Below are 72,089 nucleotides of genomic sequence, written 5' to 3' on the forward strand. Positions count from 1 at the left end.
ATCAGGTGATCATTCACTGAAGAAAATGCGGCGTTGGATATTAAATGCTATCCTGCATTGTTTCCGGACGTGCACAAGTAAATAAGTCTGGTATACATTGCTGTAGTACACATAGTTTACAAAAAAGGGAAATATTTACAAAAACATAAAGTCGCTTCTTCTTGCAAGATTCATTAAAGAAATCAAGCGATTCATCGACATTAAACGACGTCAAACCATGAAAAAAAAAAAGAAGCGCCAATATTTGACACTCTTCGTAATCGCTCTTCCTGTATGATGTTGTTCATGCTGAGAGCTTATGTAGGGAGAGTTCTGAATGATGTTGAAAAAAAAAGCTTCCGCGTTTCTGTCAAGCCACCGGAAAGAAGCCTAACCGTTACATCAAGCGACGTTCGATTCAGCACCATAAGTGAGAAGGCTCGAAATAATATGCGCGTAATGATGGAGCTAGGAAAAAGGTGGAATGTACCTGCAAACCCAATACCAGGCCATTCAATTCCGTTTTCTCTGTAGTTTACGCGGATATGAGAAATTCCTCTTAGCCGCAACGTATTTACATTGCATAAATGAGAGAAGAAAAAAAAAAGCCGTTGCTGTTGTTTCGTCTAAGCAGCAATTCCATTTAAGCGATTTTCATTTAGAGAAATACGACTGCATCATCAAATCAAACTAGAACTCCGAAGCAATTGTTTTATTCCCTTTTGTGTGTTGCCTAATACACATATACCCCCCCCCCCCCCCCGCTTTTTGTGCAAACACCGTTCAGACGGAAGATAAGGAGCGGGTGCGCTTCGCTCGAGCGATAAGCCTTCTCCTGTTTTTAGAACACAATCATACCAGTACTTGCCACCATGCTCTATCTCAGTTCACTACTGGGCGTGTGAGTTGAACAGAGCCTGCGTACGTTTCGCCGGGAAGGATGGCTACTGAAAACTACCTGATTGGATTTTCTGAGGCCTTGGATTGGCGCCCCATGCAGTTTGTTAATTTACCTCCTCTGAGGTCGTGCTCCTTGTGTAATGTGATCTCAGGGCTGACACTTATGCTCGAGTGCTCACACGCTGTTTGCGAACTCTGCTATCAGCGCATCATTGGGGCCAATGGACGGTGCCCTCTGGATGATCAAACGTTTCAGGAAAGTGACGTCGTAAAACTGCCTCTCAAAGAGAGTCAAGTGGACAAATTTAATGTGCGCTGCCCTAATTCCGTGCTGGGTTGCGACTTCGTTGGTTCCGTACCACAAGCAAGGCCTCACTTGTTGCGAGAATGTGATTTTCATGCCGTCACGTGCAGCGGCTGCAATGCCAAAGTGCTCCGTCGTAACATTGTGAATCACCACTTGGAACGCCAGTGTGAGCGGGAACCACCTGCGTCTGCAACACAGCGATGGAGTGGTGATGTGTTTGAGATCGGACGACAGGTCAACAGCTGTCTCGATTCGTTAGCGGAGAAAATGTGCGCATTTGAAGACCAACTGAATACTCATACGGTGGCTATTGGTGAAATGAGAGCGTGTCTCGCAACAAAAGGGGACCTGCTGCATGGGCTCTTTTTGGACGTGAGGGATCGTGTTATGGCACAGACGGCGGACGAGGCAGTCAGCGTTCAGTTGCTGAACGCAAACCGCGATGCTGTTGAGAGTCTTGCACAAGATATGGATATGGTAAAACGTTGCTCTCAAGAAGTGGTAGACTTCGTAAACGCCGACAGCGAAGGAAGAGAAGCAAAACCCATTGCTAAAGCCATTTTTGAGAGTTCAAAAATACTGAGCACATTAGGGGATTTCTTTGGCGACACTTTCCGCTACGTGCAAATGCAGTGTAAAGAAGTTTTCACTGAGATTCAAGGTTTCGCCCAATTGCTAAATGTTGCTGAGATTTTGCTGGACACAACACGCTACTCCAACACCGTCGTTCTGTGCGGTTACTCCGTACAGATAGGCGTTTGTTTAGGAAGGATGCCTCGAAGTCCAATGATTTTCGGGATTTTGGTACGCATTTGTAGAGGCTCGAACGATCGCTACCTAAAATGGCCATTTCGTATTCCATGTACTTTATCGGTGCTTCATCCTACGGACGATGCCAAAAACATTACACGACAAGTAGACGTTATCAAATTGGTAACTTCCACCAGGTGTCCTTTTACCAGACCAACTACTGTTTCGAACAATGGATGGGGAATTCGTACATTGTGCAGTGTGACCGAACTCGTCGAAGGTGGGTTCGTTGTTAATGATACGATATCTGTCGGAATAAGGGCACATGATTTCAACAGTTGAATGAATTTACATACTCGAATATATGCGTAAGGACCTGTGTCATGCATGCGTGCCACAGAATAAAGTTGTTCTGTTGCTAACAGTACTTTCACGGGTTGTACTTTGTAACGCCATCCATAGTTTGTTGCAATATGCCAAGCAGTCTTATTTAATTTTCGTTTTCAGTCCCAATTCGGACTGTTTGCAAATGAAAAAGGCGGCAGGCCAATATTGGTCCAATATGGGCTGCCAATGTGGGAACAATATGGGGAGTGGAACAAGGCTCCATATTGGACCAATATGGGCTGCCCATACTGCGCGCGCCAATATTTCCGTGATAACGCCAAGGTGGAGCCCGTGTAATACCGAAGCATTATCCGGTATAATATCAACCATTGAAATTACTTCTCTCTTCTTTTTACTTTTCCATTTCTGCAGATCTTATTGATCCACGTTGCATAGCGCTACAAAAACAACACTGCACCGCCCTAAAAACGAAGAACAGGTGCTACGCACGTCTTGCTGAGTCCCCCAGGCAGTCCTACGGAACTGTCAATGCCAAACATCCCTCAGAAGCCTTCATTGGGATCGCAATAGTGCATGAACCCAAAATTTCCAACCCGCTCCTAGAGTACAAAGGAGCGAAACATTTTCGTCACGGTGACGGACATATGCCTCACGAAAACGGGTCCCATATTGGACCCGTATCGCCAGTGACAAGTCAGTATTGGTCCAATATTGTGTGCTGCTAAATAAATTTTTAGGCTGCGAGTTTTTAATACAGCCGTCTATACTAGAAACGTGGTCCAACTCTCCCCAAAATCGGCCGCACTCCTTCGTGCTGTCCTCTCTTCATCTGTTGACGTTTGTACGCTATTCATAGCCACAGTTACTTCGCGGCGCTTACACGAAATAAAAAATCGTCCTTCCGCGTCTCACAGAGAACGAATATCTTCAGAAAATATAATGCCGCGGAGATTCGAATTACAAAATTTTGGGGCTGATTCTGAAGGGACGAAATTTAGTCCGTATTATACTAGACTTTGAAACATCACATTCGCCATAGTGAACGTTACAGAGCTGCAGTTTAAATGTTTCAGGTAATATGAGAGGCCGACTGACGAGCTGTGACTTACTGTCATGTACGAGGGTCGTTCAAAAAGTTCTAAGCGTCATCCAGAAAGCAGAGCCATAGCTGAACATTTTTGTTGTTGTAACACACTACCACTTGTTATAAAACTAACCTAATCGCAGATTTGGCCATGTAGTGTTGGTTCCCATACTTCTGCTTAGGCGACTTTCCTGCTTCACGCACTTCATGGAGCACTAAATTTTATTGCCATTTACATGGGACAGGTACGTCGATCTCCTGTCGTCGTTGCTCTTCTTCTTTGTAGACAATCTGACTCATTATCTGTTCCGCATTATCGGCACAACGCATTGTATTGCGATGCAAAGGCAAGGTCGCGTATAAACGTGGTACTGTCAAAGAAACGTGTGCCAATTGACGAAACACCAATGGAGGATATTTCTCGATTTAGCCGATAAAGTATACATGGCGGAACTTTCTCGTACCTCAGCCATGTATTAGGAAGTTTTTGATTATCAACCTAAAGTATTTATAATGTGATATTAAACGAGGGTCACAAACACCAAAGTATTTCTTCAGACCCTTCCCACAGAAAGAGTTCTACTGAAGACGTGCTTCATTGGTCCGAACATGCTCTGATGCCTGGGTGTTGCAAATTAAAGAACTTTCCCCAGATTATGCTGGATAAAATATGGACGACCATTTCCACAGGAGTGAGTCCAAAATTATTTTAGAGTAAGCGGACGACTATAGAACATCGGAACCACGAATGCCGAGATACGACGCAGTTGCACCTGAGAATCTCGTAAGACTTTAGGAAGTAAAATGTGACTGGCGAGCATGGCATGCCGGCGCGAGTAGACTTTTATAGGGTAACACCCTGTAAGTACCCTATGTCTTCTGCAGTGAGGCCCGTATCACACTAACGTGATGTTTTTCGCGTCCGTGTTGGGACCGCTTTCTTTTCTTTTTTTCGCTTTTCAGTCTCCACTCGGATTCATGTAGGTCATAGACACTACCGTATTTCCCCGCAAGCGGCGTGTTCCCGGAGCTAAATTGGCCCACGCCCGATTCTAGGTGGTTTTCACGGAACAAACTCGTCTTTAACTCGGTGCACTTCACACTACAGAGTTTCTCCTTCGTGTCATATCGAAATTTGCAGCGAAGAGAAAACGGAACAGCAACGCTCAAGGCTGCAATTCACACTGTCCGTACCCGTGTGCCCGCTCCGTGAATATTACTGCATGTCAGTTTCTTGCCCGTGTTTCTCGGGCACCGCACCTCGTTTCAAAGCATCTTTTATCGCTCCCGCTCCTCAAGGATACCAGGATGTTAGAATTTTGTTACCTCACTTTTTCAAGTTTCTTTTTTAATTCCGTGCTATCGCCGGGAAGCAACTGTGGCTACGGGCAGCGTACGTATGTGTACAGACGAAGAGCTGACGGCAGGAAGGAGTGGGGAACAGGGGGTTAGTACGCGTCCTGGGCTAACTTCAGGGGGAATTGTCTCGACATTCGTATGGAAAGTCTCCGAAAAACCCCGTGCAAACCTGACACAGCACAGCCGGTGGTAGGACTCGAACCCACCACCTCCCAGTCTTCAGCAGGACCTTGTTTGTTTCAAGTGCATATTGCTGTTGCTCCTAGAGCGGTCACATCATAGATAATATAATATTTTGGATATTTTATATTTTACATATGTAAAAGTTATACTTTTACCCCTCTGTTGACAAAGGTTGTAATTGAAAACGTTCCCTGCTTGCAACATTTCTTGTCGTAAAGCATTCGTCACAGACACAGCAGGCGAAAATGACGCGGTGAAGATCTGAGAGCTATAGCTTGAATTCACGAGGTGCCGAAACGTCTGGCCAAACTGCCCTCCCCTAAAAATATCATTTGGAATCCGAAACCGTACCAACCTCATCGTCCATGACACGTCACAAACACTTTGCCCGTTGCCTTATGTGAACCACGCAAGCTATAGCCAAGAACAGCCATCAACTTTCATTAAAGCTCCTACGAAATCGTCAGTATTCTGATGCATAAGGCCACACAGATCATTGCGGAATATCTCTATACTTTGTTTCTCTTTTTCGTTCTTTTAATCTCAATGAATACGTATGTTTCAAAGTGAGAAGAAAAAACTGAAACAGCCTTTTGAGAAAACTACAGGTTTTCCCGTCGTATTTAATCCTTATACCGCGGAATTTAATCCATATTCCGTGGAATTTAATCCTCATAGAGCCACTTTTAATCCTTGTTTCGCAGGATTTAATCCTCATGCCGCCACTTTTAATCCTTATACCGTGGGATTTAATCCTTCTCCTGTTAAACTTAATCCTCGTCCTACCAATTTTAATCCTTATGCCGTGGAATTTAATCCTAAATTCTCGGGTTATCTTTTCATTACTCTTTTCAGTACAATGCAACAGTGTGGGACTACCTGTATGATTTATGACATGTTTTGACTGTTTCCTCGTTTACAGCCATACCTGACTTTTTGTGACTGTCACTGCTCAATGCACTACTATGTGATAGTATGGGACTACCTGCATGATTTATGACCTGATATGACTCTTTCCTTGTTTACGGCTATAAATTGACTTTTTATGACTATGCCTACTCTATGCAGTACTATGGGATGCTATGGGACTACCTGCATGATTTGTGACCTGTTTTGACTATTTCTTCGTTTACAGCCATTAATTGACTTTTTATGACTATGCCTACTCTATGCACTACTATGGGATAGTATGGGACTACCTGCACGATTTACGGCCTGGTATGACCATTTCCTTGTTTAGGAGTATAAATTGACTTTTTTATGGCTATACGTCCTCCATGCACTACTATGGCATGGTATGGGACTACCTGCTCGATTTATGGCCTGTTTTGACTATTTCCTCGTTTACAGTCATGTATTGAATTTTTGTGACGATACCTACTCTGTGCACTACTATGGGATGGTATAGGACTACCTGCATGATTTATGACCTGATATGACTATTTCCTTCTTTTCGGCTATAAATTGAGTTTTGTGACTCTGCCTACTCTGTGCACTACTATGTCATAGTATGGGACTACCTGCATGATTTATGACCTGCTTTGACTATTTCCTTGTTTACTGCTATAAATTGACTTTTTATGACTATAACTACTCTATGCACCACAATGGAATGGGATGGGACTACCTTCATGGTTTATGACCTGTTATGACTATTTCCTTGTTTCTGGCTATAAATTTAATTTTTATGACTGCCTCCTCCTCCATGCACTACTATAGGGTAATGGGGGACTACCTGCAATGTTTATGACCAGTTATGACTATTACCCTTGTTTGCTGCTATAAATTGACTATCGCTGGTAAATGCACTACTACGCGATAGTATGGGAGCACCTGCATGATCTATAACCTGTTATGAGTATTTCCTTGTTGTTAAGAGAAAATTTATTATGAACGTAATACACAAGCTAATAAATTGAACAATAATTGAAAAACAATAAATTGATTTTTATGACTATGAGTACTATTTGAACTAATATGGGATAATTTAAGATACGTGAATGGTTCATGACCTGTTATAACTATATCCTACTTTGTAGCTACAAATTGATTTTTTTGCATACAACTATTCTTTGCATACCAAAGGAATATTATAGGACTATACCTACATAATCTATTACCTGTGTTGATAATTCCGTGGTTTACAGCTACAAATGATATTTTTGTGAGTACGACTGCAGTGTGCACTACAATGGAATACAACAACAGCAACAACACTGTTCTAAGATGATGAATGGGGAATTTCATGGCCAGAAGCGATACTCTACCTAATTGCTGGTGGTGATGTGGGGAAGGATATAATGAGCCCCTTCGCAATAAGGATCGAAGTCCCATTGTGTCCAGAAAGGTCAAAAGAGCTATGAGCGCAGAGCGTTGGTGGGCTGGATTCGGCCAGGAATAGTATGAGACTACCTGCACGATTTATGACATGTTATGACTGTTTCATGTTTGCAGCTTCAAATGAACTTTTTATAAATACGACTAGTATACTTCTTGCACTCCAATGGGATAATATAAGACTTCCTGATTTATGACATGTTATGACACTTTCCTGGTTTACAGGTACAAATTGATTTCTTATAATTACGACTACTCCTTACACCGCGATGGGATGGTATAAGGCTACCTTCATGATAATGTTTGCTATGTGAGAATTCAAGAACTGCGCTCACGTCATTTTAACATAGAAGGCCTGTCACGCGCAAAGAGATCAACAACAACAACAATAAATGAGGAAGTGATGATGACATGGGATGTTTCCCCGTGGTAGCCACAGGACCCTATCCCAAAGAGATCAATGAAGCGATAAATTGTAGGGAAACAGGAAGAACATTACAAAGAACTGATGACCAGGATGTGGTACTGTGATGTACATGTCATTGCTGATCAACATACATTTGGAAAGAGGCGTGAAAAAGAAGGGGGCTTTTCTGATGATTGTCATATTTCAATTGTTCTTGTTCCTAGGCAACTTGATGATTATTTTGTGTTTGTCTGTTTGTATGTACCAGCTTTAAAGCAACTACTTTCCAGGTAGTTCGCGTTAGTTCCAGGTATTCCCATACTATCCCATAGTAGTGCACGTAGTAGTCATAGTCATAAAAAGTTCATTTATAGGCGTAAACAAGGAAATACTTCCTTGATACTGATAACATGTCATATGATTCAGGTATTTGCGTACTACCCATAGTAGTGCATTGAGTAGTCCTAGTCATAGAAAGTCAAATTATAGCCGTAAAGAAGGAAACAGTCAATACAGGCCATAAATCATGCAAGTAGTCCCATCCCGTCCCATTGTAGTGCCTAGAGCAGTCACAAAAAGTCAATTTATAGTTATAAACAAAGAATAATCATAACAGGCCATACATGATACAGGTAGTCCCGTACTATCCCATAGTAGTGCATAGAGCAGTCAGTCACGAAATGTCAGTTTTTGGCTGTACATGAGGAAATAGTCAAAATAGGTCACAAATCATGCAGGCAGTGGTATACCTTCTCAGAGTAGTGCATACAGTAGGCGTAGTCACAAAAATGTCAATGTATGGCTGTAAATGAGGAAATAGTCAAAACAGGTCATAAATCATGCCGGTAGCCCGGCATTTTATGATTTAGGATGCCCGAGAATTTAGGATTAAATTCCGCGGCATAAGGATTAAAATTGGTAGCACAAGGATTACATTTAACCGAAGGAGGATTAAATCCCACGGTATAAGAATTAAAAGTGGCGGTACAAGGATTAAATTCCGCAGTACAAGGATTAAATGCGACGGGAAAATATGTAGATTGGGAGGCTCCAGGCAAGAACAGAAGAATTACTGTGGACGAGAAGAAGGGGAGAAGAGCAAAACGCACCAGTCCACAGAATACTTCGGCCGAAAATGCGAAAAACGTCATTGTTTTTAGCAGCTGCTTTAAAAAAATATTCCATTATCGACATTTTGTCTGCAGACAGACAAGCTTTATAAACACGCAAGCTTGAGTAGCTTGAGTATACGGGGTGTTTGCTCTAACGTGTCCAGAAATTGTATTTAAAGGTACTGTAAAGCAGTGTTCAAGCAAGATATACTGGCGACATGACTTGAGACTTTGTTGCTTGTAAACTCCATATGTGGAGCCAAACGACCGACAACGCGCTCTAAATACTTTTAATTTGTTATGAAAAAATCGGAGTAGTGCAGCGGGGCGACGCCTGGTGTCAACAACCCCCTTTGCAGCAGGCAACACTGTCCAATAAGTATCAGTCGCGATTTGGTACTTTTGGTGGTTATAGTATTTCATATCATGCTTTTCCAAGAGTGCACAAATCCGTGTTTAGTGCATTCTTTGCAAAATAAAATGAAAAAAAAAAGATAATGCAGCGCTGTACGACGGAGGGCCACCTGAAACAACTTGTTCGCGGGCACGTCTTTCGTGTTGCGTCGTTGCGTCTTCTGATCGCGATGCGTAGTGCGTAGCTTACGCGAACTACTGACTTTAAATGTTTATGCTCGATGACAAAACACTACAGCTTTTTCCGCCGTTATTAATCCTCTTGTCGTACATTTTAATCCTTATACCATGCCATTTAATCCATTTGCCATCGGAATTAATCCTCCTTTCATTATTTTTAATCCTCATTTCACATAATTTAATCCGTTTCTCATGCAATTTAATCCAAGTGACTATGTGTGGGCTACATGACTTTTTTGCGTATTTTGGGACAATTCCCATGTGTACGCATATTGCACATGCTTTCCACTAATATTGTGGGTTTCTGCATCATAACGGGATACTGTGGGACTGTCAATCTGGATTACGGTGTTGTGGGACTATTCCCATGTCTACGAGTATTACTTGTGGTTTTCATTAGAAACGTGGGCTTCTGCATTGTAATGGGATACTGTGGGACTCTGTATACGGATTACGATATTGTTGGACTATTCCCAGGTGTACGGATATTACCCATGCTTTTCATTAGATATGCGGGTCTCTGCACTGTAATGGGATAATGTGGGACTGTCGATCTTCATTACGATATCCTGGGACAATGAGGAAGTCTACGGTTATTCCCAGTGCTTTTTATTAAAACGCGTTTTTTGCACTGTAATGGAATACTGTGGGACCGTCAATCTTCATTACGATATTGTGGGACTATTTCAATGTCTATGTGTATTACCCAAGCTTTTCATTCAAAATGCAGGCTTCTGGAGTATAACGGGACAGTGTGGGATTGTGTGTCTGGTTTAGGATAATGTGGAACTATTTCAACGTGTGCAGGCATTACCCATGCTTTTCATTGAATATGTGGGTTTCTGCACTGTAATGGGATACTGTGGGACTGTTCCCATGTGTGCGGGTATTACCCATGCTTTTTGTTAAATATGTGGGATTCTGCACTGGAAAGGGATACTGTGGGACTGTTCCTATGTGTGCGGGTATTACCCATGCTTTTCTTCAAATATGTGGGTTTCTGCACTGTAATGGAGTACTGTGGGACTGTTCCCATGTGTGCGGGTATTACCCATGCTTTTTGTTAAATATGTGGGATTCTGCACTGGAAAGGAATACTGTGGGACTATTCCTATGTGTGCGGGTATTACCCATGCTTTTCCTTAAATATGTGGGTTTCTGCACTGTAATGGGATACGGTGGGACTGGCAATCTTGATTACGGTATTTTGATATAATTCCCATGTCTACAGGCATTGCATTGCAGCGTAATGGGATACTGTGGGACGGTCAATCTGGATTACGGTATCGTGGGACTATTCCCATGTCTACGTATTTTACCCATGTCTTTTATTAAACATACGGGTTTCTGTACCGTAATGGGATACAGTGGGGCCATCAACCTTGCTTGCAATATTGTGGGACTTCACGTGTGCTTGTATCACCCATGCTTTTCATTAAATATGCGGGCTTCTGCACCTTTCTTTCTTTCTTTCTTTCTTTTATTGCTCTCAAACAACGAAAAACAACATACAATAATAAACAGGACTGCGAGGGCAAGCCCTGTGATGCAGTCCAGGCAGGAACACAATTCAATGAAACACACTGGGCGAGGAGCACTGTCATGAGTACAGTTGGAAACTAGGATAAAAAAAAATGCATTAATACATCCGAGTCGATGGGGAGAGTGAGGGAAGACAAAGACAGGAAAAATGACAATAACATGTTGCGATCTATTGAGATGAGCGGAAGTAGTATTTAATACTGCGCTTAAAAGCGGTGGAGTTGGTAATTGTGCGCAAGTTTCGGGGCAGATTATTCCAGGTCTGGCTGCCAAAACATGCTAATGATAGTGAGCCATAATTAGTTCGAGGCGTGGGAAAATGCAGTGTATTGGTGTCGTGCCTAAGCGGGTAAGGCCGAGCAGGATTTTGTACGGGAATCTGGTGCCTGCTAGCAGGTGTGTGAAAGATATCGTGCATGATCAGAGACACTTTGTACTTCAAAAGGTCGAAAATGTTAAGGACACCAAGAAGTGGAAAAGCAAACCTTACGGATTCTCGAGGACGTAAATTGAGTATAATACGGAGCGCCCTTTTCTGAGCCACCAGCAAAGGCTGTAAGTTGCTGCAATACGTAAGACCGTATACCTCCAGGCCGTAGGAAAGGTGTGAATGGAACAGCGCGTAATAAACAATGAGCAAAGTGTTGATAGGGACAAAGGACCTGAGCTTAGCTAGAGCATACAGACCTGACGTGATTTTATTTTGAACGTGACTAATGTGCGCCTGCCAGTTTAGATGTTCGTGGAGTATAACACCCAAGAACCTAGCCGTCGTTGCACGGGCAATAATAAGACTTCCGAGGGAAAGTTGCATGCCAGAAAAATCAAGAATTCTTTGAACGGGGTGGAATACAACATACGTCGTTTTCTGTGCGTTGGCCAGCAACTTATTCGATGTTAGCCACATGTGTAATTTTTGTAGAACAAACGATGCCTTACGAAATAGGTTGGGCAAGTGAGTATCCTCGACAAAAATATTTGTATCATCTGCGTAAAGAAAACAGGTAGAGGAGAGGAAGTCTGGAAGATCGTTGATGTATACTAGGAATAAGAAGGGACCCAAAAGAGAACCTTGTGGGACTCCAGTGGTCAACGGGCGAGGGAATGATGATGAGCCACAGTTGAAAACAAACTGCTCACGACCCTCCAAGTAATTTTGCAAGAGTGATAATGGAACACCTCTGATACCATATCTTTCCAGTTTAGTGAGTAGAATGCTGTGGTTGATCAGGTCGAAGGCTTTGGTGAGATCCACAAAGATCCCCATAGTTAGTAATTTGGCTTCAATATTAGTACGAATCTTTTCGGTAGCGAAACCTTAATGGGTAACCTTAATGGGATACTGTGGGACTGTCGATTTTGATTACAATATCCTGGGACTATATGCATGTCTATGGGTATTCCCCTTGCTCTCAATTAAAAACGAGGTTATTTGCACTGTAATGAGATAATTCGGGTCTGTCAATCTGAATTACGATATTGTTGGACTATTTCAGTGTCTATGGGTATTATCCATGCTTTTCATTCAAAATGCGGGTTTCTGCAGTATAATGGGATACTGTGGGACTGTCTGTCTGGTTTAGGATATTGTGGAACTACTCCCATGTGTGCGGGTATTAACCATGATTTTCATTAATTATGCGAATTTCTGCACTGTAATGGGATACTGGGATCCAGGTAGACAGTCCGTAGTATCCCATTACAGTGCAGAAACCTCATTTTGAATTAAAAGCATGGGTAATACCCGTAGACATGGAAATAGTTCCACACTATCCTGATCCAAATTGACAGACCAACAGAATTCTATTACAGCGCAAAAACCAGCGTTTTTAATTAAAAGCACGGGGAATACCCGTACACGTGAGAATAGCCCCACAATATCGTACTTAGGATTGACAGTTCCAGAGTATCCCATTACAGTGCAGAAACCCGAGTTTAATGAAAACCATGGGTAACAACCGTAGACATGGGAATAGTCCCACAATACCGCTATCCAGATTGAGAGTCCCACAGTATCCCATTAGCGCGTCCAAAACCCACGTTTTTAATGAAACGCACGGGGAATACCCATAGACATGCTTATAGTCCCAGGATATCGTAATCAAGATTGCCAGATGCAGAAACCCGCATATTTAATGAGAAGCATAGGTAATACCCGCACACATGGGAATAGTCCCACAATATCGTAAGCAAGGTTGACTGTCCCATTGTATCCCATTACGGTACAGAAACCCGTATATTTAATGAAAACCATGGGTAAAATCCGTAGACATGGGAATAGTCCCACAATACCACAATCCAGATTTACCGTCCTACAGTATCCCATTATGGTGCATACACCCGCATTATTAGTGAATAGCATGTGCAATACCCATAGACATGGGAATTGTCTCAAAATACCCTAATCAAGATTGGCAGTCCCGCAGTATCCCATTAGTGCAAAAACCCGTGTTTTTAATGAAAAGCATGGGGAATACCCATAGATATGCTTATTATCCTAGGATATCGTAATCAAGATTGCCAGTCCCACAGTATCCCATTACAGTGCAGAAACCCACATATTTAATGAACAGCATGGGTAATACACGCACACACGGGAATAGTTCTGCAATATCCTAAACCAGATAGACAATCCCACAGTATCGCATTATACTCCAGAAACCTGCAGTTTGAATGAAAAGCATGGGTAGTACCCATAGACATGAAAATAGTCCCACATATATCGTAATGAAGATCCACGGTTCCACAGTATCCCATTACAGTGCAGAAACCCGCATATCTAATGAAAAGCATGGGCAATATCCGTACACATGGGAATAGTCCCACAATATCGTAATCCATATACACAGTCCCACAGTATCCCATTACAATGCAGAAACCCATGTTTTTATGTGTCGTGTCGAAACCCATATGTAATATTTGCAGACATGGAAATAGTCCCACAATATCACAATCCAGATTGACAGTCCCACAGTATCCCGTTATGATGCAGAAACCCACAATATTAGTGAAAAGCATGTGCAATATGCTTACACATGGGAATTGTCCCAAAATACAAAAAAGTCATGTAGCCCACACATAGTCACTTCGATTAAATTGCATGAGAAACGGATTAAATTATATGAAATGAGGATTAAAAATAATGAAGGGAGGATTAATTCCGATGGCAAATGGGGGAATATGTTTATTAAGAAAAAAAGAAAGGAAAGGCAAATGGATCAAATGTCATGGTAAAGGGATTAAAATGTACGACAGGAGAATTTATAACGCCGGAAAAAGCTGTAGTTGGTGCACTCAAGGTGCTCAGTGCAGTGTTTCGGTCTGCGGAGACACTAAGCTATCTTGTACCGCGTCGTACCAAGTTGAACAGCGAAGATGGGAATTGCCTCGGTTGCTCGGCATGGATTTGAAGTCAGACCATCGTGCGTGCTCGAAACACTTCACGTTGGACCCTTAAGAAGATTTCCCGCCTGGCTCACAAGTTCCAAGCAAAAGCACCGACAGGGATCGCCGATGTTAGTGAGGTTCGTTGAGTTATATGAATATGACATGCACAGTACCAGGTTGTTATTGTGTACTAAGATATTTTCCCGCTGTATTAATGCTATTGTAACACTCTACGAAAGTATAATGATATCTGAGCCAAGTCTACTGTGCAAAACTCGTTTTCATGCTTGTACGCGAAAAGATTCAGATGATGTGCATATTTCACAGGATGCAAGGCTACTGTTCCCACTGGTCCTCGAAACTGCTGAATTTCCTGGAATTCCAAAATCTCATTTTCAAGATTTAGAAAACACTGGTGAAAACAGAAAACACAACCTAGAAAACACCTGTTATGTAGCCTTAGATGCACTTAGGTACATTTTATAGTGCACAGTGGCCTGTTACCAGCAGTTTTCCGTCCCTCTCGCTTGTATTGTTTGGCGTATGAGTGCCAACACGTCGAATGTTTTGAAACTGTTGATTTTGAACCAGTTGAGAATGAACTGAGAAATTTCACAACTGCTTTTTTTTCGTTTTGCTTTGAGATCCTGGCATGTGAACTCTATATCATTGCAGGCCATGCAATGGCATAGTCTCGTCTAAAGAAGAACAAATCATTCCGGAATTATCACAACTGCATTACCGTTGCATAGGCTGCAGTATAATATCAGTTAATTTATGGTTTTTCTTTTCACACATGCCTAGGCAAACCTTCATGCAGAAGCTTCTACTCCTGAGATAAAATGTGGATCAGGTCAGGCATGCTTTTCCGAACATATGTCACTATCGTCACCTGTGAAGGTACCCACCCCTATATTTAGAAGAGTGTGTGTAGCTGAGAAAGAACTTAATGACACTGTATCCACACTTCAAACCACGAATATACAGAAAAACAAAAACACAAAAGAAATACCTAGGATAGACACTAACACAAGAAGGCTTAATTAACGCTCTTGCAGTTTCTGCTTCTTTACAATTTACACGATTGTGAAATTCATTCGCTTTAGCGACACTTTCCCATATTCATATATACATATCTTAATAGGCTGTTGTTTCTGCTGGTGGAAGTACCGACTTCAATAGTCAACAACGTCTTAATCTCAGGTGCCTTCATTTACTTTCGTCTTTTATAGATATAGTGAGGGTTTCTTTTTCGGACATACTGGATTTTTGCTAGGCCATCAATGAGTACAAATCCTTTCGGGAGAAACAGTGCTTTGAATGTTGCTAAAATTCAACTCTGTCAGTCGTTTTTTTTTTTTTTGTCTTACTCAGATTGCATAGGTTATGGATTCTGAATTTGCAGCATTGACAAGACATTTGCGGCAAGACATTGACATGTGATGATATCAGGCTCCCAAATAGAGAAACACACACAGTCGCACGTGCATGATAGTTGCCCTTGTGTCACAAGAAAACAAACAAACAAACAAACAAAGGACATAAATGATGAAAGATAGAAAGTCAGTGAAACGATTAGCCAGCTGTAGGACTCAAACCCACATCATCTGGATTACCGGTCCACGGCTCTACCAATTAGCCTTGGTCATTGCAGGTTTTCAGAATGTGCTTTCTAACTCTACCAGGCATTGCTATGCGGAAAATGAGACTGCTCCATGAGTGAAGAAACCTTAATTGTTAGGGTGTGGAGTACTTTCCGCAATTTAGACTCCTGTTTTTCAGAATTGTAATGGTCTACCCACTACTCAGTTTCCCAGTCCTACCTTGCACCATACGTAGCATATCGCCACACAAATGGGCTGACTCACCTTACGTGTGAATCTACTCCAAATTATTATTGGTTTGGGATACGGCTGAAGCAGACCATTTTAGGGACGACATAAAACATGTAAGCGGATGCTGATGTGGTGTGACTGTTAGCGTATCTGGCCGAAGATTTGAAGACCCAAGTCCTATTCCTGATGTCCGTACCACTTTTCCTCGAGTTGTTTGAATTCATCTGAACTGCCCCTCTTTCATCACTTTGTTGTGCTCAACCAAGTTCTCCTTCGATTGTTTTCTGTCTATACCACAATGGTAAACAAGACTTTCGTGCACGAGACTGCACTTCTTCAGGTTACAAAAATGTAAACATGGTACAGGCACATATATACAGTTGAAGGGGGAGTTCTGGCAGGAGAGGGTAACAGGTTGATGGAAAGGATGCAAACAACAGATAAAAATCACAAGAACATAAATACAAAAGCAGGGGTATCAGAAGCGAAACAACGCGAGCCCAAGGGCTTATACACAGGAAACGAGAACACTTGTTGGTGACGTTCGAGGAATTAAGGATAAAAGGGGGGGGTTATGGCGACGGAATGAGGACACGGGTGCGGAGTACAAAGGTGACCAGTGGACCGTGAGAAAGTGAAGACGGAGGTGGTCTCAGGAGAGAGACAAACGAAGAAAAATGTGGAAGTTGGAGAGTAGCGTGTGTGTGTTTATCATTATCTTCTTTTATTTGAAAAATTATATTTACGGGTTCAATAATTGTAGTGGGCCTGCGTGGATGTTCAAACCATGAGGCTTCAGAGACTGGAATTTTGCAATTAAAAAGGATTCGCGATTTTTGCGCTTCATGTCGCTGTTATAACCCGATTCAAGGATAACGATTTTGAGGTCTGTACCTAAAGCGTGCCCAGGAAGGTTAAAATGTGTAGAAACGGGTGTAGGATGGTTATTAACAATATCGGATTTATGGCCGTAAAACCTTTCCCTCGTGGTGTTCGAGGTTTCTCCAATATACTGAATACAACATTTCGTGCACATAATGAGGTAACATACGTTAAAAGAGTTGTAGTGCAATCCCTGTCGGATTTCGAAAATAAAAGAGTTTGAGGTGCTCGAGATAAATGTACATGGGCTAATGAAATGACATGTTTGGCAGCGTTTGTTACCACAAGGGGAACACCCAGGATTTGGTCGGGATAGACGGGATGAAACTAGTAAGTTACGAATGTTACGTGATCTACGGAATGTGATATTGGGGGAGCAGGAAAAATTATTTTAAGTTTTTCGTCGCTGTGAAGTATGTTGAGATGGCGGGTGAAGATGGACCCTGCGCCACTCAGTGCTTTGTTATAGGCGGTAACGAAGGATAAGGGGTTTTGTTGCTGCCGCGGTTCATGTGAAAGTAATTTATCCCGATCTAGACATTTGCACGCGGAGAGAGCATTGTTTATAAGGTTGGGAGGGTAGTTTCGTTTTCTTTCAAAATCTTCTGGGTTAGAGCATATGCGTTTTAGACGTGTAAATTGACCAAAGGGGATGTTCCTCTTCTGAGTATTAGGATGGTAGCTGTTAAAATGAAGGTACTGGCGTTTGTCAGTGGGTTTCTTGTATAGATTCGTGACCAGCTTACCAGACTGTATAGAGACAGTCACGTCTAGAAAATTCACTGATGCGTGGGAAAGATTACACGTGAACTTGATGGCCTGATGTACGGAGTTAAAATGCTCGAAAAACGCAATTAAGGATGGTTCATCACCCGACCATACGATGAAAATGTCGTCAATGTACCTTAAGAAGACTAAAGGTTTGATCGGGAAGGATGCTAATGTTTTTTCTTCGAATTGCCCCATGAAAAGATTCGCATAGTTGGGAGACACGCGTGACCCCATTGCTGCACCTTGAATTTGGACAAAATGTTTTTCGTTAAATATAAAGTTGTTGTACATGAGCACAAGCTCAAGGAGCGAGAGGACAGCTGATGTCTGGAGAAATTCAGACGGGAAAGATTCAAGAAAAACTTTCACCGCATCGAGACCCTCATCGTGTGGTATGTTTGTATAAAGGGATGTAACATCCGCAGTAGCCAAGATGACGTTGCCCAAATTGCTGTTCTGCTTATTAATCGAATCGACTTTGAGGAGAAAGTCATTGGTGTCTTTTACGTAAGAGGGCAGAAGCGGAGGAACGTGTTTGATACAATGGTCTAAAAGGAGAGAAATGTTTTCAGTGGGTGTGTTTATTCCTGATATTATAGGCCTGCCGGGGTTATTTTCCTTGTGTACCTTAATCAATAGGTAAAATGAACCTGGAGTAGCATTTTTGGGTCTAATGAACTCCGCAATGTTACGTGGAATAGAATCGTTAGCGATTAGCGCGCTGATCTTTTGGTTAATTGTGCGACAAAATAGTGGGGTGGGGTCAGAGTCAAGAGGCTTGTAGAACCTAGCATCACTGAGGTGCTCATTTGCTTTGCTGACGTAGTCTGAAGTATTCATCACGACAATTCCTCCGCCTTTATCAGCGGGCCTGATTATGATATCATCACGAGACTTGAGATTCCGTAGTGCTATCCTTTCTTGCTTAGATAAATTAAATGATCCCCGGTTGTCAAAAATGTTAAGAAGGCCTTTGATGTCATTGGATACTGCCTTAATATAATTGTCGATCATAGGGCTAGTTTTTGATGGGTCAGGGGACCAGACGGAAGGTTTCTTAAATGGCGTTACTTCAGTGCGTGCACTGCCGTGAAAAAATGTTTGCAAGTGCATTCGTCTACCTAAATTTTGGAGATCATTTAGAATTTCAAATTCATCAACACCCTGTGCACAGCCCTCATCCCCAAACGCCCGGAGTAGCCCCAAACAGAAGCCCACCGTGTTCACCTGGCAGCGCGGACGTCACCGTTCGGACTGACACCCCTATCGCCGCCACGACTCCCTCGGTCCGGACACGCCAGCCCAAGAAGCAACGACGTGCGACACGGAGGTACAACACAAGGAGCTCTCACTGACTATGTGCGGACAATGTAAACTCTACAACGTTCCTTAGGGCACGTAAGTTATTAGACAGAAAAACTAGATTTGTTTATCACTTCCATTTCTACTCTGATTGTATAGCACAGAATGTTGTACCCAAAGGTTTAATGGTTGACGTTCACCCAACATTCAATTTCCACTCACCGCGTAGTTCCAAGAGATGGCGTAGCATATTAACGCATGCTTCTATAGAACTGATCAGAATTCTGCGAACAGAAAGTTCTTACATAATCAAAGACATAGACAACCAGCTCCGTCAACTAGCTCACGCTCTAACGCCAGAAGAATTGCTCACACTCAATCGTTTTTCTTCCGATAAGCTCGCCCAATTACAGCGCACGAAGTGTAAGAAAGCTTGTCGTGATAATATCCACCTTACAGACATCACCAGCCTTAATCTTTGTACTGTTTTATTAGACCACCCACAGACTTCTGTAGGTCCACCACTAAGTGTTGTTTTTAACCTATCAGGCGTTACGTTAGGCAAAGCTGAAACCAGCGTTTTATCCAAAGGACTGAGCTTTGTCCCCACTCCCCATGGTGTTGATGAATTTGAAATTCTAAATGATCTCCAAAATTTAGGTAGACGAATGCACTTGCAAACATTTTTTCACGGCAGTGCACCCACTGAAGTAACGCCATTTAAGAAACCTTCCGTCTGGTCCCCTGACCCATCAAAAACTAGCCCTATGATCGACAATTATATTAAGGCAGTATCCAATGACATCAAAGGCCTTCTTAACATTTTTGACAACCGGGGATCATTTAATTTATCTAAGCAAGAAAGGATAGCACTACGGAATCTCAAGTCTCGTGATGATATCATAATCAGGCCCGCTGATAAAGGCGGAGGAATTGTCGTGATGAATACTTCAGACTACGTCAGCAAAGCAAATGAGCACCTCAGTGATGCTAGGTTCTACAAGCCTCTTGACTCTGACCCCACCCCACTATTTTGTCGCACAATTAACCAAAAGATCAGCGCGCTAATCGCTAACGATTCTATTCCACGTAACATTGCGGAGTTCATTAGACCCAAAAATGCTACTCCAGGTTCATTTTACCTATTGATTAAGGTACACAAGGAAAATAACCCCGGCAGGCCTATAATATCAGGAATAAACACACCCACTGAAAAGATTTCTCTCCTTTTAGACCATTGTATCAAACACGTTCCTCCGCTTCTGCCCTCTTACGTAAAAGACACCAATGACTTTCTCCTCAAAGTCGATTCGATTAATAAGCGGAACAGCAATTTGGGCAACGTCATCTTGGCTACTGTGGATGTTACATCCCTTTATACAAACATACCACACGATGAGGGTCTCGATGCGGTGAAAGTTTTTCTTGAATCTTTCCCGTCTGAATTTCTCCAGACATCAGCTGTCCTCTCGCTCCTTGAGCTTGTGCTCATGTACAAGAACTTTATATTTAACGAAAAACATTTTGTCCAAATTCAAGGTGCAGCAATGGGGTCACGCGTGTCTCCCAACTATGCGAATCTTTTCATGGGGCAATTCGAAGAAAAAACATTAGCATCCTTCCCGATCAAACCTTTAGTCTTCTTAAGGTACATTGACGACATTTTCATCGTATGGTCGGGTGATGAACCATCCTTAATTGCGTTTTTCGAGCATTTTAACTCCGTACATCAGGCCATCAAGTTCACGTGTAATCTTTCCCACGCATCAGTGAATTTTCTAGACGTGACTGTCTCTATACAGTCTGGTAAGCTGGTCACGAATCTATACAAGAAACCCACTGACAAACGCCAGTACCTTCATTTTAACAGCTACCATCCTAATACTCAGAAGAGGAACATCCCCTTTGGTCAATTTACACGTCTAAAACGCATATGCGCTAACCCAGAAGATTTTGAGGCATGCGCTGAAGAAATGTCCAACGATTTTAGAAAACGAAACTACCCTCCCAACCTTATAAACAATGCTCTCTCCGCGTGCAAATCTCTAGCTCGGGATAAATTACTTTCACATGAACCGCGGCAGCAACAAAACCCCTTATCCTTCGTTACCGCCTATAACAAAGCACTGAGTGGCGCAGGGTCCATCTTCACCCGCCATCTCAACATACTTCACAGCGACGAAAAACTTAAAATAATTTTTCCTGCTCCCCCCAATATCACATTCCGTCGATCACGTAACATTCGTAACTTACTAGTTTCATCCCGTCTATCCCGCCCAAATCCTGGGTGTTCCCCTTGTGGTAACAAACGCTGCCAAACATGTCATTTCATTAGCCCATGTACATTTATCTCGAGCACCTCAAACTCTTTTATTTTCGAAATCCGACAGGGATTGCACTACAACTCTTTTAACGTATGTTACCTCATTATGTGCACGAAATGTTGTATTCAGTATATTGGAGAAACCTCGAACACCACGAGGGAAAGGTTTTACGGCCATAAATCCGATATTGTTAATAACCATCCTACACCCGTTTCTACACATTTTAACCTTCCTGGGCACGCTTTAGGTACAGACCTCAAAATCGTTATCCTTGAATCGGGTTATAACAGCGACATGAAGCGCAAAAATCGCGAATCCTTTTTAATTGCAAAATTCCAGTCTCTGAAGCCTCATGGTTTGAACATCCACGCAGGCCCACTACAATTATTGAACCCGTAAATATAACTTTTCAAATAAAAGAAGATAATGATAAACACACACACACTACTCTCCAACTTCCACATTTTTCTTCGTTTGTCTCTCTCCTGAGACCACCTCCGTCTTCACTTTCTCACGGTCCACTGGTCACCTTTGTGCTCCGCACCCGTGAGTAGTATTGATTAATACGGTATAATAACCGTTACGTACAACGACATCCTTTTTCTAATCCAAGATGGCCGATTCTAATCCAAATCTAAGCCAAAATCCGGTTCTAAGCCAACACAATCCAGTCCTAAGCCAACACAATCCACTTGTAATCCAACACAAGCCAAAGCCATCTGATTGGCGGCCATTAGCCCCGCCCACTTCACGTTGATTGGCCACCACGCCACTGATTGGCTGACTGTAGCTCCGCTCCTTTATGCTAATTAGTTGGCTGGGCTCCGCCCAGTTCACGTTGAATGGCCCGTGCTAAGCCTTGACTGATCATTGATTGGTTGACTGTAGCTCCGCCGCCCCTTTATGCTAATTACTCGGCTCTTCACGCTGATTGGTGCACGCTGAGCACGCCCCCCCCCCCGTTATGCTAATTAACCGGCTCCGCTGATTGGTCCATTCTAAGCCTACTGATCACTCTCCCAGCCGCCGCCGCCGCCGCCGCCGCCGAAACACACCGCTGCGGCCTCAAACTTACCCGGGCTAGCGGGCCGCCAGATGGTGCGCGGGTCGCTCGCCGGCGGCTTCAGATGGTTCTAACCCAATGTCTCTATCTCAGACGTCCAAACTTACCTCGTGCCACCAGATGGCGCGACTCAGGTGCATCAACTCCGCGCTGTTCCGCTTCGAGGCGTCACACGAGCGAGAGAACTTCGTCGAGATGTGCTGCCACATATTGCGCTCCCGTATCACCGCAAACAAGTTGCGGGAAATCATACGCGAAATCTTGGACGAGTACCTGTCGGCTTACAGGGAGCAATCACTGCGCGAGCTTCAGGAACTATGTCAGGAAGAAATAAGAGTCCTGGAGACGATCATCAATCGCGCTAGGAGCTATGGATGAAAATAAAGATGCATCACACCTCGCTACACAGTCTGCTCGAGTTATTCCACGATGCGCATGCAGTTCCAGCACCCTGCTCGAATTCTCATCTCCGGCGCGTCCATGTGTGGGAAGACGGTGCTCACGCAGAATATAATGAGACATCCCGAATTATTTAGCATTCCACCGCAGAAGATACTCTACGTACGAAAGTATGCAGCCGGCTGGGAAAAGGATTTCGACGGTGTGGAGTTTATGGACAGGATACCCACAGATTGGAATGAGCGATATCCCACTCTCATAGTTATTGACGATCAAATCACGGAAAAGGGGGTTCTATCGGAGGTAGAGTCGCTGTTTGTACGTGGTAGCCACCATAAGAATGCGTCCGTGATCCTGATCACACAAGCCTTGTTCTATCACAATGCCGCTTTTCGAACGATATCACTGAACGCCAGTTATATCGTATTGTTCCGGAACGCGCGGTCCGTACAACAGATCGAAACCTTCGGACGTCAGGTATTCGGGAAACAGGGGCTCTCCTATTTTCTCGACGCATATAACCAGGCGACGGAGAAGGCGCACGGTTATTTAGTTGTGGATCTGCACGCGCAAACACCTCCCTCTCGTAGCCTGCGAACGGGTATTTTACCGCACGACCGGCAGTTCCTGTTTACGCCCGCGAAATGACGGCCGATCTTAGAAGACATCTCACGCTCCTCAAAGTATTGGCCGCCAGCAAACCGACGCACCGCGCAGAGTTACTTAAAGAGCTCAGCTGCGACGACATTCGAATCCTTTCGGAAATCTGTCTGAACATTCTACGCGGAAATATCCCACTTTCGACGGAACTTCATAAAAACCTGAAGAAACACAAAAAAATCCTCCGCTTCCTCGCCTACAAGTCACTTCATAAGTGCCCCCGGCAGTTGAAGAAATATATTAGGGGACAACGAGGTGGTCTCATTCCCATACTTCCACTGCTCCTCTCAGGGCTATCAAGTCTCGTGGCGGGAGTCGCCGGGCGAGCGATATCCAAAGCCATCGGTCATGGCTCATAGAATAGAAATAGGTGAAGTTCTGAAATCTAACGAATCGGACGATGTAAAAGTGGGCAAAATACTGGAAGCCCTCTATTACTTGCTGAAGCGAGCTCACTATCATCCTCCTCCTCCTCCTCCTCCTCCTCTGGAACCTGTCCGTTCGGAGCCCGAACCGGAACCCAACCCATTCGATTTTAATCTTCTACCCTCCGGCGTTGATAAAGCACGCGCGAAATCTGTGCTAAAAGAATTGAAGAAAGTTTTCACCTGGCAGGCGGATAATGTGCTAGTATATAGAGGGAAGCGAATCAATCGCTCAAACATTGTGGCTCTCGTGAGCTACTTAGCACGTCGTAGCGCGCTCATCAAGAAACCCCGCTGGTACAAAAAAGTATCGAAAATTATAAGCGCTCTGAAAATACACCGCATTGCTCGCTGGAGCAAATATGGGGCCCTATAGAAAGATCAAGGAGAAAGGGTTAGGTGGAGTGGATCGGTACCGACGGTATCACAAGCTCACGCGCGCAGAAGCCGTGGAACAGCTGAAAAAAGAAGATGCTTACACCCTTCACAAGCCAGTGAAGAAAAAATTTAAGCGGCGCTCCATCATCGCAACTCACGTGCGGGATTTATATCAGGCAGACCTTCTGGATATGCGCAAATATCAGAAATTTAACAAGGGCTTCAGGTACATCCTAACGGTTATAGATACGCTATCGAGGTACCTGTACATGGTCCCCATTCGCACAAAGCGCCCGCAAGACGTAAAGAAAGCCTTCCAACGAGTTTTCCGTCATGGAATTCCGAAGAATTTGCTCACTGATCGCGGGAGCGAATTTTGGGGTTCCCCCGTTCGTCAGTACTTTCAGTCGCTACTAAATCACTATAGCACACAAAGCGGAATGAAAGCGGCCTCCTGTGAACGCGTGCAGAGAACAATTAGAGAAAGAATAGCCAGGCATTTCACTAGTACGGGGAAGTTTAATTATATCAACGCGCTGCCGAAGATAGTGGCCGACTATAACGACTCGGTACACTCCGTCACGGGCGAAAAGCCGAAAAACGTGAACGCCGGAAATGAAGTAGCTCTGTTCAACAGATTGAATCGTAAGACGACCCCGCGCGAGAGCAAGTATAAATCAGGGGACCAGGTGAGGCTCGCGTTAGATCGCGGTGTGTTCGCCAAAGGCTACGATCAAAGGTGGACGGCCGAAGTGTTCGAGGTGTCGCGAACGAGAAAGACCGATCCGCCCGTAGTGTACGTGAAAGATTCGACGGGAAAAGAAATACTGGGATCATTCTACGAGCAGGAGCTGCAGCCCGTCCACCATCTTTCCTCGTACGATAAGCGACTCATATCCGCGGTGATTAGAAAGAAGAAAATTAACGGGGTATTGCACTACTTGGTTCGTTGGTTTGGATACGCCAAAGATCACGATTCTTGGGTGCCCGCCAGCGATGTCAGAAAATGAATTTTACGTGTATCTGCTCTCGAACGCTAGCATGGACCTGTACCCGTCCAACACGCTGAATGACTTCACGATCGCGTTAGATAAGCCACTACACCTGGATGATTCGTACGTCGTCGGTCTAGAGGGATTTTCCATTCCCAACAGCTTCCTGAACGTGAACCAAGCGCCTGATAACCTGATAACGCTATCAACGGAGAAGTGGCAAACAAAACAGCTCACGTTCGAAGACACGGACACGCTATTGAATAAAATATTCCCCGAATATGGGATAGAGTGGACTTACGAGGAAGATCACTACGTGTTTAAGCTACCGTCGCGCGTGCGCTCGGCGAAACTAATCGACAGACCGCTGCATCTCGCCTTTGGAATCGTCGACATCGATGGAGATCACCGGGAGGGCGGTAAAGTACGCGCCGTCCCAAACGTGTTACCGCTCGCGGAGGAAAGAGCCGTTATGATGCGAGTTCGCCGGGTGATAGTGATCAATAACGATCTAATTTTAGAACCCCGATCGCTCATTACCGACACATTCAACGAATTCTTCAGAGCGACGAACGATACAGAATCACGGGTGGAATACAAAGACAACACTTACTCGCTTTCTCTCCCGACGAATTTCAACTTGTCGACCGAGTTCCTGGACCTCATTCAGGTGAAGCACATCCATGTTGAAGGATCCCGAAAGCGCATCACGTGTAATCCCATAGTGAAGACGTACCGCGTCCACATAAACACTCAAGAGACGGAAAGTCGGCGCATTTCACTTCCACCGAATTACTACGAAACACCCGAAGCTCTCGTGAGCGCCATCCATGAGCGTCTGCAGCCGGAGGCTTCCCTCACGTACGATGCGTGGGCGAGGAAGTGTTCGTTGAGCTTGCGGGAAAACGTGTCGCTTACATTATCCGATTACTTTGCGTACCTACTGGGTTTCGGCGCGAAAACCGTATTTACGGAAAACGATACGGGTGTCGACGAAGTGACCATAGATCTTCCCATTAACTGTATTATGATATACACGGATCTCGTCACGCCCTCCGTAGTGGGAAACGGTCGGCATCCGATACTGAAATTAATTCCATTCGTATACGATAGAACGAAAGAACAACTGAGTTTCAGCTTTCTACCCGTTCAGTATTTTAAGTTAGTGCAGCGCGAAATTTCCTCAATCACCGTCTCTATACGCGACGACACGGGTCGCAAGCTACCGCTATAAAATCGCGGTAGATCGACGCTGACGCTGCACTTTAAGCATGTACACTAAAGCGGTACCAATCTACGGATTTGGCGTTCCAACGGTATACAGGTCGCACCTGTACCAGAGGGGAGGCAATTTCTTTTCTCAGCTCGGGCGTTTCGCTATTCCACTCTTTAAACGCGTATCGCCATACTTAAAAAAGACTGCTGTTGCGGCCGCTAAGCGCGTGGCCAAAAATCTGTCGGAGGGAGACTCTTTCCGAAGTGCGCTTAAGAGATCGGCGAAAGATACGGGCCGTGAAATTCTCCGCGACCTCGGAGGGGCGGGCGTGCGAAGAAAGAGGAGAAAACCGGACGTCTTCGACGGCATAAATCACGCTGGTTGCGCGGCCACAATTTAGTTGCGAGATGGACACGATTAACGTCGTACATCCCGACACTCCTCTGTTGGATAAGTCGGAAACACAGTTATTTTCCGTGCCGGGAACGCAGTGGCATATACTGAAGGGGGAATATGAGGTATTCTACCCGGTCGCTGACATATCCTCCGTCATAGAGTTCCAGCTTTCGAATTTGGGGCACCACTATCTCGATTTGAACTCCGCGTACATAGTGACGAAAGTCCGCATCGTACGTGACGATGGTTCGCTACCGGAAACACAGGCTGGCGATCGGACGACCTACGACGAGGTCTACCCCGTCAACGCGTTCGCCAGCTCGCTTTTCAAGAACGTAGCCGTCTTCTTGAATCAGACCATGATTACGAATAATGATTTGTATAGCTATAGAAGCTACTTGGATATTTTGCTTCACGCCAGCACCACGGAGCAAAATACCGTGCATAAAGCAGGTCTGTACACGCAAGAAGAAGCGCGTCAAACGGAAAACAACATTCGCGCTCGTGGACCGGCCGAACGATACAACCTCACACGCGGCGGCAAGACCATCGATCTGGTTTCCAAGATCAACTCGGACATTTTCCTGCAGCCTAAGCTACTCATATCGGGAGTGGAAATTAGGCTTGTTTTTTATCAAGGCTCCGACGCGTTCCGCATTATGAAGACCGATCAGGAGCAGCACACGCATAAAGTGGAAATCATGAGTGCCACTTTGTACATAAAGAAAATCACCGTGTCTCCCAGCCTATTCCTCGGACACGAAACGGAATTGCAGAAGCGCAAGGCTCTCTACACACTGGCCGGAAGTGAATCGCGTATTCGTTCGCTACCAGTTGGCAACCTGGATGCATGCCTGGAAGATTTATTTCCTGAGAAGATACCGTCTAAGGTGGTGGTCGCATTCGTGCCCACCCTAGCCTACCAGGGAGCATTCAATCGGGACCCGTACCGATTCGTGAACTGCGACATTGAGTCGGCGACGCTCACCGTGAACGGGACGCAGCGAATAGACACGTTCGACTTCAACAATAACCTGAACCACCGAAGCTACTTCAACCTCCTGGAGCAGCTGTGTGAGAAGCACGTCTCCTACGAATACGACCACTACGTTGGAAACAAGTTCCTACTGTACTACGACCTGGATCCGGATCAATCCTCCGTCCACCTGTCACCGATCAGGCGTGGAAACGTTCGTCTGCAACTCAAGTTCCGACGTGCCTTGGCCGAACCCACGACCGTATTGATACTGTCCGAGAGTGTGCGAATTATGTCCATCGATAAGAACAGGAACGTCACACTGGATTAGCGATGTTCGAGCAAGATATCGAGAGACTCCTGAAGTACAACGATTACACTTCGGCACTCTTCCGCGGTGTATACGCTCGAGACGATCGTCTGCCCGCACTGGATAGACCGGGTATGATCGTGGTGAACACCGATCGGCGACAGCAAGCTGGGGAGCACTGGATTTTGTACGCGAAAATGAAGGATGACCTCATCTACTTTGATTCCTTCGGATTGCCGCCCATCGAACCCGAGCTGAAACGCCTCACCGTCGACGAATATAATGATGTCTGTATCCAAAGCCTGTATTCTCCAATGTGTGGTGTGTACTGTTGTATTGTGGCGACATTGTTGGCGAAAGGGAAATCACTGAAGAGCATTGTATCCCTGTTTTCCGATAATCTCGCCGCTAATGACCTAAAATCAATAAAGCTGCTAGAAAAGTTGTTTGTCGCTTAAAAACGCCTGGTGTCCTTTATTCTCTATAGCTCCCCACAAACTACACTCTCTTAGTCAATGAATACGCGCTATAGCTCCCTATCATATCATTCTATCAATAGAGCGTCCCATCATATCAGCCTATCTTCCTAATCCATCACAACAACGCAACATTTAAAATCAGAAATATATGTATTTTTATTTTTCCCGCTGATTACATATGGGACGCGGGCTTTCGTCGCGGTCACTTCTTCTTCGCGTGAGTAAAGATGATGTCGGGCGATGCGGCTCTTTTACCATCCATGAATCTCTCCTTCTTCTCTAGTTTCAGATCTGGTAATTCTCGCATTTCTTGCAAATCTTCGTCCGTGAGTCGCCTAAAACGACTGGGTAGGTACACCTTTACGCGTTTATCGCGGTCCATCAGGAGTTCCACGTACACGGACTCCCCATAGGTAGTGTCCACTTTGCGTAAGTCCAACACGTCGAGCTTTTCGTTGTTTGGAACAATGCTCATTTTCTGAATGTCTCCATCACCGGGTTTCTTTAGTTTATCCAGCTTCTCGACAATAGATGACATATCTCTCAGTGCAAGTTTCTACGCACGCCAAATGAACTGAAAATGAGGACAACTATTACCTAACTTTCCTCATCTTGAAGACAATAGTGAAACACACCTTTCTCGTTGTGCGCTTCACGAGGAGTCGACCGACGGCTTCACGGACCTCAAATGAGTTGTATATATCGCGACTTTTATATAAAGCACCTCCGGAGGAGCGCAAGGGTGGTGCGATTCTGTTTACACAATCACACGGGAACAGCATGTGATATATGATGCGCGCGCGAAGGACATTTGGAAACTGCATAAGCGAACCCTTTGTTTTCGGTGCTTGTTTCGGCAATGAGCTGGTGGGCTCATAGGGATATTTTCCTTCAGATAGACTTGTCTCATCAAGCACAACAGTTTACTTTTGGTTTTAATACGCGTGGCCTCGGAAAACATGATTTACGTGGTGACCTAGTTTCTCGTTACATCACCTTGACGCAACATTTTTTTCACTAGGGCCCGCCACGATGGTTGGAAGTGCGTTTTTGATATTAAACAGATGGCACCGTCGTGTTGGGGCTTGTCTCAAGGTGACCCAATTTCTCGTTACATTACCTTGACGCAACTTCCCCGAGAATAAAACAAAGCTCACCGTTCTATAGTATAAACTCATTTTGACCATGAAGCGCATTTTGATATAAAACAGGCGACCCCAACGTGTTGGAACATGCAACCGACTCAAGGTGACCCAATTTCTCGGAGAAGACCTATTTACATTACCTTGACGCAACATTTTCTTCGACGGTGAATGCTCACCATTGCGGCCGCGCGCGTTCTGATAATAAACAGATGGCCCCAACGCGGTCTCATCCTCGAGGTGCCACATGATTTACGACCGCGTGGAAACAAGCGAGCCCCGACGTGTTGGCGCATGTAGCGTGGATGCCGGTTTATAAGCCGCGCGATCGCCTCAGGGGGGGGGAACAGTCTGCTTTCACTCGCTTCACAAGTAAGTTATTCCCTCCTTTACTTGTTGCACGTTTCTTACGGATCCGCGTTTATTTTCAGTGCCCCGGTGTGTGTTCTGCTTTTTTGATCCTCACGATATCGAGGATGAATCGGACGACGACGATTCTCGGGACGGCGCACCTCCTACACTGTCTGCTCACGTGATGCGATCGCACCCCGACGTGGATACATCCTTCCTGCCCTTCTTCCAGACTGACGCCGCATTTAGAGGTATCGTCAAAAGATTCACGCTATTGGCATCTGTTCACGATCAGGGAGTAGAGGATTTGCGACAATATTTAATGAGTCACTTTCACGATATGCTCGCCATATTGAGAGCGCAAAGAATACCCTTTAGGTTTTGCATTTGTTCCGACGTCTTAATGGTGAAGGAAACTCGGGGGGAGATAACCGCGCACATAGCCCACTTTATGGCGTTTGCTCGCGAAGTCCACAGCGACGGAGCCATCGCGGATACCCTGATGGACGCGATTCAGGAGTCCACGGGACGCGTCGAAAATTATCAGCGGGAAGGGAGCGGGTTCGTGTCCGCCGACGTCCAAAACGTTCAAATATGCATTTCCGCGGTGAAAACTAAAAAATTCGGATGTAGTGGGACACTTCCCGATCATTTGGCTAAGCGCAGGAACGTGCTGACGAATATTCATTTACCGGCACGTAAGGAGGGTGAGTGTTTTAAATACAATACGCTCGCCCTCCTGCACCCGCAGGAAAGGAATTCGTGGAAAAAATGTGAAAACTATGCCGTGGAGTACTGGTGGCCTAGTCGCTTCCCCGTTTCCTACTCTGATCTGGACGAATTCGAAAAGAAAAACCAGATATCCGTGTACGTATACGAGTACGTCGATCAGGGAGTGCACGTGTCGCGATCCCCAAAACTCGAGTATCAAAAGAAAATTCACTTATTGGCTATAGATGAACATTTTTTCGGAATCAAGTCCCTCGAACGCTTGTTGACAACCAGAAGTAACCATTTCGTATGCGAGCGTTGCACGCGCTCTTTCGTGAAGGAAGAGAGCATGGCGAAACATCGTCGCTTGTGCGCGGACGTAAACGAAATCATATTGGAATTTTGCGAACCGGGCAAAAACTTTGTAGAATTTACCAACATACAGTACAGGCGTCGGTACAACTACGTCGTCGCGTTGGACACGGAGAGCGTACTCGCGCCCAGCGGTGTTGGCATGCAGCGTCACGTTACCTCGAGCTTCTGTGCCGTGCTCGTGCGCACTCACGACTCGAAGGTGATGCGCATCAGGACGCACCACGGTGAAGATTCCGCGAGGCAATGCGTCAGAGCTTTGATGGAAGTGCGGGACGAGATGATCGCCCTGAACGCTTGCCCAGCCGAAATGGTGCTGAATGACGAGCAACGAGCGCGACACGAAGCTGCCACCCACTGCGCGTACTGCGGGCGGGAGTTCGCGCAAGATGTATCCCGTGTCCGGCACCACGACCATTCCAAGCGTTGTACCGCTGGCGAGACAAATTACATCGCGACGCTGTGCAACCACTGTAACTTGGCGTGCACGACGCGGGAAAAACTGCCCATCATGGTGCACAATCTGGCCTACGATTTGGCCGGACTGTTGCGGGAATTTCACCTTCTCGGGTGGAAGCGAGCTCCCTTCATCGTGGCCAGTTCCATGGAAAAAATCCGATCGTTCGAAATTGGCACCTTCCTATTCAGAGATACCATGCAGTACCTAAATTCGCCGCTGGGAGAGCTCGTGGAAACCGTCAAATCCATGGGGGGCGCAGAGGCGTTCCAATGCCTGAAGCAGGTATTTGGAGACGACTACAAAATTTTGCTTCGTAAAGGTGTATTCCCGTACAGCCACGTTAGGTCGTTCGCGGTCTACGACGAATTGGCTCTGCCGGCAAAATCCGCCTTCCGAAACGATCTGACGGGGGAGGATATAAGTGACGAAGACTATCAGTACGCGCTGCAAGTATTTGAACGTTTTGGATGCTCGAATCTGAGGGATTATAATGCATTGTACCTGAAAACGGATGCCCTGTTACATGCTGACGTAATGCAGCACTTCCGGCGCCTGTGCTACGACGCACGCGGTTTGGAATTGCTTCATTGCGTTTCTCTGGCATCCTATTCGTGGCAGTGCGCTCTAAATTACACGCGGGCAAAATTGGAGCTGATCATCGATGAGGACATGTACCGGACCATCGAATCGGGTGTTAGAGGTGGACTCTGTCAGGCGAGCAGGCGTCATTTACGGGCTAACAACCCGCTGTGCAGTGGCTACGATCCCGATAAAGAGGAGGTGTACATATCGTACATAGATTGCAACAATCTTTACGGATTCAGTATGATAAAGCACCTCCCAGTCGGCGATTTCGAATGGGTCGAGGATTTTAGCTCCGTGGATTTTATGCGTCATCCCACAGATTCGGATGTGGGATACGTGTACGTGTGCGATTTGGAGTATCCAAAATGTATCCACGCGCTGACGCGGTACTTCCCCCTGGCTCCCGAGAAGGCTGTCGTCCCGAAGGAATGGCTCTCACCATTCCAGCGAGGGCTCCTCGAAGAGTTAATGTATCAACCGGCGAACAGCAAAAAGCTGCTGCTCACGTGCAAGGACAAGGTCGAGTACGTCGTTCATTACGCGCTGCTCGCGCTCTATTGTAGATTGGGCATGCGCGTGACGAAAATTCACAGAATTCTAAAATTTCGTCAGGCACCATTCCTGCGTCCCTACATCGAGGACAATGTTGCCAGACGCGTCGCATCGAGCACGACGTTCGAGAAAAATTTCTATAAAATCTCAAATAATGCGGTCTTCGGGAGTACGTTGCTAAATAAATTTAATATGCGAGACATTCGAGTAGCCTTCGATGAGGAGACGGCGAGTCGCCTCGGGAGTCAGGCGGAATGCGCGCGAATGGAAATTTTGTCCCCCGATTGTGTCATGTACGAAATGCGCAAGAGAAAAGTGCGATGCGATTTCCCCCTGCAGATTGGCTTCACGATTTTAGAACTGAGTAAGTTAAGCATGTACTCGTTCTACTATGAAACCCTGTTGAGTAAGCTCACTTGTCCGGTGATTACCTGCTACTTTGACACGGACTCTCTGATCCTCGGCCTATTCTGCAAGGACTACGAAGATCAGTTACGTGCGATCGCCGACGAGCATTTAGACTTGTCTTCCTTCGATCGTGATCATCCACTGTACAGCGAGAGGAATCGCGGTAGACTTGGCGCGTTCAAAAGTGAAACGGGTAGCGTACCCATTGAGGAAGTAATATGCCTGAAAGCTAAAATGTATTCTATCAAATTAGCCGGGGGAAAACAGATTGCAAGAGCTAAAGGGGTCAAAAAGAACATTGTGCGCAAACACCTCCTCCATGATACGTACCACGATACCCTATTCAAGCACGACAGCGTATCGCATGAACAGGTGTCAATAGTGGGAAAGAAACAGTGCATGTACACCATCAGAAATGTGAAAAGAAGTCTGATGGCGTACGACGACAAACGGTACCTCTATAATGACGTGGACTCCTACCCGTACGGAAGCTGCGAATATGGTAAGCTCGAGTGGATGACGTAGATAGCGGGATTTCACACGGCATTCTTTCCTCCGCCGCACAGATAATGCAGAGGATGAGTAGGAGTAGCGTCATTTGACCTGCGTCACTGGAAGGATGTGGTACCTCGTTCTCTTCTCGCTCGTCTCGTGCGCGCTGGCGCTGGACGCTGGCAACTGTACTGCGAGCATCAAGCTGGAGAAGGATAAGCACACGTACGCGCACGAATGCCCCGGCGACATCTTGGCCATCAGAGAGTGGCACGTGGTACCTATGCGATCCGGTATTAACCTGAATAGGAACGCTACTGGATCGTTGCGTACGTGCCTTCACTCGCTGGACGTGAGCGACAGCTACGAAGATATCCAGTGCACGCGGATGTGCCAGCTCACGGAGGACGAAATTTTTCTCAGCCGCTGTCCCGGAGATGTCTACATGATCCGTCACTTCCGTGGAACCACGCCCAGCATCAAAGGAATCAATCTCTCCAAGACCGCCATGCTTTTTCTCAAACATGTACTCAATAAACGTTGAAAGGTATTTTTTTCCCCGTCTGTTCGATCTCATAGAGCTATCTGAGATAGGTTAGAACCATCTGAAGCCGCCGGCGAGCGACCCGCGCACCATCTGGCGGCCCGCTAGCCCGGGTAAGTTTGAGGCCGCAGCGGTGTGTTTCGGCGGCGGCGGCGGCGGCGGCTGGGAGAGTGATCAGTAGGCTTAGAATGGACCAATCAGCGGAGCCGGTTAATTAGCATAACGGGGGGGGGGGCGTGCTCAGCGTGCACCAATCAGCGTGAAGAGCCGAGTAATTAGCATAAAGGGGCGGCGGAGCTACAGTCAACCAATCAATGATCAGTCAAGGCTTAGCACGGGCCATTCAACGTGAACTGGGCGGAGCCCAGCCAACTAATTAGCATAAAGGAGCGGAGCTACAGTCAGCCAATCAGTGGCGTGGTGGCCAATCAACGTGAAGTGGGCGGGGCTAATGGCCGCCAATCAGATGGCTTTGGCTTGTGTTGGATTACAAGTGGATTGTGTTGGCTTAGGACTGGATTGTGTTGGCTTAGAACCGGATTTTGGCTTAGATTTGGATTAGAATCGGCCATCTTGGATTAGAAAAAGGATGTCGTTGTACGTAACGGTTATTATACCGTATTAATCAATACTACTCCCGTGTCCTAATTCCGTCGCCATAACCCCCCCTTTTATCCTTAATTCCTCGAACGTCACCAACAAGTGTTCTCGTTTCCTGTGTATAAGCCCTTGGGCTCGCGTTGTTTCGCTTCTGATACCCCTGCTTTTGTATTTATGTTCTTGTGATTTTTATCTGTTGTTTGCATCCTTTCCATCAACCTGTTACCCTCTCATGCCAGAACTCCCCGTTCAACTGTATATATGTGCCTGTACCATGTTTACATTTTTGTAACCTGAAGAAGTGCAGTCTCGTGCACGAAAGTCTTGTTTACCATGTGTAAATAAATAAGTTGTTCCTACCGTTTAATATCACTCTTTGATTTACTCACCACCGGCAACTTGACATCGCCTATTTTTTCTGCCTTCGTATCTTCTTATACCACAATGCAAAGACATTTTTTTAAGTCACAGAAACCTGTCATGTGAATGACTCAGATCACATTATGGTGGGTGAGGAAGTATTGCAAGGATGGCAGCTGGCAGCACCTTTATTTTGCATGCCCTCTACTTTTTACCTTCTCATTGTGCAATGTCTGATGTTCATGACTGCGAATGAGCATTTGAATCATCCTTCGTACATTAACTTTTTCAATATTGTATTTCCAACGCCCTGAGGTGCTTACACCCTTGTTATACGTCAAATGCGATTGAAACATATTTGTATGTTATGTAATGATCTCCTGTAACTGTGATGAGCAGATGCACTTCAATAAATGTATTGAATAAAGCAAACGTAGGGATTTTTCAGTGGAACATTGTACTGTGTGGGAATGATTCTTTGGATCCTTAAAGGGATAGTAGCATCCGGAAGCGTGTTCCGGAAGTGTTATGTCGTGTTCCGGTCATGTTCACAGTCGTTCATAATGTACGCCGGCAAATTTTCTCCGCAGAAATCCACTTGGTTCACTCAGAAACGATTTTTAAATGTTCGCGCTTCCTGCGCGCACCGCAATTCCCGCAAGGCGTCGACACTGGATGACGTCACCCGGATAAGCCAACCATCAGTAGGCGCTCCTTTCCGCCGGAGTTCGGTGTGTGTCTGAGCGTGCGTCTGACCCTTTTTCTTGTTGTCTTGTCGCGTTTGCTTTGAAGTACTTTGAACCACATCGTGCGCCCTAGGATTTCACGCCGTTGACGTGCGATGTCACAGCCAGGAAACCGGTGCTACGTGCCCGGGTGCACAAAGACTTATAACGCGAATCCCGAGCTTACATTTCACCGACCTCGCAATGGCGAGACGAAACGAAAGTGGGAGGCAGCGATCGCCTGGCCCAAGGATTGAATGTTTCACGCGTCTATTCCTGTCATTTCGCCGACGACGCCTATTTTGATGAAGATGTATTGCAAGTTCGGCTCGCGCTACGGCAGAAACGGAAGCGGCTGAAGATTGACGCCGTGCCTACCATATTCGATCAGGAACAAGGGCAGGAACCAGTAACGGAGGTAAGTGACAATCCTGCGTGGTCGCAGCTACGCTGCGATGAAAAATATCAGTTGTCACAGTAAACATCATCGCGAACACCTGGCCTCGCCGCCGAGATTAACGTCACAGTCACACCGGCTACTAATGTACACAAATTATTACAATGATTGCAGTATCCTGACGCAATAGTACGCGTACACTCGAGAAAAAAGATTGGTGTGTTGTTGCTGTGCTAATGGTCGCCTGTATTATGCAGGAGTAACGTAACACGCCCACATGACAGCGTTATTCTAATGTTATTGCAACTAGTGGATGTTTCTGCAGTTCATAGTGTAAGCCTGATGGCAGCATCCAGGGATGTGAAAACATCACAATCTGTGTTTGGCTACGTCCGAGACACAGCACGTTGCATGAGTATTCTACTGCAGCCTTGTTGCTAATTTCTGGCTCTATTTCAGGCGGCAGCAAGCCCGTCAACGGGATCAACTGGATTTGGTATGTTTTGTCAAGCCACGAAAAAATTGCAGTTCTTTTTGCACGTCCCACAAAATAATGGATATGTACGAGCCCTGAAAATTGTCGAGTTCTGTGAAAGGAACCCTGTGTGATGCGGCTGCCAGTGTTTATAACGTAATGTGGACAGGAAAATAACGGTGCCAGTGAAACCGGGACCGCAAAGGGGAATATTTATTTGCATAGTCATTTTTATGTTTGTTATTGTACCCGCTAGGCCCTCAACGTATTCTTTTGAGTGTTAACACTCAAGGCTATATTTCAGATGCGGAGGTCATGGCTGAAGCAGGTGCTGGGAACCCACTTCCCACTTCACGGCGCATCTCACAACGGCATTATCCAGAAGGCTGTATGTAAACATCTATCACTGCAGTTCACTGTGCCGTAACTGGCCGTGGCCGGATGCCACTAGAGGATTGGTGTACGTTTTTTCTCCTGTTTTTGCACCAGAGAGAAACACAACATGCTTATTCCCTCTTTTGTTTTTATCGTGGCATGTGGGTGAGTAAAAAGGAAAAATATGGTACAAAGAAAAATTGGTGTTTTTGACAGCTGCATACATATCTTCTCCCTGTTGCCCATGTCTTGCAACCATTATACTGGATGGACTACTACTGGAACCTCTGGTGCCGTACCAAACAATCAGCCAGTACGGGTTTCTCTATACCTTAGTTCCAGTTGATCGTGGGGAAGCCGTAAAGAAGGATGTGAGACACATGGGAACACAAACAGCTGTTCCTTTGTGTACATTAGGTACTGAGAAGAGCACTTAGTGTGTAATGGTTGAAACGTGTATTTGTACACAGACACTCAGACAGAGTTTGTTGCGTCAAGCACAACTGTGCATACTGAGCTTAACCTTCCGCCACAAACTTCCTTGGCACTGGCTGAAGGTGTCTCAGGGGACATGAGAGGCAGCGAAACTGGATTGCAGCCTACATACCAATATTTTGATACTGGTGTGCAAAGGGCCTCAACTCCAGAGCCAGGTACAGCGCCAGATGTAGTGCCAGAACTCGATACCACGTTTGGATCGACAAGGTACCTGGCTCTGAAGTGCGGTTTTACAGACACCTGTAGTACCGTAGGTACCTTTAGCGTCGGGCATACAGAGGGTTTAGACAGAGTAATGGAAGCAACTGGAAATTCATTGCGTTATATTTATTGCTGAAGAAATGAAATGCTGCCTTGCGATCACAGTCCGTAATCGTTAGGTCTCTTACAAAAGGCCATTTCATTACTTCAGGTAGAAGATGAGACAAATAATTTTCAGTCGTTTATGTAGTGAACTCTCTTTAAGTCAAAAATCGATAAATTGAAATTGATGCTTCACTCAAACACACAGTGGTTTCCCTGGTATACTTACTGTGTTGTAAAATACATTCAATGGCTCAAAATACTGCTTAGCTCAAGCAAGCTCTGGTGGATACTGGAGGGGGGGGGGAAGTTACTGAGAGTTTACTGTAATTTCTTAGTGTAACCCACATACATCACCCTAAACGTCATTCACAGGCATGATTTAATCTTTTACATACAGCATCCCCGACCCACATGATGCTACACTTCATACGTCGGATATGGTGGAAAGTTCTGACGATGAAGAGTGAGTTGAATATTCTTAGTGCTGTGATAATGGAAAGAGTTGCATTGCAAACTCTGCCTTCTACAGTGATGAACTCAGCAGCCCTCCAGGGTCCCATCATTCAAGACCTATATACATCAACACCTCATATGTGCATGTCTCCTCCTTTTTGGGAGGAAGGTGAACGCCTCTTTCTTGTTGGCCAGTCTAGTCTGCGAGAGCTCCTGTCAGAATTCTTGTGCTGTGGTGTCAGTGAGCTTACGACCACGATAAAACCAAGAGGGACATGGGTACAAGCTAGGACAACGTGCAGCTGCGACAGGAAGCGAAGCTGGTCTAGTCAACACTGGGTCGGAAGCAGACCTTTGGGCAACATGCTGCTGTGTACGTCCATACTGTTTTCTGGGGTGAACGTGACAAAGGCTCTTCGCACGTTTGAAATGTTGAGGGCGCCAGCACTGTCCAAGTCGCAGTATTACAGGACCCAGAAGGAGTACCCTTCCCGCTGTCAGTTATGTAAGTATATGGCATCTGCATGAAACAGTCAGTACGAACTCAGCACTACTGCACATAAATGGCAATATTGTATTGCCCATATTTTGCCCTCTTGATGAGGAGCCACAAGAATGAAAGAACTTAGTTATCCTGAATCCCCTTCTAATGGGCAGTATACTGCTTTTTCCACAATAATCCAATGTTTATCAGATTAGACAGAAGGAACTCCTTGAACAGCTGCAGCCACGTCCCCTAACCATTGCCGGTGATGGGAGATGTGATTCTGCTGGACACACTGCCCTCTATGGAACCTACACCCTACTCGAGGCCACAGCCAACCGCATAATACACTTTGAATTGGTCAAGGTACTGTCTTCAGTTTTTGCTTTGCTCCTCACTGTTTCAGAGGAACTTTGGAGAAGACTAAGATCTGCCACATGCTTGCTGGCTTGCTTATGTTTTTGTGCAGGCAACTGAGGTATCGAGCAGTAATGCCATGGAGAAGCACGGGTTACAGAGGTGCCTGGCATTCCTTGAATTGAATGATATGGTCGTGGACACCCTTATTACAGACCGACACACTGGAATCAAGGCGATGATGAGGGACTGCTGCCCCCAGATAAAACGTCGCTTGGATGTGTGGCACGTTGTCAAAGGTGCCTATACCAAGTGCATACTGTTATAGTTTTCCTGGGGATAATGACAACGAAATTGATGTTTCCAGGGGTAAAGAAGAAGCTATTGGCACTCGGCCGCTCAGCAAGTCATCAAGTGGTGAACTTGTGGGTTGATAGCCTCGTTCGCCATGCTTACTGGTGCCCAAAGGCGAGTGGAGGAGACGGCGACCTATGTCTTGCAAAGTGGATGTCGGCCCTCAACCACATTGTGGACGTCCATGAGCATCATGATCCTGTCTACCCAGTTTGCTACCACGGTGCGACCTCGGAACCCCGTGAGTGGTTGAAGGAAGGTAAGCATTTCGCATTGGCATCCACGTCTTTTGTTGCAAATTTTTCTTTCTTCCTTTTTTTTCTCTCTCTCTACGTGAATACGTCTTTGCTGTCAATATGAGGGGGCAAACTGGCCATCTTGCAACATGATTTTGTCGACTTGACTACTGGAGAGAGGTCAACTGGAAAAGTTTCATTCGATAAAACAATGCTCATTCTATAAAACAATGGAGTTCTATGAACGACACTGGTTGTTCTTGCATGTCATGGCATGGAGAGGGGGCTCAACTGAAGTGGGTCCCAAAACTGTCCAAGTTTTGTTTTGCTCATGGGTTACATTTCAGTCAAGTGGATATTATATCGCGTAAAATAAGCTACAGCGGAGAACAGCAAGTTGTGCACGTATGGGTGAGTGCAGAAAAGTTATTCCGGATTGAAGTTGGAAAAGCCTAGCTACAAAGGCGAAAGAATAGAATGAGAGCAGGCAGAAATCAGGTCAAAGTATACTAAACTGTAGTGGTGGGCAGAAATGTTGGCTTGACCGTTTGAGAAAGGAATCTCAGCTTGAGAAACCAGTGGGGGCCCATGGGGATGGCAGAAGCGTAAAAAAGTAACACAGTAATAACCTCGTGCAGTTCCAGTATGACCAGAAGATCACAAAGGGGAACAATACGTGTTACTATGCTCATGAATGCATCTCGTGGGGAGACGTTTGCGTTGATGCCCACGACTGGCATTCGAGCGTTGGTCAGTGGCAGTGCACTCATACCATCCTCCAATAACGTGATTCTCGTCACCATATATTGAACGTACATGTTCACGTACGTATTCATGTCAAACTGACGGTTGTGGCTCTGCTTCTTTGCTTCTTTTTTGCAGACATTGAAACTTACAGGAAGGTCACAGACATTATTGCAGCACCTGCCCTGCTCAAGGACATCCCTCAGCTGTCCTCACAAGACCAAACGTACGGTCTGGAAGCCTTCCACAGCGTCATGCTGCACTTCACGCCAAAGACATTTTCGTTCCATGATAAGGGAATGCTAGCCAGGTATTAAATGCATAGGCGGGCCTTTTGAAGGAACCTTGTAACATCATTATTTATGTTGTAGGACACAACTGGCCGTACTTCACTATAACGAAAATGCCGACCGTGCACAATTGGAAAAAGAGGGGTCCAAGCAGTACCGCCTGAAGACTTCAAAGGTTAAGAAGGCATAGCTTGTGTACCTGTGAAGGAAGATGCAACGTACGGCATGTACCTGGCAGTGGTGCGTTGAACGTGAGTGTACCCACGGTCATGAGTACAGGATGTCCATCTTTTTGCGGTAGATGAAAAACTTCACAAACAGAGCAATAAAAGGGGGGTGGATGGTGCCTTTCTCGTACCCGTGATAAAAAAATAGCTGGTGCTTGTTCTGTATCACCTGTTTCTATCAAAACTACCACAAAGATGGTGATGGTTTTCTTTTCATTGTTCTGTTCGTGAACTCTTCATTCCCCATTAAAAATAGAAACTTTATACGGGGATTGGCCTGTGAAATCATGTTGCAATTATCTCCTTCAACAGAATATGTGACGGCACTTACAGCAGAGGTGCTACGTCGCATCAAACAGAAACATGAAGAACCACCAGCAGTGGAAGCTCGCCCAGCACGGCCAGCCTCTTAAGGTGAAAGGCCAACATTGGAAGAGGCTATAGAACGTTTTCAATCAAGGTGTGTGCACGCTCCAATTTTGTCTTAAAAGGTGGCATATGATTAGACTCTGAAGTTTTAGGGTTTCACCCTATTTTTCCCTTGAATCGAGGTTTCCTTGTTTAGGGTTAAACCTGGCTACTGCGCACAAAGCTCCAACTGAGTTACACGTGCTAATTTTTCACAAAATATGCTCTGACCTCAGCTCCACCTCTACGTCCAATTTCTAACACGCCAGATAAACCGTGTGGTGAATGCTACTTCTACAATACGGCTGAAGTTCCCCCAAATTCAGTCTAATTATAATTTTTTCACCCGAGTTTGCATGAATTTTTTACATGAGGTTATTGCCTTGATTTTTACCCCCCCCTTGAATTTGAAAAATAAGAATAAATGGGAGAATCATCTGTAAGACTGCAACCTGAAAACTTCATGGCCTTCATACACTGTGTCTTAAGATAAGTTGACCAGGGGTTAAAAAAAGCCAGGGGGACCCAGGCGAATGAGCCCAACGGTGCGCTGTTGCCTGTTGTGTGGAGCATCCAATTTTTTTTCCTGCCAGCCAATTAATTAATAAGGCTAATGAATTCGCTATTTTTTAATTACGGGTCTTGGCTCCGAGGTGTCAATGACAGAGTTGTAGATTGTCTCGGTATAAAGGCAACTGAAGTAGTTACAGGTCACTACGCCTTCGTTTCCTTTTTTCCCCGGGTTCAAAAGTTGGTTTCGGAAGTTGCACCGACGCGCATCGATTACAGCGCAGTCTGGAGGGCGTGCTGTGTAAGAGGAGAAACGTCTCCGCCTCGTTCATAGAACGCATCCTTGCACGATTAGAACCTTAATTCCTCATCAGTCCGATTGAAATTTCCACCGACAGTTCAAGTAAAAGTTGAACCTCGATATGGACCCAGGAAGACCTGGAAGGCAACCCCAAGCATCGTTCAGGCTGGGAAAATTTGTGTCCATATCGAACGAACAATAAAAGTATGATTAAAAAACGAGCAAAAATCTGCAGGCGCTTCACACGGGCCGTGTTTCCTCCCTGTCTTCGCTGCCTGAAACAGAATAGAGAGTAATCGCGGGGGCTGTGATTCAGTTATCAGTCTAGAAGGACCGCTCGTCCTTTCCACGGCGATTAATAATTCGTGCACAGCACCAAGATAACCTGGGCGTCATTCATCTCTAGTGCGCTTGAGGGTGCTGCATTCGTAGGGTATGGTTGTCAAATCTGAGTTGCCACGATTCCTGTTTCTCAGCTTGGCTTTTGAGTCCCAACTTTTGTACCCGGGAAAAGAGGAAACCAGAAGCCATAGCGGCCTGGAACCACTTCATTCCCCTGTGCTCTCTCATTAACACCACGAAGATATAACCAGTAACTAAAATATAGCGAATTACTTACCCTTAATTGGGTGGAACGAAAAATATATTCTTGAATGATCCACACAACAGGCAACAGCGCACCAATGGTTTCATTCGCCTAGAGCCCTATTCCCCGTTTTTTTTTTAAACCCCTAGTATGCTGTATGTAGTATGCCTTGGAGGAGTTTTGCACAACACTTTGAAATTTGATTTTCTTATTTCAGGTTCCGGAAGTAAATGTGGCTCCCTACTGGCTATGAGACTTGACAGCAGACCTGGATGCACCAGCCTTGTCTCCAACAAAAAAAAAAAAAAAAAAAAAAAAAAAAAAAAAACGGCCCTTTTCAGGGCCACCCAACTTTTGCCACAAGAGGATTTGCCTTGCGTGCAGATGACCCTTTCAGAGGAACATTATAGAATAATAGCCTTTTTGATTGTTTACACACCGAGAACATGAAATAATATCGGTTTCTTTCCTTTCTTTCAATAGTAGTCACCTGCAACACCAAGGAGCGTAACCACAGTGGGAGCCTACAAAATGTATCCTAACAAGGAATAAATGTCTACATGCCACTACAGTTTTTTGAGATTTCGCATTGCAGTTGAAATTGAGAGGAAAAATGTGCTTTGTCAATGAGCTGCAGCTGCTTTTGTTATCCCCTGATTCCAGGAAGAGGAAAACAAAGGACACAGACTTGCATAGCGTATTAGTACACCAGATGGATCTGCCAACATGAACCCTCCTAACATCCCTGTGGCAGCGTAACTGTAACCACCCAGACTATTCACACCACATTAATTTAGAACCACAGCACAACATAATAAAATAGCTTAGGTTTATTTGCCTCCCATACATAATGGGAGGCAAATAAACCAAAGCTATTTTGTTATTCCCACTCCGTCATAGTCCACTGTACAATAAATTGATACAATTTATTGAAATTCCTTCCCATCTCCCCGACCGCCCTCGCCCATCCTGCCCATGGAAGAACAGAAGAAAAGTCAGTCAAACATCGAAATGTTTATTGCATACCTTGACAAGCCAAGGCCGCTCCCTCGGCAGCACCCCCTCGATCGTGCCGCTCGCAAAAGTCTTCCCCTCCCACCTCCCCGTCGTTCCTTTTTACCAGGTCCTGTGTTACTCCCTTTCTACCCTTTCTACTCCCTTTCTACCCTCCCGTGGCGGCTCCTTCGTCGCCTTCGCTGCCTTCTACTGGCGCCCCCTATAGTCTCCACATCCCCCCCACCTACAAGTCCAGAGCACTGGGTCTTCAGATATCCTCGTTCGCATCGAGGTCGATGAGGACGTCGTCTTCCTGAGGGTTGGGGAGTGCAGCTACTGCCTCCGCTTCTCGCAACAACTCTGGGCGGAGCCGGCGGAGAGTAGCCAGGGCAGGTGGCGACGTCGCCGGGTTCTGGGCGCGCTCGCTCGGTGCGAGACCGGTGGAGGTCTCCCCGCCGATGGGTGGCACGGTGGAACTCCGGGACTTTACAAATGGGGCAGAGGAGACGCTGCTCGTCTTTCGTGAGGGTTTGAAGCGGGTCCGCAGGGTGCCTCTCCTCGAGCGTCAGGCCCCGAAAAGGCAGGGGGGCGGTGGCTGGGTCGGCGCTCGTGAGCGGGCGCGGCTGGGACGACCACTTGGAGTGCGAGGCCCACGACACTGGATAACCTTGGTGAACAACCGTTCACGTAGCCGCTGATTTCTGCCGCAGGCAAGACCTGGCTGGCGCCGGATTCGATGGCGGTCTTCTGTGCGACCTGCTGCGTCGGTGCATACTGAACCTAGAAAAACTAGAGGGAAAAGCAGTAAGAGGGAAACTCCGCACTGCGAGTGCCTGGATAAGAACTCCCCAAATACAAATGTGGAAGTCCGCGTAACGGAAATCACAGAAATATAAACTACATCGCGAGCACCAAGTTTTGGTGACCGAAAATAGTAAGTGCTACGTGCGCTGCGTGCGCATAGTGCCGTAGTTGAAAGCAGATCCGGAAGGATCCACGCGTAGCTGATGCAATGCGGGCCTTTCAGTGTCCCTAACTGCAGCGATCTACCTCCTCGCAAATACGAAGGGATCAAATGCTTGGGAGAACAACACATTCGAAGCATGGCTTGCTCGTCCCAACCAGCTAAAAGCCGGCAATCAATCTAGCTGACACGAGATTCAGTAGAAAGATAGCGTGAAAGTACGATTGAGTTTGAGTTTGATTATAGAAAAAAAACCGGAAGATATTGAATTCGTCACTGACGAATTCTGCTACTCCCACAAGGAGAAAGAAAAGGAGAAAAGGAGAAAGAAAAGAAAAGGTGAAAAGCTAACTGCAACGGGGAACTCGACGACGACGAAAGTACGATCTTTCCACGCTATCGCTTCAGAGCTATGCAAGCGATATGCTCCAAGATATGGGCGAAAGCGGGGGTGTGGCACTGGCGGGAATAGCCCGTGCAACGCATCGCCTATCACTGCAACCTGTTGGATGCGCGTGATTATGACATCAACTTCGAATCCCGTTTCGGTCTGATAGGCCGTCTGGTTAGGAAGTCTGACAACGACTTGTCGTCCACGTGCACCTGAAAGGAAAGCACCGGAATGCAAGTCGTAACGACGCGTGCAGCTATGCTTACGGCGGCGAAACCAACCTAGCATCAATGCGCACCGTCATTAGCACGCTCAACTTGGTTGCACGTTGCTAACAACTCTGCCGTGGAGGAAGTCGGGCTACGGCCCTGGAGGCACCGCTGCTAAGACGTCCTACGGGGAAGGCACTGCAGACACCATATCCCCATTGGCGAGACTACACGGGTCATGGAATGTCGAGCGTCCGGCCGACTAAAGGGAACGGTCCCGGAGACCTCTTTGTCTAAGACCGGTATCGTACGAAGGGTCCTATGCATGGGGTGTATGCCGAGGGCCTGTCTCCGTGAGACTCTGATACGGGAGCAACTGGGAAAACTAACACATAAATGAGGGGGAACACGTCGAGACCAACTTACTGCGTTCCTCCATGCGGATGGGCACACGAGTGGGTCCCTGGGGTGGCGGGCGTTGTCTGCATGCTCCAGCAGTGCGAATAACAATTCCAGTGAAAAATACTAGAATTTCGATAAGATACCGGGGCGACTCCGCTGCACCAGGCAGGTTGAGCTAACTGCCCCTCGAGACAACAACACAAGGTTGCTTCCGTCCCGTAAAGAATGAACACACAAAACAACAAAAAATAAAGCCAGCGGTATCGCTAATGCACTGTGCAAATTACGGTCACTGCTGCGGAGACAAGAGCACGAAGCTCCTTCCAGCCTCCAGAAAAGAAAAGCCAAATTGAAAAATTACAAACATACCTCGCCTCGCACCCTCACTAGCAGAAAATGAGAAAATCCTGTCGACTGCGCCTTTTATGGGAATTCCTTCCCATCTCCCCGACCACCCCCGCCCATCCTGCCCATGGAGGAACAGAAGAAAGGTCAGTCAAACATCAGACGGTTTATTGCATACCTTGACAGAGTAAGGCCGCTCCCTCGATCGTGCCGCTCGCACAAGTCTCCCCCCCCCCACACACACCTCCCCGCCGTTCCCTTTTACCAGGTCCTGTGTTACTCCCTTTCCACCCTTTGGCAATCGCGCCCTCCCGTGGCGGCTCCTTTGCCTTCGCTGCCTTTTACTGGCGCCTCCTGTAGTCTACACAGGCTATACAGATGAGACTCAATGAGGCGATGGATGGTCTGTTGTCGTCAGCTCAGGCCTCCGCTGCGAAGGGATGAAACGCACAAACGCATCTCGGGGCACTGAGGGACATGTTGGCTTATTACCAACGGAGACCAGGATCGTTTCTCCTGGTCAGTCCTTTCCAGGAGAAAGCGTTTGACAGGGTCTCGCACGAATACATGTTTCAAGTGCTTGAAAAAATAGGGCTTCCTTTGATGTTTCGACGTTACATTGCCCTCTTGACAACGACATCAGCAGCGTAATTGAGGTTAACGGAAAGCTAAGTCGACGTTTCCCGGTGTTTTCTGGAGTGCGTCAGGGCTGTCCGTTGTCGCCCCTGCTGTACGTCCTTACGCTCGAGCTTTTTGTTCGGATGCTTGTCAGCAGTGACGCCATTCCAAGGGTGTTCACTCCGGGCAGTGACGGTCAGCCGACAATATTCGCCTATGCTGATGACGTGACTATATGTACCACAAGCCCAAACGCCGTCGGAGAAGCCCTGAGGCTGATGGAACTATATGCTGCTCGGTCAGGAGCCAAGCTGAATAAAGCAAAGTCAGCGGTCATGTACGTGGGCTACCCAGGAATTCACCGTCACATAGCCGGCATACCGGTAGTGGAACAGCTCACAGTGGAACAAAGTGCTGGGCGTTGTGTTCAGTTCACAAGGTGTTGCACCCAGAACGTGGACGGACATCGAACAAAAACTGCAGAGCATAAAGGAAGAATACACAAATATCGAAACAGGTTACTGGGGAAAGCGGAATATGATACGGACGGAAATGTGCTCCGTCATATGGTATGCGGGAACATGTAGTCTTCCTTCCCGGGAGGTCGAAAAGAGGCTCACCTGTACAGATATGTCTGTCCTTTGGCAGGGGAGGCCGGAAAAAGTAAAGAGGGTCGTTGTTCAGGCCCCGGCAGAGTGCGGTGGTTTGGGTATATTTAACATCAAACTCATGTCTGTAGCCTTAGCCATCACTCAGACATACAACACACTGGACGAGGGTGGCCATGTCGCCAGGTCCTTGGCGCTCTATGGTATGGGGACACTTTGTACTCTGTTTGGTCAACGCGTGAATCACATGCTGCCCAGGGCCGAGCCACCGCTGCCGTTTTACGTGGAAATAGCTAAGTACATGCGGGAACTTCAGCGTGTCCTGCTGGGAGAAAGTGTTCGCTTCATGACGAGAAAGCAAGTATATGAGAGCTTGTTTTATGCATGTGAGCGAGATGAGGTAACAACTCACATAGCCGCCACAAGAGGGTTATTGTTGTCATCATATTTAGACGAAGAGCGGGTGGACTTGGCTTGGGAAATGTCTCATAATCTGTTGCCCGTGGCTACCCGACTTGTAAGGTTTCGCTTTCGAGCGTCCAGTGACTGTGCTACCTGCGGGGGCATGGAAAACCATAAACATACATTTTATGACTGTGTATTGGCTGAGGCAATGCGACGCAAGATGGCAGCATTGTTTGGTTTGCCCAAAATAGCATATAGTACAGTGCAGGTGTGTGACCCAATGCCAGTGCGGGGAGGCCAGATTCCGTCTTTTTGCTTGCTGCTGACATAGATTAAATTCCAGCTGTGAGCTTCACGCAAGCGCAAACTGTATGGGAGACAGATGAATCCCTAAGGGTAGTCACTATAGGGTAGCCCTAAGGGTAGCCACTCTCCCTGGGAAGAAAACTCCAACACGAGTTGGATGTCTTGGGCGAGGTTGCCTTCAAAAAGCGCTGGCAGGGGGCACTGGAAGGTGTTTCTGCGGCAGCAGGGGCGAATTGTGGATCAGGGTGCTGCGCACGGGTCTCGTTCTTGTGCTGTACGGGATGACTTGGATTGTACTTGCTAAATGCCCACACTGTAGAGCTAGCGACTCTGTGTTGTTGTGTGGTAGGTATAGGTTTATAACTTCTATATGGCTTTGTACTGTGATTTGTGGTTTGCGATGATGTGATGTGCATTGACCTGGTTTGGATGACTGTTTTGACCTGATCTGACCTCTGTGAACAACCGTTGTTCTTTTGTTAATAAACTTTTACTAAAGATCACCGTGGAGGGGGACAGCAGAACGAGCTCCTAAACAATTTTTGCTAGGCCTAACCCGTTTGGGTAAGACTATATTATTCAATTAATTCAAAGAGAGAGCATGGTGAGAAACCACTCGTCTCTACTCCTCCGCCCCCGCCCTCGAGGAAAAAACAAAAAAAAGACAGCGAGAGAGGGAGGAGTATGTGACGCCAGCTCTTTGCTTCTCATATACGGGGTATATAGTGAGCTCGCTCCAAGAGAATGCAGGATATATGCTCTCGTCTCCCTTCAAATCTACGTATTGATCTTTCGCCTGTCAATTGTACAGATAGGAAAGACCCTAGAAGAAGATGACCACATAGTCAAACCTATCACGCTGTATGCCATGGGGACAGAGGCACGAGTGTTTGCAGAGAGGCTTGACAACACAAGACCGAAGGCGGAGAAACCCACCCCATTCTATGCAGAGCTAGCCAGGTACGCGCGAATTCTGCAGCGTTTTCTGCCAGAAGGGACCCTGCCATACTTGTCGACAAAGCAAGTCTATGAAGAGCTGTATAAAAGGTGCAAAATGCCAGATAATCCAGTGCAAGAAAGACAACACTGAAGACTGGTAGTGGCTAACGTTCTTGACGGAGACCGTGCAGACCTGGCCTGGGAACTGTCCCATAATGTCCTTTCAGTGAAAACGAGGCTCTTCAGATTTCATTTTGATGGTTAAAATCTGTGCGAGGTCTGCAATGGGCTGGAAAACCACAGACACGTTTTCTATGAATGCGTGTTGGCAGCGGCGTTGTGGCGGAAAGTCGCCACCGTGTTTCGTGTACCTCGGATAGAATACGACACTGTGATTTATTCAGACCCTCTGCCAGTGGCTGCTAATCGAATTCCATCTTTCGCACTTCTCATGGGTGAGGTCAAACACGAGATCTGGCGCTCCCGAAACAGGCGAGTGTACAGTGGTGGTGATGTGTACCTGAGGACCTCACTCTTTAAAATCCGGTTACACTTGAAGGAGAAACTACAACGAGAACTGGACTCTATAGAAGTGACTGCTTTCAAGAAAAGGTGGAAGGGCCATTGGCTATTGTTTGTGATATCAAACGGCAGAATAGTGGTCAAGTTTTAAATCTCTCAAGTGTTAGCAATTGGAAATTTACATGAATTGTGAGAATTAGAGTGTGCGCCGTTGAGTAGGAGGTGCTCCTGAGCCGGTCAATTGTGGTGTATATGTAAATATGATGTAAATAAGATGTACATGTGTTGTAAATGGGATGTAAATTTGGTGCACTTTTCCCAATAAAGTTTCGCCTTTCGTGGTGGGATAACGTGAAGGTAGGTCTAAGGGACATTTTTATGAAATGGGGAAAGAAGCGGGCTTCTGAACGGCGGAAGGATATTCGCATACTGCAGGTAGGGCTTCGGGGGCTTCTAGTATGTGGATTGTCTGCCCAAGAGGAGAAGTGCGCGTACAGAGAGATGCAGGCTCAACTTTCAGCTCTCCTTTGGCATAATGCCCAAAGGTGGACGGCACCAGGCAATGAGCCCGGGAGTCGGCGAATTCCTGGTCATGTGCAGACGGCTCTAGCGGAAAATCGTCACTTTCCGCGCGTGCGCATGGACCAACTCATAAAGGATGATGGGACAGTTGCGTCCACAATGGAGGATCTTTTGGCGACTTGTCACGCGTACTACGCTCGGCTATTTTCTCAGAAGCCCGTGGAATCTTCGCTGTGGGACCAAGTCTGCTCTGAGTATCCTAGCCTCCGGCCTGAGCAGTCGGGAGACTTGGATTTAGACATATCAGTCTCAGAAATTTATCAAGCGGCTAAAGAGATGAGGAAAGGAAAGACACCGGGCCCGGACGGTCTTCCTGTAGAACTCTACCTACGCTTCTGGAAATATCTTGGTGGAGCTCTCGGAGAAGTGTTCTGCATAGCCATTGAGAAAGGAGTCCTTCCTGAATCCTCCCGCTGCGGCTTGATCAAACTCCTATGCAAAGACCCGATGCGCTCCCAAGAACTTTCAGGTTGGCGACCGACCACTTTTTCGAATACGGACTACAAGATACTGGCCAAGGCCCTACAGATGCGTCTTTCACGGGTGTTCGACACGACCATCTCTCACGCCCAAGCGTGTGCAGTACCCGGTCGAAGCGTTCAACAACATCTTTTCGCCCTGCGCGACATCTTCTACTGGGTAGCTGATCGCCGGTCTTCAGCTCTCATGGTGTCGTTCAACCAGGAAAAGGCGTTTGACCGGGTTTGTCACAAATTCCTCTTCTACGTTCTCCGTCGAACGGGACTCGGCGAGCGCTTCCAACGCTTCGTTCGTGTCCTCTACACGGAAGCAGAAAGCAGGGTACTCGTCAATGGCGAGCCATCTTCGTCCAATAAAGTGAAATCGGGAGTCCGACAAAGTTGCCCCCTCTCTCCACTTCTTTATGTCCTGGTGTTCGAGGTAGCCATTATGATGTTGTCCAAGGACTGTCATCTACCTCGCTTGCCACTCCCAGGAAGTAATCGCTGCCCCACGTTGTTTGCTTACGCGGACGACTTGACGGTGTGCGTGCCGTCGCCAGACGCGGTCAAGCAAGTCTTGGCTTGTCTCGACAAGTACAGCCGTGCTTCTGGTGCAAAGATAAACGAGAGGAAGTCAGCCACCGGTGAAGGATTCCTGCCGTATCCTGGGCATTCACTTTAACCGAAGAGGGCCTCTTACTAGGAATTGGGAGCTGGCTTTACGGGACACAACTCGCCGGGTCGAGTCCTTGTCCCACGTTGTCCTCGACTTTCGAGAGCGAGCAGAAGTCGTCTCGCGCCACCTGTGTTCGCACTTCTGGTATTTCGGAACAGCTTACCAGCCTTCTACAGCTACCGCTCGACGAGCCAATAGCCTCACCTTCAGGTTTTTTTTTTTTTTTTTGAGTGGACGTCCCGAACTAGTTCAGAGAGCGCTGATGATGAGGCCGGCAGAAATGGGCGGATGGCGGTTCCCGGACGTTCGTCTCTTCTGCGCAGCGCTGGGTCTCGCCTCTCTCTTTGCCATTCTGCGAGATCGAACGCATATATCCCACGACCTTGCCAACTTTTTCCTGGGTACATCCATCAGAGATTTCGGTAGGTCATATGATAACACTAGACGCCAGACCGAGAGGTTAATGACTTTCTATTGTCTAACGAAACGGTATGCGGTGCGACTTCGCCAGCTCCTCCCGGACACAGACTTTACAACCTGGTCAGTCCGAAAGCTCTATCAAGCCCTTTGCGAGCCGTCTTTCCCGGTGCAGGGTCCTCAACCCCACGTAAACCGGCGCCACATACCATCCCGTCTGATTCAAGGCCGGAGAGTGGATGTGCTGTGGCAAATCTCTCACGAGATCTTACCGGTACGGGAGACTCTGCCGTTTCGGTTTGTCCCGAACGGACGTATGTGTGGTGTGCGGTGAGGTAGAAAGTCACCGCCACGTGTTCTTGAACTGCCTGAATGCAGCTGCTTTGTGGCGCAGGGTGGCAGCTCTTTATCGTCTGCCTGGTATCTGCTACGACACTGTGAGGTTCCTGTACCCGGTGCCGATGCCGTCGAGGAAGCAGCCCGCGTTCATACTTCTTGTAGCGGAGATCTGCTGCCAGCTTTGGTGCGCAAGGACAAGGTGTGTGTATGGTGGTCAGCCAGCGGACCTTGTGATACTAATGGTGTATACCCGACTCGCCCTAAAATCACAGCTGCAGGCTGAGATCAAGTCGCTTGGCAGAGACGCTTTCCGCCGTCGAGGGAGAAGTCACTGTGACATCTTCATCCTCGTGAATGGACACATTGTGATAAAACTTCGCTTCACAGATGAGGCTCAGTCACGGTGTACCGTGTTGTTTCTCAACTTTCTCATTGATATCATGCGCTGGTTATTTTTAATTCATGTTTAGTACACTTTAGGCACTTGTAGAATAAGTATGGGGTAGTAGGCGTCGTACACTCTCGTGTGCATTTTGTACTTAGTCTGGCACATTTTTCAGTTTTTCTCGGGTGCTCTGGCGTGAGTGGGCCTACTGCATGTCCTGGTGCCATATTTCCCGTGTGGAGGTTTTGATGTTGCTTTGACATTTGTGGTCATTATAGCATTTGTAGTGTGTGGTGTACAGTTTTCTCACTAAATACTCATTTACTAAAGATCGCCGCGGAGGGGGACAGCAGAATGAGCTTCTAGACAATTTTTAGTAGGCTTAACCCGTTTGAGTAAGGCTATATTATTCAATTCAAAGAGAGAACATGGTGAGAAACCACTCCCCCCCCCCCCCCCCGCTCCCGAGGAAAAACAAAGACAGCGAGAGAGGGAGGAGTACGTGACGTCACCTCTTTGCTTCTCATATACGGGGTATAGAGTGAGCTCGCGCCAAGAGAATGTAGGATATATGCTGTCATCTCCCTTCAAATTCGCGTATTGATCTTTCGCCCTTTTTTTTTTCGCCATATTAGGATGGTAACTGTCAAAATGGAGGTACTAGCGTTTGTCAGTGGGTTTCTTGCATAGGGTCGTGACCAGCTTACCAGATATAGAGACTGTCACGTCGAGAAAACTCACTGATTCTTGGGAAAAGTTACACGTAAACTTGATGGCCTGATGTACGGAGTTAAAATGCTCGAAAAACTCAATTAAGGATGGTTCATCACCCGACCATACGATGAAAATGTCGTCGATGTACCTTAAGAAGACTAAAGATTTGATCGGGAAGGATGCGAAAGTTTTCTCTTCAAATTGCCCAATGAAATGTTTCATGTAGTTGGGAGACAGCCGTGATCCCATTGCTGCACCTTGAATTTGGATAAAATGTTTCTCGTTAAATATGAAGTTGTTATACATGAGCACAAGCTCAAGAAACGAGAGGACAGCTGATGTCTGGAGAAGAAAACGAAATTACCCTCCCGACCTTTTAAACAATGCTCTCTCCAAGTGCAAATCTCTAGATCGGGCTAAATTACTTCCATTACTTTCACATGAACCGCGGCAGCAACAAAAAAATTCCTTATGCTTCGTTACCGCCTATAACAAAGCACTCAGTGGCGCACGCTTCGCCCGCCATCTCAACATACTTCACAGCGACGAAAGACTTCAAATAATATTTCCTGCTCCCCCGAATATCACATTCCGCCGATCCCGTAACATTCCTAATTTACTAGTTTCATCCCGTCTATCCCGACCAAATCCTGATTGTTCCCCGTGTGGTAACAAACGCTGCCAAACATGTCATTTCATTAGATCTTGTACATTTATCTCGAGCACCTCAATTTTTTTTACTTTTGAAATCCGACCAGGGGTCGCACTGCAACTCTTTTAACATATGTTACCTTATTATGTGCAATAAAGGTTGTATTCAGTATATCGGAGAAACCTCGAATACAATGAGGGAAAGGTTTTACGGCCACAAGTCCGATATTGTTAATAGCCATCCTACACCCGACTGTACATATTTTAACCTCCCTGGACACGCTTTGGGTACAGACCTCAAAATCGTTATCCTTGAAATGGGTTATAACAGTGACATGAAGCGCGAAAATCGCGAATCCTTTTTAGTTGCAAAATACCAGTCTCTGAGGCCGCACGGTTTGTACATCCACGCAGGCCCACAACAATTATTTAACCCGTAAATATTGTTTCTCGCATAAAATAAAATAGAATAATGACAAACACGCACACATGCAAACTGTAAAACAACTCAACATTTTTCTTTCCATATTCTCTTCGTTTGACTCTCTCCTGAGACCACCTCTGTCTTCACGTTCCCATGGTCAACTGGTCACCTTTGTGCTCCGCACCTGTGTCCTCATTCCGTCGCCATAACCCCGCTTTTTAGCCTTAATTTCTGGAACGTCACCTACATCAGTTCTCTTTTCCTGTGTAAGCCTTTGGACTCGCGTTATGTTGCGCTTCTGATATCCCTTCGTTTGTATTTATGTTCTTTTCATTTTTACCTGTATTTGCATCCTTTCCATAATCCAGTTACCCTCTCATACGAAAACTCCCCCATCAGCTCTATAAATGCTCCTGTACCATGTTGATATTTTTGTAACCCGAAGAAGTGCAGTCCCGTGCACGAAAGTCTCGTTACCATGTGTAAATAAATAAGTTGCTCCTACTGTTTAGCATCACTCTTCGATATACTTCTGTGTCATCAAAGCATGACGATAAACAGTGTGTCAGATAATTTTGGCTCTTATGTTTGTTAAAGGGAAAATGCCCCATCCCTATATCTTACCAACCTAGAAAGGGAATACTGGCACACAGAGCAGCTTTGATCAACCTTTGTTTGCCCACAGGCTCTGGTGTTTAATGATATCTTGCTTTTATGTCTGGGCCCCTTTGTGGAATTTTGTGATGCAATCTTGTGCGCAGCTCTTCCTCTGTTGCGGGCGTGCGCAGAACGATCAACGTCCTCAACCATCAACGGTATCCCTTTCGTACGCAAAGGCCATAGGGTACGTGTACCAAAACTATCTATTGGTTAGTTCAGCGCGACCTGAATCACTGTGGGCTACTGCGCCTACCACACTCAATCTAATCAACAGATAAGACTGAGTCAAGCTCTATCTGTTATTGGTTCCGACGGACACGTAAAGTTAACGGTGACGTTGCCACCCGCCGACTAACACTCCCTATTATACTCTGGGGGTAATTTGTTGAATCCACCGTAGAATAGAAAACTGTGAGGTCATATGGCCTCCGTCACTCTTTTTTTTATTTTTGTATAGCAACCTGGTATATGATGAGCCCCTTTTTCGTTGCGTGTCGCTGCAGTCGTCAGGAGGAATCATTGCTGCACCGCCTCCGTCTCAACGTTGCCCGCACCCCATTGCTTCTTTACAAAATGGGCCAATCCAGCTCCCCCTTGTGTTCCAGCTGTGGCGAGGTGGCCTATGGTATACTAGTATTCTGGTATACCATGAGCCCCAGCTGCGTTCGTGCAGTGTAACGCTGGCAAAACTAACGCACATTAATTGTAAGTTTGAGCATACCGTACCCTATCGCCTTTGCGTACAAACGCGTTTGGACGCCGGTCATTCACAACTCTTCTCTGTTAGTACAAACATTATAGAATTCGCGTTAGGTCACTAACAGACGCTACAAAAATACGCGGACTGGTGCTGAGTTTAGGGGGCTTTACTGAAACCGAAATACACTTTGTCATTGTGGATAGGGGCCTTCTTTACAGGTGCCAATCAATGAGTTCCACACCCTATGAGTTGGAGCTGAAATTTCTGAACAGCTGTACAACAACGGAAAAGCTTGGTAAATGTTCTCAAAGTTGATTCATCAGATTTTCACTCAGGATCTGCTTATCTGCTGTAGGCTGCCCCGCGCAGAATATCTATCGATATCGGATGTACAAATACCTCTCTCGTCTGCCCACGCCTCGTTTCCGTGTCTTTCATCCTCACGTCATGATTACTTTTTAGGTTGGCTTTCCTACATATCGTACCCCAAGCAGCACAATGTACTGCAAGTCGAGTGCAATAGGGCTCGACTTGCTCGGCTTTCAGTACAGTGTGATCGTTGGGACAGCTAAAATGCAAAACCTGCATCAAATGAGGTGTCCCTGAATTCTTGTCATGCTCATGCACTCTTAACTGGGAAGCTCAGGCAAATGGAGCTGAGCAGAAGGCCTTAGGCCGTCGTCGAGTGTTTGTCGACAGTCGACGTGAGTCCAAGGAATGCCATCATGCCCCGTCTCAGCTTCAATGCTGTCGCGTCCCATGAGCGCGGCGTTGCTGCAGAGGCTATTACATTGACTATCGTGTCCACCTCTGTGCGAATCTCATGTTAGGTTATGATGACATGTCTCAACCGTACCTTTTAAATGAAGCAATTCGAACAACTCAGCAACAACGAAACAACCAAACCACCCTTGCGTCAGGGCGCGCACGTTGCCCAGCATGGATTTATTCGTTAAGCCTTACTTGTCAAACCATTGTGAAACTCCTGTACCACGCGAGAGCAAACTATTTAATATCGTGACACACGAGCAGAAACTCGCCAGTGAACAGACGCCACAGCTTATTTTCAAGACAGAAGCGACAAGCTCGAGCATCTTACGCGAAGTAGGAACCTTAACGACCGTTGACAAAGTTATAACTCGAATATCAACTGCTAGGATAGGGCTGCAATACATACTCGTTTCATACGTACACTTGCCCATGGTCAAGTGAAGTCCTTCTGCCCAACTCGTAACGCCGCGTGTATTCCAGTCAGAACGGTTCAACTCCCTTCGAGAAATCGTCAAATGACAGGCTCTGCCATCCCTTGGACCGTAGTTCCCAGACCTGCGAGGTTGATTTTGATTTGATTCGGGTTACAAAGGCCATAATGCGCCAAATACTGAAGACTAGTTAGTTAAAAGGTATACACGTGTAGGACTAAAATGTGAGTAACTGTGCATTAGTATTTAAAATCACAGATGCTTTAAAAACCCAGTATCTTTAAAAAAAACTATACACGTTCTCAAAAGGAACAAAGCTGTCATCACCCAGCAGAAGCATTGGGTGGAGGGGCAAGAAGGTTCTATAAAAGGGAGCAAAATGATGTTGACGCAGATGTTGGTACGCTGGACACGTGATGAGGATGTGAATGATCGAAAGCTGTTCCCCACAGTGGTTGCATTCCGGTGGGTCTTCTCCTCGTAGAAGATACCCATGCGTCAAGTATGTGTGTCCCAAACGAAGGCGAGAGGATATCACCTCATATAGTCGACTAGACATACCTGTTGAGCAGGTGCCTACATTGGGCTTGATGCTATGTAATTTATTATTTGTTTGCTGGTCCCAAGATGTCTGCCAGTCGTTATTGATGCATCTTTTTAGACATAGTTTGAGGTCTTGATATGGAATTTCGAAAGGGGTTATGTCACTTGTTAGCGCAGCCGTTGCAGCATGATCAGCTCGTTCATTGCCAGGTATCCCAACATGACTGGGTACCCAGCAGAAGAGTAGCTGATAGGTCCTATTAGCTATAGTGCTTGCCAGGCTCCTTGCACGAGCAACTACCAGGTTTTTAGTGGGGTGTATGTTACAAATAGCCTGCAGAGAACTGAGAGAATCTGTGTATATTACTGAGGACCTTATGTGATTTTGTAGGATGTAGTTGAGGGCTAAAATTATTCCATACACTTCAGCAGTAAAAATAGACATGGTGCTCTTTAGACGGTGTGAACGTGTAACTATTCCAGTAACCATAGCACATGAAACCCTGGTATTTGTTTTTGATCCATCAGTGTAGAATTCAATATGGCTGCCAAAGGTTCCCTTTGGGTGCTCAAATTCCTGTTTCAATACAATGCTTGGCGTATCACGTTTGTCGAATCTGGTCAGTGATTTATCACATTTTGGATAAGGTTGCCATGGTGAGATTTTTTTGCTGCACTCAAGGATCATTGAGTTATATTCTGAAAAGCCATAGTGCTCAATTTCCTGCGACATGCGCATACTAAATGGCAATACCGCTGAAGGTCTGTTCAAAAAGAGCTGTTTATATTGTGTCTCTCTTATAGCAGGGATCGCCGGGTTTTGTGGGTAGCCTCTAATCCTTAATGCATATGACGTACTCAGGTAGAACCGCCGTCTTTCGAGAGACCACTCATTGGCTTCTACATAAAGGCTCTCGACTGGCGAGGTCCGGAACGCTCCAAGGACCAGGCGCAGTCCCAGGTGATGTACAGGGTCCAACATTTTCAGAGTAGAAGGTCGTGCTGACCCATACACCACACAACCGTAATCAAGTTTTGAAAGGACAGTGGAGACATAGATCCGGTGTAATGTATTGCGATCTGCGCCCCATGATCGGTGTGAGAGTACCTTTAAAATGTTCAAAGACTTAATGCATTTTTTCTTGAGAGTTTTCAGGTGAGCTGAGAAAGACAGTTTTTCGTCGAAAATGAGACCGAGGAATTTGTGTTCAGGTTTCACGCTTATACTTTGGTTGCACATAGAAAGGGTGGGCTCTGGGAACATTCCCCGAACCTTCGAGAAACGAACACAAACTGTCTTGTCGGGAGAGAATTTGAAGCCATTTTTCTGAGACCATTTAACCAGTTTATTTATTGTTAGCTGTAGCTGACGTTCGCACACTGATAGGTTAGAGGAGCAATAAGAAATCTGAACATCGTCGACGTACAACGAGTATTTGATTGATGAAGGGATAACACTTGCTAAAGAGTTCATTTTTACAATGAAAAGGGTCACGCTAAGTACGGATCCCTGCGGGACACCGTTTTCCTGGATGAATGGACGAGATAGTGTTGTCCCAACTTGTACCCTGAAAGTTCTTCCCTGTAGGAAATTGGTAATACATTGGAACATTCTGCCACGTATACCAAGTGCATGCAAGTCTCGAAGGATACCATATCGCCATGCTGTATCGTATGCCTTCTCTAAATCGAAGAAAACAGACATACAGTGCTGTTTCCTGACGAAGGCTTCCCTAATGGTAGTCTCCAAACGCAAAAGTTGGTCCACTGTTGAGCACGCAGCTCTAAAGCCACACTGATATTTATTTAAACAATTATTTTCTTCTAGAAAATACATAAGACGGTTGTTGACCATGCGCTCAAAGGTCTTCCCCAGACAACTTGTCAGCGCTATGGGTCGGTAACTGCACGGGTGCGAGGGATCTTTTCCTGGCTTCAGCAGTGGAACTATGGTTGCCTCCTTCCAGCCAGAAGGGAGAACACCTTCTCGCCAGATAAAATTAAAGAAATCCAGGAGAGACTTTAATGAAGTTAAAGAGAGATGTTTAAGCATGGAGTACACTATGCGATCAGGTCCAGGTGCCGAGTTTTTAGGGGATGACAGAGCCCTTTGTAGCTCCGCCATTGAAAAAGGTGAGTTGTAGCCACACCTCTCATCTAACCCACTATCAAGTGTGTGTCTTTCAGCAGATGATTTAATTTTTAGGAAATCTCTGCTGTAATGTGATGAACTTGAAACTTGTTGGAAATGTTCCCCGAGGGCATTGGCCTGCTCCTCCATACTTTGACACACGGTACCATTTATTTCTAACAATGGTACACAGAAGCTTGTATAGTCGCCTTTTATTTTCTTTAGTCTGTCCCATATTATTTTTGATGGAGTGTTACTATTTAAGGATGATACGAAATTTCTCCAAGACTCTTTCTTTGCTTGCCTTCGCGTCCAACGTGCTTTCGCCCGAGCTCTCCTGAAAGCAATTAGATTTGTTGTAGTGGGGTGCCGTCGAAAGACACCCCACGCCCGGTTTTGTTCTTTGCGTGTGCTTCCATAATCGCTCGTCCACCAAGGCTTGGAGCGCTTGGGGAGTCGGCCAGATGTTTGCGGAATGGACTGTTCAGCGGCATTTATAATTGTATGAGTGACCAACTTATTTGCCTCCTCAACATTCAAACCCTGAAAAGCAGAAGACAGGAAATTTGCTTCTCTTTCAAATATGTCCCAATTTGTCTCTTGTAATTTCCACCGTGGTGGACGAGTTTTTATGTTGTTAGTGTAACCATGCAATTTAATAATGACCGGAAAATGATCGCTACCTCGGGGATTCTGTTCAACTCTCCAGTCCATGCAGTGGAAAAGAGAAGAACTGCACAAGGAGATGTCTATTGCGGAAAACGACCTTGATGCAGAGTTTACATATGTTGGCAATCCCGTATTTAGTAAGCAGACAGGCCTTGCAAGGAGGACTCGTTCCAACATTGTCGCACGACTATCGGTTTTTTGGCTCCCCCACAAGATGTTGTGTGCATTGAAATCTCCAAGCAGAATAAACGGTGGGGGAAGCTGGTCCAAAATATCTTCTATTTGTTTCTGTTCAACAGCTATCGAAGGTGGAAGATAAAGAGAACATACAGTTATTACATTATCGAGACAAATGTGAATAGCAACAGCCTCAAGTGTTGTGTTTAGTGGAATGTACCTTGCTGGAAGGTGTTTTCGTGTCAGAACTGCGACACCTCCAGAAGCCCGTGCTGTGTTGGATCGGTCCTTCCTAAAGAGATTCCATTGTCTAAATGGATTAGGGTTACAGGGGTTCAGATAAGTTTCCTGCAAGCAAATACAGGCGGCAGTGTGTGTTTCACAAACATCATGAACATCATCTATATTTGCGAGCAGGCCTCGGCAATTCCACTGAAGGATATTGCTAGGATTCATTAAGATAATTAGGAGGAGGAAAAGGAACACCTGCATTGTGTAGTGTGTGTATTTTATGTGAATTTTGTGTTGTCTCTGCATGGCTTTATGGAGCCTGTATTCTTGGTGGGGGTATTTTCTGCTGCTCCTTATGCTTTCCTCTACCTCTACCACCTGACTTCTCCCGCTTGTCCTTCCCCTGAGAAGAACCAGCTGGAAGACTCGACGACGACTTCTGTGATGAGCGGTCGTCGTCGTCAACTTCCATTGTTATGGCTTGGGACGGATAGCTTGTAATCTCGTCCCAAACAGAAGGGGAGCCAGCAACCTCTGATGAGGTTGTTGCCGTCCCGTTTGGGCTGGCAGTTTGGCCAGCCTGAGAGGACACTTCCGTGGCCCTCTCTTTTCTTTGAGGAGTGTGGAGTGGAGGTCCAGGAGTCTGGGTCTCCACAGATACTCCGAGTGGTGCCACTCCCCTGCGCACCACTTCGGAAAAAGTGCCTTTTTTCTGAAATTCCAGTTGTGTCTTAGCTGCTTTGTATGTGATGTTTTGCTCTGTCTTTATTTTTAATATTTGTTTTTCTTCTTGAAATCGGGGGCACGACCTGGAGTAGACGGGGTGCTCGCCACGACAGTTTACACATTTTACGTTACTTTGGCAAGGCTCTGGTGTGTGGTCTTTCTCAGCGCATTTTGGGCATGTTGCATGTCCCCTGCAGGTCTGCGAGCTGTGTCCAAAGTGTTGGCATTTAAAGCAGCGCCTCGGGCTAGGAACATATGCTCTTACTTGACAGTTGATGTATCCTGCCTTCAAGGAAGAAGGAAGTGTATGGAGCTGAAAGGACAGGACTACATGCTTAGTTGGTATTTCCTTGCCTTCCCTGCGCATTACAATTCTTTTTGCGAGCACGACTCCCTGATCTTGTAAGCCTTCTTCTATTTCGGTATCTGAGCATGGGAGCAATTCATCGACAGAAATCACACCTTTTACAATGTTCAGAGTGCGATGTGCTGTGACAGATACAGCTGCATCGCCAATTTTCTTTAGTGATTGGAGGGCTGCGCTCTGTTGTTTTGTCTGAACTAGAACCTGAATGTCACCTGTTCTTAGCTTTTTGGCCTCATAGGATTTCCCTATTAACTGTTCTAGAGCCTTTGCAGTCACAAAGGGAGATATCTTTTCGAGTGGGCAGTTCTGGTCTTCTGAGTGTAGGATAAGAAACTTTGGGAACCAGGGTTCTTGAGTCACATTAAGAAGATTCATAGCTAGTGCCTCGTTGCGGCTTCTTTTAGGAGGCCGATCACGTCTTTTAGAGGTTTGAGTGTCCATGCAAAAATATATGGTGTTCAGTGCAGTAGGTGTGTCGGCCACCACCGACCCCAACCAAGGGAACATGCTCTGCACATTAACACATCCCTCTGCACTATACCCCAGTGCAGCTTCTGGAGAGTGAAAAGACTGCCCAAGGTTGACCCTTGCCGCCAAAGAAGGTGAAAATGAGGAATGATAGGGGGAGAGGAGACGAAAGAAAAAGTAATGAAAAGCGAGATGGCGACTAGCTGGATAGTCCTGGCCGGGCCTTCCAGGATCACCCGTCTGTGGGAAGCAGGGGCCAAAGCAGTGTGTTGTTTTCCCGGAGGGGCCCCGAAGGGTCCAAACCAACCTCCGAGTCCACTCAACTGCCAGGATCCCCCTTTCCCCAGACACGGGAAAGCCACGCACAGCTATACGTGGGGGTCTCCCTCCTGCGGCGACCCAACCGTGAGTGCAGGAGGGGGCTACTGCGGCTGCTGCCGGACGATGGGGGCGCCAATTTCCCGACGCCGGGACCTGCGAGGTTGAAGTGCGACGCTGGCAGCGGCGCGACAATGATGTGGCAGACAGAAGTTATGCCCATGCAAAGCTGTATTTCCCCGTTCACGCCCTTATAGACACGTTTTCCGTGTTTTCATTGTTTTCCAAAAAAAAAAAAAAAAACGTCACGTTGCAATTTGTGACTGCTTTGGTACAGGTATTTGAGAAAAAATGAACACTTTTTGCTAAGGAATGGCGATTTCTTTGGCGGTATCTTGTATATTCCAAAATACCCCTCGATCATTCAAGCTCCAGCGGCTTTGCAACCGCGTGCCATTTATGTACTAATATAGCGTACGCGATGATTCTGACGGTACGTCACGCTCGATACAAAATGTTCTGTGCCGAAAGGCCACAAGGAATTCACAAAGTAAGAGGATTAGCGCAAGGTACAGCGAAAGGGAACACCGCAGACGACAGACGCCATTACAACAAAATACGGGTTCAATCCGGATTGGATTGAATATTCCTGAAAAATAGTCGATGTTGAGAGTTCACAATGGCACAAGATGACAGCCCGCGGAGTTCGACGAGGCGAATAGGCTGTAATCATAGGTGGGGAAGTTACTTTTATTTTGTAGTGCACTACCGTTATTTACTACTTTTTCAAAAAGTAACGCGTTACGTTATTCGTTACTGTTGCGGTAGTGGGTAACGCGTTACTAACGCCGTTACTTTTGCATTACTTCACCAGTTGTCCTTATAATATGTAACATTTTTGGTTGAGTCACATAAGTGCATTCCGCAAATCAATACAAACAGTGTTGGGCACAAACAAGGGTCACGCATAAAGAGAACTTACATGTACGATTTATTGCAACGCAGAAGTAGTTGACATTCAAAATTTTCATCTCTGAGCTTCGCCCGTTTGGGCTGAGAGGACGCCTAATGGCCAGTGAGTGCTCCTTGTCAAGGTTGATAGAGACAGCGACCTTTTATCTCACACAGTACAAATCCAAACAGCCAATCCCTTGGTACTTCGTTACTTGTTCAGACGGTAGAGAGTATTTTTCTGTCCCTTTTGCCCCATTCGTCCGAAAAATACCAGAGGGAGTGAAAAACTGAGGTGGTAAACAAAGGTGACACCTCAACCAGGGTAGGTCAATAACCCTTCTTTTGCTTTCTTCGTGGGTGCCGATGTGACCTTCTTGTCACTGTTGAAGATCAATGGAAAAAATCGGGAATTTTCCCGGATTCAGCACGCACGGCCCTCGCTTAAACTTTGAAGTTCAGGCGATGAAGCAATGTTCCCGAACACACAGTAACGCATAACGCCGTTACGCGTTAGTTAGTAAAAATGTAATGACCATTACGTTACTTATTACTTTTCTCCCAAATGTAATGCGTTACCACATTTCACTACTCGAATGTAACGCGTTACCGGTAAGGCACTACTCTGTAACGCGTTACTCCCCACCTGTGGCTGTAACACATGGCAAAAAAGGTGAGGTGGACCCCCCGAATCCAGTAGACCTGTATTGGCCCCATGCAACTCACCCTCCGCCTCTGTACTCTGTCGTTGCCGATTCTGAAATTATGTTGTGAACGCATGCTATGATTCGTTGACGTGACTGCAAAGGCACTTCAGGCTTCCTCACAGGCGTGATTGATTAAGCGGTGGAGGAGGGAGGAGGATCTCCGCGCTCTCCCATCTCGATCATTCCCCTTTCGCTTTGTTTTCGCTTTGTAGGCTTGCTGCTTTGTTCCCTGCTCCGTATATTTTGTTTAAATAGCAGGATCTCTTATCAGTCGCTATAACTATTGGATCGCAACCGGACCTCTGCAGCGTGTTTCAATCACGAACACGACTTGCCGACAAGAACCGCAATAGCAGCGAAACTTTTTTTACTGAGACTTCTTTTGAACACCTTGGTTGTGCCGCGAAACAAGTATTGCTATGAGCGGCGTACTGATGAGAACCGGTGGGAGAGGTGGGACAAGGTGGGGTGACGCTTCCATGGCCGAAATTTAGTCGGCCTCCCTCCCAGTCCACCCGCGTAATAGAATGCTACGGTATGGTGTAGGAGTTATTCGGGTGAATCCCCTTGTTGTCTGTCTCGTAAGCATATCAGAATCCGCCATGCGATACCATGTATCGCTGCATTATTGTCAATACCGTTTCACACTCCGCGCCTCAACAAGTAGGTAGAATTCATCCGTGATAACGTGGGCATTCCGCTCCAGACTCGAACGATCAGTCCATCACAACGTCGAGCTATCCGCGTAGTCCTCGCTGTATGCATCGCAGAGTTATCCGCGTAACAGTATCTATCGCTGCTGTATCCTCGCGTACATGTCCCTCAGCTATCCGCGTAGTATTACAGATCGCGCCAATGCTCCCGCATGCCGCATGCCAATTCAATATCCGCGTCTCAAACTATGTCCTCCAGGTAAATGTCACTAAATGACGCACGCCTACGGCCAGTATACCTTTGCCGCAATACGTAAAGCAGGTGTCATCCGGGAAATGGTGCGGCTGAACCCATTATTTGTAGCAGCAAACTTCTCTAGCAATCAGCAATGTTCCAACTGTAAAGAGAGTGAGCATAAGTGCAGAGTAAACATGTCCGAGACATAGCAAGAACCCAAATGCTTCCACGTAGATAAGAACTGTCATGGCCCAATAGGAAGTCAAAATCGTGCGGATACATTCCCTTTGCACGGAGTAGGAATGTTTTGGAGCCCTCGCGTACACCTTAAGTACAGCTCGCGGGATATTCCAATAAAGTACCCAGCAGATGATGGTCATATGCAAAGTGAACACGAATGCATGCCATAGCGAACCCATCATGAGCAATTGCAGCAGACCGGCTACATAGACCAGAATCGATGCAGTCTTTGCCATCTTTACGCCACCTAGAAGCAATTGGTCCAATTGAAGTGCGAACATTGCGATAGTAAAACGGGCACAAGGTACACTAGGACGCGGACGGGAAGAAAAGAGACGCGGAAAAGAAGGAAAAGACGTGAGAGAAGAAGAGAAAAGAGCGAGGAGAAGTACGCGGAGAAGAGAAAAGGGAATACGAAACGAGAAGAAGAAAGTGGAAGACGCGGGAAAAAGTGGAAAGAAGCGGAGAAAAAGGTGGAAGACGCGGGAAAAAGCGGAAGAAGCGGAGAAGAAAGTGGAAGACGCGGGAAAATGTGGAAGAAGCGGAGAAGAAACTGGAAGACGCGGATAAGAAAGCAGAAGACGGAGAAATCGATCGAGCAGCGAGACAGGCACGGATGAGAACTGGGAATGATTTCTGCTCGCTGTGAGACAAAAACTGCCTCCTCCTTTTTGTCTTTGGTGAAACGACACCTCCCACTTTCTCCTCTAGGTGCTTCCAATTGGACCAGTAAACAGAAAAGAAATCTCTCTGCCTTGCTGTTATAGTCATGCAGTTTTCAGCAGTTCCGATGGATGATATTTCTCCGTCTCCTGCTTTCTTATCTGCGTCTTCCACTTTCTTCTCCGCTTCTTCCACTTTCTTCTCCGCGTTTTCTCGTATCCTATTCGCTTCTCTTTTCTTCTTCTTCCGCGTACTTCTCCTCGCTCTTTCCTCTTCTTCTCCCCCGTCTTTTCCGCGTCTCTTTTCTTCTCGTCCGCATCCTAACGTACCTTGTGCCTCGTTTTACTATAACAATGTTTCCACTTCAATTGGACCAATTGCTTCTAGGTGGCGTACAGATGGGAAAAACTGTATCGACTCTGGTCTATCCAGCCGGTCTACCGCAGTTTGCTCTTGATGGGTTCGGTGCGCCATGCATTCGTGTTCACGTTGCATATGACTATCATCTGCTGGGTACTTCATTCGAATATCCCGCGAGCAGTACTTACGGTGTACGGGGCGAGGGCTCCGAAACATTCCTACTCCTTGCAAAGGGAATGCATCCGCACTATTTTGACTTCCTATTGGGCCATGACAGTTCTTATATACGTGGAAGCATTTGGGTTATTGCTGTGTCTCGGACATGTTTACTGTGCAATTACGCTCACTCTCTATACAGTTGGAACATTGCTGATTGCTCGAGAAGTTTGCTGCTACAAATAATGGGTTTCAGCCGCACCATTTCTCGGATGACACCTGCTTTACGTATTGCGGCAAAGGTACACTGGCGGTAGGCGAGCGTCATTAGTGACATTTACCTGGAGGACATAGTTTGAGACGCGGACATTGAATTCGCATGCGGCAGTATTGGCGCGATCTGTAATACTACGCGGATAGCTAAGGGACGTGTACGCGACGATACGGCAGCGATACATACTGTTACGCGGATAACTAATGCGATACATAATGCGAGGACTACGCGGATAGCTCGGCGTTGTGATGAACTGATCGTTCGAGACTGGAGCGGAATGCCCCGCGTTATCACGGATGAGTTATTCCTATGTGTTAGGGCGCGGACCGTGAAGTCGTATTGGCAATAATGCAGCGATACGTGGTATCGCATGGCGGATTTTGATATGCATACGAGACAGACAGCAACTGGATTCACCCGAAGAACTCCTACACCATACCGTAGCATTCTATTACGCGGCTGGACTGGGAGGGGCCGCGTAAACTTCGGCCCAAGTACCCCTGAAATCAGCCATGGAAGCGTCACCCCGCCTGTTGCAGTGAATCTATCCCACCTGTTCTCATCAGTACGCCGCTCATCGCACGACTTGTTTCGCGGCGCAACCAAGGTGTTCAAAAGAAGTCTCAGTAAAAAAAGTTTCGCTGCTATTGCGGTTCTTGTCGGAAAGTCGTGATCCTGATTGAAACACTCTGCAGAGGTCTGGTTGCGATTCGATAGTTATAGCGATTGATAAGAGATAATCCTGCTATTTAAACAAAATACGCGGAGCAAGGAACAAAACAGCAAGCCTCAAAAGCGAAAAAAAAGAGAGAAACGGGAATGATCGAGATGGGAGAGCATCGAGAGCCTCCTTCCTCCTACACCACTTTGTCAATCACGCATGTGAGGAAGCCTGAAGTGCCTTCTGCAGTCACGTCAACGAATCATAGCATGAGTCCACAACATAGTTTCGGAATCGGCAACGACAGAGTACAGAGGCGGAGGGTGAGTTGCACGGGGCCGATACAGGTCTACTAGAATCAAGGGGTCCACCTCACCTTTTTTTTCCATGTATTACAGCCTATTAGCCTCGTCCACTTCTGCGGGATGTCATCTTGTGGACCAATGTTCTCAACATTGATTTCTCAGGATCTGAGACACCGACGCCGGTCATTTAATCCAGTGGCAAACCAAATTAATCCGGGAACAATCAATTTAATCCAAGCACTACCTAATTTAATCCAAGCAACACGTGCAAATGTATTCTCTATGTATTCAGTCATGTCGTGATTGAGACTTTCATGGTTTCACTAATGTATCATGAGTTTATGACTAGTGATTCAAAGATCCCTGGATTTTGCAGTGGATGCTGTGTTTTATGACTGCTTTTTGTCGTTATGACATTCCATGACTATTTTCACGATATGTGCCATGAATCAATTTTATGGGACTACCGCTACTGCAAACAGTGTCGTGCAGTGTTTTATGACTAACCGACGGTCATTACAACATTCCATGACTATTTTCCTGGTATGTGGATTGAACAAATTTTTTGTGACCACCACTGCTTCAGACAGCGTCATGCTGTGTTTTATGACCACTGACACATTATGACATTCCATGACTATTCAATGGTACGTGTCATGAATCGATTTTATGGGACTACCGGCGCTTGAGACAGTGTCCCATTGCGTTTTATGACTACCGGCGGTCATTACGACACTCTATAACGATTTTTGTGACATGTTCCGTTAATCAATTTTATGGGACTACCAGTGTTTGAAAGGGTGTCATGCAGCGTTTCCTGACTGCTGATGATCATTATGACATCCAATGACTATTTCAGGTTATGTGCCATGAATCCATTTGATGGGACTAGCACTGCTTCAAACAGTGACGTGCAGCGTTCTATGATTACCGATGATCATCTGTGTTATGAATGAATTTTATGGGGCAACTGCTGCTTCAAACAGTGTCATACAGTGTCTTATAACTACCGACAATCATTATGACATTCCATGACTATTTTCATGTTATGTACCATGATCCATAGTGTAAAACCCCGAGACAAGGGAACACGAAGAGGCAGACACAACACGAAGGCTCACGAAGACTTCGTGTTGTGCCTGTTTCTTCATGTTCCCAGTCTCCGGGTTTTACATTATGCATCATCTTCACCTCATTTGCTTCCTACCCAATTTTTCATGTGCCATGAATCCGTTTTATGGGACAACCGCTGCATCAGGCAGTAGCTCAGTACTATAATAGTAGCATAATATAGTCAGTATAATGAGCATCAGTAGTCACAAAACACTGTATGACATTGTGTAAAGATATGGTAGTCCCAAAATGTCAGTTCATGAAACATGAAAATAGTCATGAAATGTCACAGTGACCGTCGGTAGTCACAAACAACTGGATGGCCCTGTCTGAAGCAGCAGTAGTCCCATAAAATCGATTCATGGCACATATCATGAAAATTGTAATTGAACGTCCATGATGACTCCCAGTAGTCCTGAAACACTACATGACACTGTTTGCATCAGCAACAGTCCCATAAAATTGGTTCAATGCACATATCATGAAAATAGCCATGGAATGTCGGTAGTCATAAGACACTGCATGAGAGTGTTTAAAGCAGCAGTAGCCCCTTCCATGGATTCATGGCACATATTATGAAAATAGTCATGGAATGTCGTAATGATCGTCGGTAGTTATAAAACACTGTATGACACTGTTTGAAGCAGCGATAGTCCCATAAAATTTATTCATGGCCCATATCATGAAAATAACCATGAAGTGTCATAATGACAAGAAGCAGTCATAGAACACTGCATGACACTGCAAAATCCAGGGATTGTTGAACCAGTCATGGTACATTGGTGAAATCATGACAGTCTCAGCCATGACATGACTGAATACACGTGGAATACATTTACACGCTTTGGTTGAATTAAATTGGGTAGTGCTTGGATTAAATCGGTTGGTGACTGGATTAATTTGGTTCACCACGAGATTAAATTGGGCAACACTTGAAGTACATTGAGTAACCAGTAGATAAAAGTGAATGGGAAAAACCCGTAGTGCCATGGGAGATGTATGCACGAATGAGGTGGTTAGTTTATAGCAAATCACTGCCCTCATCTCACCGCGCACCAGAGAACTGCACGCTTGTGCTTTTTCCATAATATGTACCACAGAAATTCCTCCATTCGCTCCACCTTGCAAATGCACGTCCCGCACCGGTACCACTCACCACCGAAAAAAAGGGTGAGTGAAAGCACACAATTTCCATGTTGAATCTAACACTGATTTCTTTGTTCCGCGGACAAATCATTATTGAACCACCTCCCCATTTGCCTCCCATCCATTTGACCCACTAATAATTTTAAAGCAGCATACTGCAATTACTTCACACCAGTATAACATTTTGTGACCAGTGTGGACTCTGTTTACTACTCAGTTTTTTTAACTATAGTCATAACAAAGAGATAACTTTGTAATGTTTCGTTCCTCGCATTGTGTATGAATAAATACTATCGAGAACAGGGCACAGCATCGCGGTGCACGAGAGGGGTACCACACTTTCTTACTACTAGGAAGAAACAGAAGCTCTCAATATATTAGATAGGCAGCTACATGTACTAGCCAGCGACCAGTATCTTTACTCAACGACTTTGTTTCCGACAAAAATATAAGGAGGGGGACACGGAACATTATCTGCCATGCTATGCACTTACTGCCCTAAGTTCTAAGTGAATAAAAAAGGCCAGATTTCAATCGCAAAGGGGTGCTAATGGTGATGGGTGGACAAGCAGCATCGCGACCCAACAAAATACCCCAATTTCATGTGAAGTTACAAGGGAAACCAGGTTCTAGGTTCTACCTTTTTACACATATGTGTAACATTTAAGTTATGAACACTATAAGCACGTGTTACAGACACTAAAGACGGCGGTAAATAGGGCTAAAGAAATAAGCTGGAATAATAGCGCTTTTAGTTGAAATGTGCTGCTGCAAAATGAAGGAGTGAAACGCTTTAAGTGATGCAAGACTGATTGAAATACTCACTGAGTGTCACTCGAAACCATGCAAAAGAGATGCCCATCCTGGGTCTTCTTTCAGCAAGTCATCCAAGACCAAGCGTGTCTTGGATGCCTTTCCACGCGACTTGGCCAAGAGGGATGGTGTGCCCAGAAGTGACCGTCTGTGCTGGAATAGATTGCAACCAAACAAATTAGGCAGCGGTCAAGAAACATAAAACGTGTTCAACGATCACGACATCGTACAAGTAACGCGACACTGGCAAGTAGGAGGGGTGTTCAAGTCAAACCAGGATTTTCTGTCTCCTGAGTGTACAAATGACTCGCGCTAATACTTTTTTTGTCATTTTCAAGCGCGACAAGCCTCCGCGTTGACCACGCGATGGTCCGAAGTTTGTGCAAAACAGAAGATACGTGCTCGACAAGATGACCGACGAAGACGTGAGCGCGCACATCGAACAGCAAATTGTCATGAAGTTTCTCGTGGATGGAGGCGTAAAGTCATATGAAATTCACAGAAGACTTCAGGCTCAGCATGGCCACGATACACTTTTCCACAGCAAAGCGTTTGAGTCGTGCAAACGGTTCCGAGACGGCCGTACATGGGTGCAGGATGATCCCGGCCGGTGCAGCTCAAAGCCGAGTGTCAGAGTTCCTGAGAACGCCCAACTTGTGGAGCGCCTGATCCTCAAGGGCCGACGGATAACATGTCTCGAACTGGCTCGAACGACTGATCTTTCTGTGGGAACGTTCAACACTATCATTCACGAACACCCCCAGTTTCGAAAAACTAGTGTCCGCTGGGTCCCGAGGCAGCTCTCCGTGTCTGACTGGCAGAAAAGACTGGAAATCTCCCAAGAGCTAAGGTATCGTTTCGACGCTGAAGGACAGTCGTTCCTTGATCGGATCATCACATGCGATGAAACGTGGGTGCATCCTGAGTCTGAACGCGCATCAAAACAGTGGAAGCATCCGGGCTCGCCAGCTCCCAAAGAGTTCCGAAGCACCCCGTCTGCGGGTAAGCTCATGGCCACGGTTTTGTGGAACAAGGCTGGCGTTGTTCATGTTGATTTTCTGCCCAGTGGTACCACCATCAATAGTGCATTTTACTGCCAGGTTCTCAGGGATGTGCATAAGGCGCTGAAGCAAAAGGGCCCGGGCCTCATCACCAAAAGAGTCCTCCTCCTACAGGATAATGCACGCCCCATACCGCGCATCTCACGACACGCACCTTACAGCAGACACGGATCTAGGGGGGCGGGGGTCCAGGGGCCCGAACC

The 72,089-nt window shown here is 46.2% G+C and overlaps 3 protein-coding genes across 5 annotated transcripts; 2 read left to right on the forward strand and 1 right to left on the reverse strand.

Annotated features, from left to right (window-relative positions):
- Positions 1-843: 843 nt before the first annotated feature.
- LOC135378687 (uncharacterized) lies at positions 844-39,286 on the forward strand. Of its 2 annotated transcripts, XM_064611779.1 has the most exons (4): positions 844-2,216; positions 38,447-38,512; positions 38,579-39,007; positions 39,197-39,286. In XM_064611779.1, the coding sequence occupies exons 1-4, from the start codon at positions 920-922 to the stop codon at positions 39,199-39,201; spliced, it is 1,797 nt and encodes a 598-aa protein (XP_064467849.1). In that variant the 5' UTR covers positions 844-919; the 3' UTR covers positions 39,202-39,286. The 2 variants fall into 2 exon arrangements, with proteins under 2 accessions (XP_064467849.1, XP_064467848.1); XM_064611778.1 differs by lacking the exon at positions 39,197-39,286 and having other exon boundaries at positions 38,579-39,128.
- Positions 39,269-43,565, forward strand: LOC135378688 (uncharacterized). Of its 2 annotated transcripts, none has more exons than XM_064611780.1 (7): positions 39,269-39,352; positions 39,456-39,642; positions 39,711-39,956; positions 40,816-40,987; positions 41,049-41,218; positions 41,507-41,654; positions 43,217-43,565. In XM_064611780.1, the coding sequence occupies exons 2-5, from the start codon at positions 39,483-39,485 to the stop codon at positions 41,155-41,157; spliced, it is 687 nt and encodes a 228-aa protein (XP_064467850.1). In that variant the 5' UTR covers positions 39,269-39,352; positions 39,456-39,482; the 3' UTR covers positions 41,158-41,218; positions 41,507-41,654; positions 43,217-43,565. The 2 variants fall into 2 exon arrangements, with proteins under 2 accessions (XP_064467850.1, XP_064467851.1); XM_064611781.1 differs by having other exon boundaries at positions 41,049-41,207.
- A 17,411-nt stretch (positions 43,566-60,976) lies between these two features.
- On the reverse strand, positions 60,977-62,134 carry LOC135388138 (uncharacterized). Its single transcript, XM_064617497.1, has one exon. The coding sequence runs from the start codon at positions 62,132-62,134 to the stop codon at positions 60,977-60,979; it is 1,158 nt and encodes a 385-aa protein (XP_064473567.1).
- Positions 62,135-72,089: the final 9,955 nt, after the last annotated feature.

Source organism: Ornithodoros turicata, chromosome 1 (assembly GCF_037126465.1).
Source record: "Ornithodoros turicata isolate Travis chromosome 1, ASM3712646v1, whole genome shotgun sequence".
NCBI classification, from domain to species: Eukaryota; Metazoa; Arthropoda; class Arachnida; order Ixodida; family Argasidae; genus Ornithodoros; species Ornithodoros turicata.

Bases quoted from the DNA above. Each gene is read 5' to 3' on its own strand.
- LOC135378687 (XM_064611778.1), top strand. From the start codon at position 920: ATGGCTACTGAAAACTACCTGATTGGATTTTCTGAGGCCTTGGATTGG. The intron at 2,217-38,446 runs GTGGGTTCGTTG...TTTTACATACAG, and splicing joins TGTGACCGAACTCGTCGAAG to CATCCCCGACCCACATGATG. The intron at 38,513-38,578 runs GTGAGTTGAATA...TGCCTTCTACAG, and splicing joins GAAAGTTCTGACGATGAAGA to TGATGAACTCAGCAGCCCTC.
- LOC135378688 (XM_064611780.1), top strand. From the start codon at position 39,483: ATGGAGAAGCACGGGTTACAGAGGTGCCTGGCATTCCTTGAATTGAAT. The intron at 39,643-39,710 runs GTGCCTATACCA...TGATGTTTCCAG, and splicing joins TGTGTGGCACGTTGTCAAAG to GGGTAAAGAAGAAGCTATTG. The intron at 40,988-41,048 runs GTATTAAATGCA...TTTATGTTGTAG, and splicing joins GATAAGGGAATGCTAGCCAG to GACACAACTGGCCGTACTTC.
- LOC135388138 (XM_064617497.1), bottom strand. From the start codon at position 62,134: ATGAATCTTCTTAATGTGACTCAAGAACCCTGGTTCCCAAAGTTTCTT.